General features: G+C 42.0%; 1 pseudogene; it reads right to left on the minus strand.

Annotated features, from left to right (window-relative positions):
- Window positions 1-11,693: 11,693 nt before the first annotated feature.
- LOC138780584 (U2 spliceosomal RNA) lies at window positions 11,694-11,801 on the minus strand (annotated as a pseudogene).
- Window positions 11,802-72,089: the final 60,288 nt, after the last annotated feature.

Consider the following 72,089-nt stretch of genomic DNA (forward strand, 5'->3'; position numbering starts at 1 on the left):
TTTTTATTGGGGGGGACTTTTATTATTGGAGGTTGTTTTATATTTATAAAAACTTTTTTTTTTTTTTTACTCTTAATCAATGGTTAGATTGCTAATTGTGCTCAGTAATGGTGTGTTTACACAAATAGATTTATTTGACAGATTTTTGAAGCCCAAGCCAGGAATGGATTTGAGAAGAGAAATCTCAGTCTTTCCTTTATGACCTGTTCCCTGTTTATAGTCTGTTCCTGGCTTGGCTTTAAAGATCTGTCAGATGAATCTGTTTGTGTAAACGCACCATAAAGCTATGTTCACACTACGTAAAAGCACGGCCGTTGTTGCCAACGGCAACAAGAGCCGTACTTTATGCAATATGGAACATTGCCTACATTTCTATGGGATCCTGGCCGGAGCGTATACACATCGTATATGCTCCGGCCCGGATCCTGTGCGGCATCGCAAATAACTGACATGTCAGCTTTCTGCTGCCGCAAATCAATGTCAGTTCACACAATGAAGTAAGCGGCTCCGGCCGCTTGCTTCATTGTGTGCTGTGGGAGGTTCCGATGCGGGCGCGCGCTGATGCGCCCGCATCAGAACACTGCGGCCGGAAAGATCACCCGGCCGGTACTTAAGTAGCGGCTGGGATGATTCGGGCAGAGACCGGCCGTTCCGTGACCTGGCCGCGGTCACGAAACGGACGGTCTCTTACCCTGTGTGAACATAGCCTAAGATTGGTTCTCTGCTAGTAGACTCTATTAGCAGAGACACTTCAGTAGCAAAAGAAGATAAATATATACCTTTGGTTGCAAAGTGACCCATCAGCACCTACAGTCACATTGTGGGGTTGCTGATTGGAAACCTGACAGCCGTAGCCCTTGTTATTTAGCCATTTCAATGCTGGTTTATATCGCACCATTGGAAAAGTTAAATGACTGCCACCAGTGGAATCTATGGTGTCAGCCATTAGCAGCGGAGATCTGCTGCACATAGTAGCCAACCCTGCTGTGTATGGCGTGAGCTCCGCTCCTGAGCCTGCTCCATTCACCTCTTCACATAAACAAACTGTATTGTTGGCGTGAAGGAGTTAACAAACTGAAAACTGTTAAACTAATAAAAATATAAAAAAAGATAACAAAGATGAAAAAATGATATTAACAAACTGGTAACTGAGTGCTCAGATTACATAATTCTAGTCTTTTATTTGTTAGGGTTAGGATTAGTAGATATGTGCAGACTCATTTGGGTAAGGGTCATCTGAAAACCAACATTGTATAATTTTAGTCTTATTTATTAGAAACATAAAAGATTGACAATAGAAAGAGACCACCTGTTCCATCTTTTCTGTCCTTATATTATTTCATTATTATTTTTATATTAGGATAGATATATGTTTGTACCAGGTCTGTTTAAGTTTACTCTGTGGTTGTTCCAAGTATCTACTACTTACTAAGTAACCTAAGGGTTAGGGTTATCTCAATGCCAACATTGCATCACTTTAGTCTTTCATCTATCAGGATTAGGAATTAGGATTACAGATTAATCTATTTTATACTTTGCCTTCAAATTCTAGACTGCAGTTTGGTAATTTCCTTTAACAAACTCAGTGCTCTAAAGAATAGCAAATGGGTACAAATACATTTATTTTATAACTATACAGAATAATACACGTAATTCGATACACTAGAAGGTATATTCTTATACCATAACCACACATACTACCAGTAACATTTTAACATTTATTGATTGTGTGTGCACCTACTGATTCTCACAGTCATTGAATCCACAGTAAGGCTTTGTTCACACAATGTCAAAAATAGAGAAAAGGTGGCCAATTTTGATATTTAAAAAAAGTCTGTTTTTCCTGCAATTTAACTGACTGCAATGGCAATGCATTGAAGTCAGTGGGAAGACGGACATCCAATCCACACAATGCATTAAATAGCGGACGTTTTTACTGGGGACGTCAAAATAATGATCGTTATTTTCAGACATCTTTTGCAAACAGCGGACGTTTTTATTAGTTGTTCACATGCAGTTTTTCTTTTTCCACCGTTCACTATTAAATTCAATGGACTTTTCAATTAAGCCGCACTGAAAGGGCAATTAGTAACCCCAAACTAGAAAAATGTACCAACACCAGTAAGATGAGGCCAGACAGCTAAATGATCAGCCGTTATTTGAGACTTAAAATGACAGACGTCATTTTAAATGGAGCTGAAAAAACGTTGTGTGAACATAGCCTGAAACTATATTATTTTATATAATTACCATTTTCATGTATTATTTAATTTTTCATTTATCCCAGTACCTCATGGCTCATCATACGCATCCCTTTGAGGGGGACTTCTATAAGAAGACTCATGAAAAGAAAGCAACCAACTTTGGGTAAGAAGAACCCATTAAATGGGTACCTTATCTTTATTGTTTACTATGAGTCTTTTGTTATGCTGGAGGCCTCTTGTGCCACATTGTTGTTTTGTTTGTTTGATGTGTGGCACACCATACATAGTGTTGACCACGTTGGTGGTATTTGTGTTGTGGGGTCATAGTTATTAATAGCATCATAATGAGTGAAGTTTTAATGGTGTTTCCCAAGTTAGAATTTTGATTATTTAATTTTTTAGCCAACATGCCCAAGAGAGGCTTAGGGATTTTACTTTTTGGTTGACTAAGCAAAATTTTTCCTTGATAGGTGGTCATGAACCTGAATTTAAAAAAAGGAGTGCGAATGCTGGGCTCAAGGGGTGTCAATATGAGACTGAGGGGGTGTGAATCAGGTTTATACCTCCTTGAGCCTAGTATTCACACCCCTTTTGAAGTAAGTGCAGACAGTCACATAGTAAAATCAATATATCAAGAATGTTGGGGATGGGGGGTTTGCAACAAAATTAAAAGGCTACAAAATGATATAAAAGTCATAATATTTTATGTTGACCACGGGTCCTTATTAATGAATGTTGAAATCTGGAATTATAGGAAGAGGATAGCTTACCCTGCCAAGCTGTGTATGCCAGGAGTAATGCCAAATGCCTAAAACTACCTGCTTCTGGCTTCCTTACCATCTCTGACAGCTGCATTTAGGCTGGTGGGGGCCAAGGAATACCCCTTTATGGCCATGTTCACACAGCGTAAGAACATCGGCCGCTGTCTGACATGTTCACTCGGCCGATACTGCAGTATCGGCCGAACGATCATCATTTTTTTTTTTTTTGAATAAATGTATTATTGTTGAAAGTTTTCATTTTTATAACAGAATAGACAATACACAGGCAGTAAAGAAGAATTCGGTCAGGTAAATCAAAATCAAATCTCAATCAATGGCATTATAGTCACAAGTCCACAGGCTGGTAGTTAAGAGAGCCAAATATTACAGAGACTTAACCGAACAAGGCGCAACAAAAAGCCTCCAAAACACAAAAGACGCAGACAAGAAGAACTAGTGAAATACAATAAGAGTAAAGAAGGAGAGGACCGGGGGAAGGGGGGGGAAGAAATGGGGGGGGGGGGGGTAAAGCCAGGATAAACGAATCCAGCAAGTTCAAAGGGACATAGGAAGGGTGTGGTTGTCCCACGGGGACCAAATTTGATCAAAGGTGTCCAAAGTGTTATTTAATGAGGCCGTCAAGCGCTCAAGAGAGCGCAACTCTTTGATTCTGACAACCAAACAGTGGAGAGATGGAGGGACAGTTTGCTTCCAGGACCTAGCAATTAGCGACTTGGCCGCCGTCAACATAATCATAAGCAGTTTAGAGGCCTTTTTCCCAAAGGTTTTAGGGGGCAGACTAAGAAGACAGAGAACCGGATCAGGGGAAACATTTTTCCCGTAGACCCTGGTGGCCAGTCCGCAAACCTCAGACCAGAAGCCCTTAATGAGGGGGCAGGACCAGAAAATGTGGAATAAGGATCCCACCGCACCCAGACATCGCCAACATAGCGGGGAGATAGAGTTATTTAGCTTATGGAGAAGTTCTGGGGTATGGTACCACATCATCATCTATTGTATAAAGCCGAGATTAGCCCACTAGTAGATGATCCCGTACGCACTAGCTGTTCGAAGGCAGTAGGTTTAGAGACTGTAAGCGTCCCCAAACGCGTCTGCATAAAATGACGTATTTTCATATAAGAAAAGCGTTCAGTGGAGGATAGGTCATTTCTCTCCACCAACTTTTCAAAAGGAAGCAATGTGCGGGATAGGGGGTCCACTATGTCTGCAAACTGGAAAAGGTTCTTGGAGGACCATGCCCTCACTGTGGAGGAGTCCAAGCCAGGAGGAAAGTCTGGGTATAATAGAAAGGAATTAAGAGGAGAGATCAGAGAAAACAACCCGAATTTAGAAGCACATGCTGACCAGATTGAAAGACTGAAGCGCATAGGCCCTAAAAGAGAAAGATGGGAGTAGGAAGGAGGAGAAGAGTGCCATAGGAAAGAATTGGGATGATAGGGGGCAAACCATATCCGTTCCACTTCCACCCATTTTTTATACGCGTGGTACTTAGACCATGCTACAATGTTGCGCAAGTGCGTCGCCCAGTAGTAATTTTGGACATTCGGGACTGCCAATCCCCCCTGGGTCCTACTGCTCATCATGACAGACTTCGGAATTCGATGCCTACCAGAATGCCATATAAATTTGAACATGGCACCCTGTATGGCCTTAAGTTCATGCATGGGTATTCGCACTGGCAAAGTCTCAAAATAGTAGAGAAGCTTTGGCAGGATGGTCATTTTAACTGAAGCAATATGACCCAGGAGGGAAATATAATGGGAGGACCATTTGGCCATCAAGGACTTAATGTCCCGAAATAGACTAGGGTAATTAGCCGAGTATAAAGCAGCATAGGTGGGGGTGAGACGGATACCCAGATATTTAATGGATGCCGTCGTCCAGCGGTAAGGAAAGTTAGATTTCAGTTGGGACACTACAGAGCAAGGGAGGTTTAGGGACATTGCCTCAGATTTAGAGGAATTAACCTTATAACCCGACAAGGTTCCAAATGTGGTTAGTATGTTGTGAAGGACAGGAAGAGTGGTAATCGGCTCCGACAGGGTGAGGAGAACGTCATCTGCAAATAACATTATTTTAGACTCCTTTCCCCGTATCAACACACCTCTAATGTCCTGGTTCTCCCGAATGGCTGCTGCCAGGGGTTCTATACAAAGAACAAAAAGTAGCGGAGAGAGTGGGCAACCCTGTCTCGTGCCATTCGAGAGGGGGAACGTGCCAGACACCATATGAGGAAATTTGAGTGCTGCAGTGGGTTTGGTGTAAAGACCCTGCACAGCCGTCAGGAAAGAGCCTGTGATGCCAAAGCGTTTCAACGTCTCAAACAGGAAAGGCCAGACAAGTCTATCGAAGGCCTTTTCAGCATCCAAACTCAATAAAAGGCCCCTTCCCGACTGCTGATTAACAGCGTCAATAATGTCTATCGCTCTCCTGGTGTTATCCCCACCCTGCCGAGCCATCACAAAACCAACCTGGTCCTTGTCTACTAGCGGCGGGAGCCAGTAGCCTAAACAAGTCGCCAAGATCTTGGTAAAGATCTTGAGATCCGAATTTAAAAGAGCGATAGGTCTATAATTGCCGCATTCCTAAGGATCCCTGTCTGGTTTGGGGATGAGGGTAATATAAGAGTGTAGCATGGTAGGGGGACAGAGTTGCCCTGCAAGAAAGAGTTAAAGAGAGATAAAAGTTTTGGGCAGAGCTCAGAAGAAAAAGTTTTATAGTATAAGTCCTTGATAACTTGCGGAGACTGAGCAGCCGAGCGGTCATTCAGCATACGGGCCAAAAGAGTGTGAGCTTTATTGCCCTTCTCGTAAAAGTGTTGTCTAGAGTAGAGGAGGAGACGCTCCACCTTGACTAAAGACAGATCTTTCAGGCGAGCCCTAGCTTCCACCAGTCTACTCAGTGTTCGCAAAGAGGGCCGCGCTGCCAGTGAACGCACCAGCTCTTTTACGGTTTGTTTAGCCGACAACAAGGCCGCCTGCCCATCCTTTTTTTGGCGAGATCCCAAGGCTATACAATGGCCCCGCACTACCGCCTTATGCGCTTCCCATAGCAGCGAGCTAGAAGAAACAGAGCCCTCGTTCTCAAGGAAGTAAGCAGAGATACAAGCTTTGATAGAGTCACGCATGACTTGGTTTTTAATGAGACTTTCGTTCAGGCGCCATTGGCAGTGCCTGATAGGGGCAGCGAAGTCTGTTAGTTCTATGAAAAGAGGGCCATGGTCGAACCAGGAAATGGGGTCAATGCGTGCCATCCGCAAAAGGGGAACCGCTGGGACATTGCCAAAGAAATAGTCTATACGTGAGTGGGATTTATGGGGATGAGAGTAGAACGTGAAAGACTTTTCCGTAGGGTGGTCAATTTTCCACAGGTCATATAATTTATGTAGTCGGATCAGCTTACGGAACTCCGCTGACACTCTGGCCTGATCAGTGGAGAACGGGCGACCCACAACAGATTGCCTGTCATGAGATTCCGAAAAGGGGATGTTGAAATCCCCTCCCAAAATTCTCGAGGCAGGAGGGTACTTTGCCAGGCGGGAGAGGACTCTACGGAGGAAGGGGATTTGGGCCTTATTAGGAGCATAAAGGTTACAGAAAACCACTGGGGTGCCTCTCAGTGTACCCTCTACCAATACAAATCGTCCCCCAGGGTCTGAGTAGGAAGAGAGGACCTGGATCGGGCAGTCCCTCGCAAATAGGATAGCTACCCCCGCTGTTTTATTACCCCTCGAAGCAGAATAGACAGTAGGAAAGGAATGTCGGGCAAAGTGAAAGGTGGTGTCAGAATCAAAGTGCGTCTCCTGTAAAAAGGCGATATCCGCCTTCAAGGTCCGAATCTCTCTTATGAGCAATCGGCGTTTCAGATTTGAATTGAGGCCTTTAACATTGAGGGTTACACAATTAACCATATGAACAATGGGGGGTGGAAGACACTCCGATGTAGTCACTCACCAATCTCAGGAAGGGATAACGAGTCTCCCGGGACAACAACCACGATATCAGGAACGTCCAAAGAGCTGTCCGAGGCTGCAGGAAAAAACAAGAGGGGGGAAGGACCAGGAGGGAAAGACAAAAGACAACACAGAAGACAAACATAAGCGCAAGGCACTTGACCAGATCCCCTGACAACCAGTGACAGGGGGGGGGGGGGGAGACCAACTACTCTCCAACCAAATTACACTCAACTGGGTCCAAACAAGTGGACCTATGGTTAGAGAGGGTCCACCACGGAGGGGAGGAAGGAGAAACCAACATAACATGAGCAATAACATGATCGAGCAAAAGAGCTCGTCCACACAGCTATGCAAACACAAGGCATTGAAAAAGACCCAGGCACACATGGTATAAACTGAGAAAGAGGGACCAGGAAGGAAATCACATCCCAGTCAGAACATCTATGAAGGAAGAGCGATGCTCAGATGCGACACCCATCTGATCATCCCGGAGCTTGCCGTGGTGAGCCACCTGGAGATGAATCATGGGAGCTTTGGCGTCTTCTCTTATGTTGCACCGACTGCCAGACTGTTGGCGGAGGCGGTGGGGGGGCAGCCAATGTCCAATCTGAAATCCTCGGGACCGGAAGATCAAGGGTCTCACAGAACTTGGTGAGGTCAGAGAGATTTCGTAAGACAGCTGAGCGTCCATCCCTGCAAGCTGAAAGGGCAAATGGGAAATTCATCTATAGGTGGCATCATGATCTTTCAGCATCATGAGCAACGGTCGTAGCAGGCGTCTTTTCTGCAGAGTAATCCAGGAAAGATATGGGTACAGTTGAACAGGAACTCCATCGAACTCAAAGTCTTGAGTAGCACGTGCTTTTGCCATAATAGCCTCCTTCACTGTATGATCATGCAGGCAGCATATTATATCTATAGGGGCACCCGATGTAGGACGAAGCTTGAGGGCCCTATGTGCTCTTTCGAATTTGATCTTGTGAGATACCGGCTCGCCCAGCAGCATGTTGAACATGCCCTATAGTGTGGCTATAAGATCATCATCACGGGTCGCCTCTGGAAGACCCCTAATTCGAATGTTATTACGGCGACCCCTATTGTCCAGATCCTCAATATGTCGCTGCATATCATCCATGGCGGCATTCTGAGTGGAGATGGCATTCTGTATTGAGCATATATAGGTACGTGTAGCATCATGATCATTTTCCAATGAGTCAACCCTGGTAGTAATGCTCTGCAGGTCTTCCCTAACCCCAGCAATTTCAGTTCGGAAAGTCTCTTTAACCTCAGAGATTAGAGATTGGAGATCATGCTTTGTAGGTAACTGGGACAGTAACCTCCTAATGCTGCGCTGGGAAGTAGCACTGGTAATGGAAGTATCTGAGTCAGACTCAGTGTGATAGGTGGTGGACTGTCCCTGTTCAAGAGGAACCTTGTTATGCTGGGATGAGGATTTGGCAGCAGAGGAGCTCTGTACACCCTTCCCTGTTTTAGTTTTATCCCCCTTTTGTGACTTAGTCACAGACGCCATTTTGTGAAGCAGGGGCCCCTCTGAAGCACCGGTACGGTCACTGCCCCCTTGCACACTACCTTCTCCTGGATATCGCTGGGCTAGGGTTGTGTGTTCACTGTCCGGGAGGGAGCCCGAGGACTCAGACTCACAGGCGTCCAGAGCAGGAGGGGTTAAAGCATCCGGCTGCTGCAGCTGCCTCCTGTCGTCTCCCTTCCAAGATGGCGCCGCACCGTCCTCTAGCTGCGTCACAGGTGGATGTACCGCCAAAGGGGTCCCGTTCTCCTGCGCCCGCGGCACCCGGGGACTCCGTAAATCAAGCGGAGGAAGGCTGTGGGACCTGGACTCGGCAGGAGGGTCCCGAAGTGCCCAGTGAGGAGAGGCTGCTGTGGAAGCACGGGTCCGGGCCCCTGGCGAAATAGCAGTCCAGGGTCCGGGGAGTCCAGCAAGTGTCCCCAACAGGTGAGGGGCGTCTGGGGGTCGTCCTGGACCTCTTTCTCATCGATTAAGCAGGTATTGAGAGGCCTGGGGTCTATAATGGAGCTGTGTGGAGCGGGAGCTCAGCCTGCACACGTCTGATCACATCAGTGGCTAGCTCCGCCCCCCTATCATTTTATTTTAATTGGAATGCGGACACATTCTGGTGTGCCCGCAATCCAATTTATTATGGACCACAGTTTAAAGTACGGCCGGGAGCCGTACTCTACACTGGAAGCATAGACTATTTTCTACGGCCGCTGTTCACTGAACTGTGATCGTAGAAAATAGAGCTGTCACTTATTTTCTGCGGCTGCAGTGAACAGCGGCCGTAGTGTATACAGTGTGTATACACTACGGCTGTTGTGCCATTTACTGCCATGCAATTAAGCAGTGCTCATAGACAACGGCTGTTGTTTAACAAATAAATACAGTGTGTGAACTTGGCCTAAGGTTGCACCAGCTCACAGGGGTAGAAGCATGGTTAGTACTGAGTTTTACCCAGATAACCCTGTGACTTTGTTACTTTTCTTATCTGTATGTATTTTAGGGACTGTACAGATTTTAGGTTCTGTATTTTTAAGTTTGTTGTGGGGTCTTTAAAGGAGTAGTGCACCTAAATTGTTTTTTCTTTCAAATCAACTGGTGCCAGAAAGCGCCAGAGATTAGTAATTTACGTACAGCATATTGAAAAATCTTATATTTCCCTTAAATTGACAGTCAAAACTGACTTAAATGATAAACTTATGCTGTATAAAAATAGCTAGAAAAGACATTTTGCTAAATAATTAAACTCTGCAAATATTTGATTTGAATGGTTAGACTGCAAAGTATCCTTATGGCCATGTTCACACTTTGTAAGACACCAGGTGTTCTGTGACCCGGCTGGGTCACGGAACAGCCGGTGTCAGAAAAGATCATGCAGTGCCGGACGGATGATCTTTACTGCCGCTGTTTTCAGATGCGGGCACATCCGTGCGCGCCCGCATCCGAATTCCATTCCATTGTCTGAACTGACAGGGTTTTCTGCGGCCGCTATTTAACCAGAAAGTGTTTGTGCATATTGAGCAGATGACTAGATGAAACCAGAAAATAATTAAAAATAATATATATAATACATAAAAAAATAATACAAAAATTATATATATATATATATATATATATATATATATATATATACTACCACAAACATGTCCAGAAATAATTAGTTATGCATATGTCCACATTTTGCAGCACTTTTATGACTTTATTATGTCCAAGATAACCCCTTTAAGTCTTGAAATCTGAAGTCTTTTCCTGAGCATACAATCCTACTTTCTTTACAATATGTGAAACTGTCTTGTAGACAGGCATGCCACTGAAAATCCTGCTACATAGTTTCCCTTAAATTGACAGTCAAAACTTTCTTTAGATAATTTTTTTCTGTAAAAATAACTAGAAGAGATGTTCTAAGAAAATTCACATGTAAAAAGATATTGCAAAGTATCTTAAGTTTTAAACTCCTTATAGTTTGAAGGTTAATAAAATTGTGTTTTCATAATTAACCAATGCTGAGATACCTACTTTATATATAATCTTTAAAGGGGTACGCAAGCGATTTTTTTTCTTTCAAATTAACTGGTGCCATAGAAAGTGACATAGATTTGTAATTTACAATTTTTTACTATTTAAAAAATATTCAGTCTTCCAGTACTTATCAGCTGCTGTCTGGAGAGCAGGAGAGGTTTTCTTTGGGGATTTGCTACTGCTCTGGACTGTTCCTGACATACACAAAGGTGGCAGCAGAAAGCACTGTGTGAGGGTACGTGCACACTGCGGAATGGCGACGATAACCTATCGCGCATTCCGGAGCTCACAGCTGCCGCCGCGTCACGTTCATTTTTTTGGATGGATGAAGCAATCCACCTGTGCATAGAATGGAGTCTATGACACAGGCGGAGACTCGCGCACCCGCCTCAGTCTGCCGGCAGGTGCGAGCTACGGAATGCGCAACAGGTTATCCATCGCCATTCCGCGGTGTGCATGTACCCTGAGACTGAAAAGAATACACCACTTCATGCAGGACATGTAGCAGCTGATAAGTACTGGAAGAATAGAGAGTAGAAGTAAATTACAAATCTCTGGCACTTTCTGGCACCAGTTGATTTGAAAGATTTTTTTTTTTTTTTTGCTGGAGTACCCATTTAAGTTTTACCCCCCTACATTTTCCATAATTCATTATCATGAACCAAAATGAACTTACGTCAGCAACTTTTAGGAAAGGTAAACAGTGGTCAATTTCAGTTCCTAGCCAAGTACTAGGAGGGCCATAATGTTCATTGTATATGTGGCTATAGTAACTGGATGAATATGGTGGAATCAGAACTGTACTCCATTTATAAGGTACAGTATTTTGCAGCAAATGTAAATTAGAACTGATCTATTGTAAAAACAATCCCAGAACAAATGCTGAAATATTTTAGAGAACTAAATTGTTTTATAGAGTATACTATGAGGTTTAATTTCTAGTTCATTGTATCTCTGTAACATGGATACCAGAGACTAAGGCAGAGGCATAGTCATACAGCCGCAGAGAGCTCTCAAAGTGGGTCAGCAGAAGCAGTCATCTGCTAAGCATCCTTATCAAGTGCAAGGCCTAAACTTAGTAACTAATACCTCTGTGTAATATAATGGTAATCATACAATCATCAACCATAACAATTAAACCACTAACAGATAACGTGAATAATTACTAATGTATCTAATAAATTATGGTACCATCAAGTAAGGGATGGAATATATTAATCATCTAGTAAACAGTTATCTTTAAATATATATTAAACTGATAAGAACTGATACTACACTTGATTTTAGCCAAAAGGCTGAGAAGCGATTGGCACAGTGCATTTTACCTCATTGGGGAGCACAAGGGAATTATGCCTCATACTTTATCGAGGGGCACAGTGTATTAAAGGGGCAAAGAGCATTATACCTCATTAAGGGGTCCCAGTGCAATATACTTCATTAAGTAAGAACAGTATGTTATACTTTATTAAAAGGGGAAAATGTGCCTTATAACTCAATAGGGGAGCACAGTACATTAGGGGAACAGTGCATTATATATAATTAAAGTGGTATTCCGGGCAAAATTTACTGATGACCTATCAATAGGATATCTCATCAGTAGCTGATTGATGGGATGCTGACACCTGGCACCCATGCCGATCTGCTGTTCTGCTCTGCATTACACTGTAAACCATTTGTCTCTGTTCATTGTGTAGCGGTGGTGTTGTGCATCTGCTGGTTAGCTCCTATTCATTTGTACAAGACTCAATCTGCAGTTTCATAGGGAGCAAATTCAGTTCACTGTGCATTACATCACCAAACAGCTTATTGGCATTAGTATCAGGTTTTGGCACCCAGCTGATCAGTTAATGATGAGCTACAGTATACTGTGGATAACTCATCAGTAAATTTTGCCTGGAATACCCCTATAAGGGGGCACGGAGCATCATATCTCATTAAGGGAGGCACAGAGCATTATATCTCATTAAGAGGGCACAGTGCATTGTATCTGATTAAGAGGGTCACAGACCATTATATCTCATTAACCCTTTCCCTCCGCAGGACATACCGGCACGTCCTGCGGGGGGGGGGTAGGGAGGTTCAGAGAGGGGCCTCGCTGGGGCCCCCCTCTGAACTGCCGTGATCCCGGCTACTTACTGCAGCACGGGACCGCAGCTATTAGCGGGTGCCGCTGATCGGCCGTGCCCGCTAATTAGGACAGTTAGATGCAGCTGTTAAACATGACAGCTGCCTCTAACTGTCTTGTGTCCCCCTCTCCCTGGTGTCTAGTGGGGGATCTCCCCCCCCCCTGCGTTGCGATCACGCAGGGGTGGGGGGGAATCCGGTGTCCCGGCTCGGCAATCCATTTAGATGGTCTGCTGCAGACCATTATAATAGAGCATCTGATGGATCGATGCTCTATTATATACACAGCATTGATCTCAATGGGAGATCAGTGCTGTGTATATAGAAGTCCCCCAGGGGGCTTCTAATTACTGTATGTGAAAACAAAAAAAAGTGGTTTTAATAATAAAAAATCCCCTCCCCTAATAAAAGTTTAAATCACCCCCTTTTCCCATTTTATAAATAAAAATAAATAAATAAACAAACATATTTGACATTGCCGCGTGTTTAATCACCCGAAATATTAAATTATCACATTCCTGACCTCGCACGGTAAACGGCGCAAGCGCCAAAAAAATCCCAAAGTGCAAAATTGCGCATTTTTGGTCGCATCAAATTCAGAAAAATTGTGATAAAAAGCGATCAAAAAGTTGCATATATGTAATTAAGGTACCGTATAGAAAGTACACATCATGGTGCAAAAAATGACACCTCACACAGCCCTATAGACTAAAGGATAAAAGTGTTATAAGCCTGGGAATAGAGCGATTTTAAATAACATTTAGTTTTTTTGAAAGGTTTTGATTTTTTACAAGCCATCAAATAATATAAAAGTTATACATGTTACATATCTTTGTAATCGTAACAACCTGAGGAACATGCATAACAAGTCAGTTTTACCATATGGCGAATAAATAAAAAAATAAATAAAAAATATTGCGTTTTATTTTCTATTTCACTGTGCATATAATTTTTTTCTGGTTTCGCAATATATTTTATGCAAACATTAAAGCGACTCTCTACCCACAATCTGACCCCCCCAAACCTCTTGTACCTTCGGATATCTGCTTTTAATCCAAGATCTGTCCTGCGGTCCGTTCAGCAGATGATGCAGTTATTGTCCTATAAAAATACCTTTAGGCTATGTTGACACTACGTAAAATAACGGCCGTTGTCAGCGCCGCAAAACTACGGCCGCTGTTTTGAGGTTCCCTATAATGACTGTAATGCAATGTAACTACGGCCGTTGAATTCACACTACATATCAGATTACAGCCTTTGTTTATACGGCCCCGTGAAAAATGAACATGTCAATTATTATTTCAACTGACAGGTTGACTGGTCAGTTCACACAGTGAAGCGAGCGTCTCCGGCTGCTTGATTCACTGTGGGCTATGGGAAGCTCCGATGCGGGCGCACGCTGATGCACCCGCATCAGAGCTCCGCGGCCGGAAAGATCACCTGGCCGGTACTTAACCCCTTAGGGACCAAGCCTATTTGGGCCTTAAAGGACAAGTGCCATGAAAACCTTTTTCCCAGTAATTGAAGCACATTACAAAGTTATATAACTCTGTAATATGCTTCAATCCCCTATCTGCCTCCCTTCCCTGTCTTTTCCCCCTCCACCCCCCACCAGGAAGTGTCCTGACTCACACAGACCTGATTACTGTCGTCACCGTCACCAGGCAGCTCCTTCTTGTGAGGATGAGTCATCAGCAGGAGGGCTGCTCTAGGTCCTGTTACACCAGCCTCCCCCTCCCCTCCTTGTCAGGTGACTCTGCTTCCTCAGCTTATCTTCTCTAGTGACATGACTCCTTCACTGAGTCCACGGCAGCAGGAGAGAGGGTATGAGGGGAGGGGGAGCTGCCTATGTGCCGGAGTCAGTCTGAGGGAAGATAAGCAAGTGAGATGTGACAAGTGATGGCTTGCAGTTGTTCAGCCAATGGGAGCTGAGCAAGCCTGTCACCTGACAAGGCAGGGGAGGGGGGAGGCTAGTGTAACAGGAGAAGGAGCTGAGAGAAGAGCTTGGTGACGGTGACGACAGTAATCAGGTCTGTGTGAGTCAGGACACTTCCTGGTGGGGGGTGGCGGGGGGAAAATACAGGGAAGGGAGGCAGATAGGTGATTGAAGCATATTACAGAGTTATATAACTTTGTAATGTGCTTCAATTACTTGGAAAAAGTTTTTCATGGCACTTGTCCTTTAATGACCAGGCTCATTTTTCAAAATCTGACCTGTCTCACTTTATGTGCTTATAGCTCAGTCATGCTTTTACGTATGCTAGCGATTCTGAGATTGTTTTTTCGTAACATATGGTACTTTATGTTAGTGGCAAAATTTGGTCACTGTCTTGTGTTTTTTTGTGAAAAACATCAAAATATGAAAAATTTGCACTTTACGAACTTTGAAATTCTTTGCTTCTAAAAAAAGAGTGATATCACATAAATTAGTTAGTAAGTCACATTATCAATATGTCCTCTTTATTCTGGCTTCATTTCGTAAACATATTTCACTTTTTTAAGGGTGTTACGGGACTTAGAAATGTATCAGCAAATTATGAAATTTTCATGAAATTTCCAAAACTGATTTTTTTTTAACACCAGTTCTATTTTAAGTTGATTTAGGAGGCTTGTATATTGTAAACCCCCATAAGTGACCCCATTTTGGAAACTATACACCTTAAAGAATTAATCTAGGTGTATAATGAGCATTTTAACCCTACAGAGGCTGGAGGAAAGTATTTACAATTAGACAGGAAAAAAATGGAATATAGAAATTTTCCAATAATATATTTGTTAAGATTAAAGTATCTCATTTTCATAAGCAACATGAGAGAAAATGCACCCCAAATTTTGTAAAGCAGGTTCTCCTGAGTACAATGGTACCCCATATGTGGGCGTTAACCACTGTATGGGCACACTGCCTGGCTCAGAAGGGAAGGAGCGACAATTAGCATTTCCAGTTCAGATTTTGCTGAAGAATTTTCTGAACGCCAGGTGCGTTTGCAGTTCCCCTGTAGTGTCAGCAGAATAGAACCCCCCGCAAAAGTCACCCCATTTTGGAAAGTACACCCCTCAAAGAATACATCTTGGGGTGTGGTGACCATTTTGACCCCATAGGCATAAGAGGAAAGTATTCAAACGAAGACGGTAAAAATGAAAAAATTGAATTTTCCCAATAATATGTTCCTTTAGTTTGAAATTTCTCAATTTCTAGAGAAACAGGGGAGAAAACTCACCCCAATATATGTAACACAGGTTCTCCTGAGTAGAACGGTACCCCAAACGTGGGCATAAACCACTGCATGGGCACACAACGGGGCTCAGAATGGAAGGAGCGCCAATTTGCATTTTCAGTGCAGATTTGTCTGAAGAAGTTTCTGAGCGCCAGGTTCGTTTGCAGAGCCCCTGTAGTGTCAGCAGAATAAACCCCCCCCAAAAGTCACCCCATTTAGGAAATTACACCCCTAAAAGAATTCATCTTGGGGTGTGGTGACCATTTTGACCCCACAGGTATTGGAGGAAAGTATTCAAAAGAAGACAGTAAAAATGAAAAAATTGAATTTTCCCAATAATATGTTCCTTTAGTTTGAAATTTCTCAATTTCATGAGGAACAGGGGAAAAAACTCACCCCAATATATGTAACGCAGGTTCTCCTGAGTAGAACGGTACCTAATATGTGGGCATAAACCACTGTATGGGCACACAGCAGGCCTCAGAAGGAAGGGAGTGCCAATTAGCATTTTCAGTGCATGATTTTTCTGAAGAAGTTTCTGAGCGCCAGGTGCATTGCAGAGCCCCTGTAGTGTCAGCAGAATAACCCCCCCCCCCAAAAAAAAAGTCACCCCATTTAGGAAAGTACACCCCTCAAAGAATTAATGTTGCGGTGTGGTGACCATTTTGACCCCACAGGTATTGAAGGAAAGTATTCAAACTAAACCGTAAAAAGGAAAAAAATAAATTTTTCCAATAACATGTTTGTTTAGTTTGAAATTTCTCAATTTCACGAGGAACAGGGGAGAAAACTCACCCCAATATATGTAACGCAGGTTCTCCTGAGTAGAACGGTACCCCATATGTGGGCATAAACCACTGTATGGGCACACAGCAGGCCTCAGAAGGAAGGGAGCGCCAATTAGCATTTTCAGTGCATGATTTTGCTGAAGAAGTTTCTGAGCGCCAGGTGCGTTTGCAGTACCCCTGTAGTGTCAGCAGAATAGAACCCCCCCAAAACTCACCCCATTTTGGAAAGTACACCCCTCAAAGAATACATCTTGGGGTGTGGTGACTCACCCCAATATATGTAACGCAGGTTCTCCTGAGTAGAACGGTACCCCATACGTGGGCATAAATCACTGTATGGGCACACAGCAGGGCTCAGAAGGGAAGGAGTGTCATTTTAGTTACAGGCAATATGTGGGTGTTTACTGGCTATCTGGGGGTGGTAATGGACAATCTCGGGGTGCTTACTGGCTATCTGAGGTTGCAAAAGGGAATCTGGGGTGGTTATGGGCAATCTGGGGTGGTTACGAGCAGTATGTGCCAATCTGGGTAGGTTACGGGCAATCTGGGGTGGTTTTGGGCAATCAGGGGTGGTTACGGGCAATCTGGGGGTGTTTACTGGCTATTTGGGGGGTAAGGGCAATCTGTGGGTGTTTACTGGCTATCTGGGGTGGTTACGGGCAATCTGGGGGTGTTTACTGGCTATCTGGGGGTGTTTACTGGCTAACTGGGAGTGTTCACTGGCTATCTGGGGTGGTGACGAGCAATCTGGTTGTCTTCACTGGCTATCTGGGGTGGTGACGGGCAATCTGGTAGTGTTCACTGGTGATCTGGGGTGGCGATGGGCAATCTGGGGTGGCGATGGGCAATCTGGGGTGGCGACGGGCAATCTGGAGTGGCGACGGGCTGTCTGCGATGGTTACGGGCAATCTGTGGTGGTTACATGCTGTCTGCGATGGTTACGGGCTGTCTGGGGGGTTACGGGCAATCTGGGGGGTTATGGGCAATCTGGGTGGTTACAGGCAATCTGGGGAGGTGACGGGCAATCTGGGGTGGTTACAGGTAATCTGGGGTGGTTACAGGTAATCTGGGGTGGTTACGGGTAATCTGGGGTGGTTACAGCTAATCCTGGGCGGCTTTTGACTTTGGTGACAGGGGTAAAAAAGTGCCGACACCATTTGGAACAAGCGATCAGCGGTATATAGTATATACCGCTGATCACTTGTACTGGGACCACACCGGGTGCTCCCCGATCATTGCCCCATGCTCTCTGCCACCAGTGGTGGAGAGAATGGAGCTTTGATCATTTTTAGGCATCCATCACTGTGAACAGAGTCTGTACACAGTGATGGCGGCGGCCATCTTGGATCAGATGGCCGCCCAGGGAGGGGAGGATCAGTGACCAGGTCACTAGGGTTAATTCTGGGGACGTAGGGGACATGTTCTCATCTCTTCTCACCGTGGAGTCACTGTGAGAAGAGATGAAAGCGTTCAGCTGCGCTGGCAATGCCCGTTACTGTGGCCGCCGTTATACTGGTAATAACGGCGATCGCCGGTGAGGGGACTGGCCAGGACTGACCCCACATTCTACCCCAACCCCTCAGCTACCTCCGATAGCTGAGAGGAGGGGTCTGCAGGGCATTACCAGCGCTGCTGCACTATTCTGCCCTATCGCCATAAAGAGCTGATGGCAGCAGAATAGAGCCCATTAGTGATCGCCGTAAAAATCCGTATCGACGGTCACTAATAGCATAATACATGTATTCTCTGGGTCGCTACGGTTACGGCGATACCACATTTGTATATTTTTTTTTAACTATTACCGCTTTGGCGCAATAGAAACTATCTTCCTAGCAAAAACCCACAAAAACTGTCACCAAATTGCAAGATCCATAGCGTTCTTATTTTTTGCGCAACAGTGCTGGTTTGGTGCTTATTTTTTGCGGGAAGATCTGTAGTTTCTATTGATACCAAGTTTTATATGTATATGACTTTTTGATCTCTTTTATAACGTAATTTCTAAAGCTGATTGATAAAATACTGCTATTCTGGTACAGGTTTTTTTTTATTTTGTATTTACAGCGTGTGTCGTGCGGTGTAATTATTGATATAGTTTTATAGATTGGGTCGTTACGGACGTAACGATACCAAATATGTATACGATTTGTGTTTTTGATCACTTTTATGTAAACTTTTATTGTGTATGGGGAATGTAATGCATTTTTATTATTGGGAGGGCTGTGTTGTGTTTGGTGCACACTTTTTTCACGTTTTTTTACTTTTACACTAGTGTACATTACTGTTCACTAGTGTAAAATACTTTGATCACTGATACAATACACTGCAGTACCTGATGTACTGCAGTGTATTGTATCATGCCTCATGCTGACAGGCAATAGCCACGGCCACCCCTGTCAGCATGAGGCATGCTGACCCCGGGGACCTTCATTAGGACCCCAGATCACCATGGAGACCACCAGGACACCGGACGGTGCCGCGGGACATCCCGATCGCGTAAGTGACCCGCGGCGCCGACCGGGACAAACCGGCACCCGTTAGATGCCGCTGTCATGGTTTGACAGCGGCATTTAACGGGTTAAACTGTTGAAGCGCGGCTGTGCGAAATAAATTTGTAACCTACACCTGTCTGGCGTCCGCCCAATGTTTTATCCATGCGCTGAATAAAGTTATCTGCACAAGTCTTCTAATTGGTGAGTTGCCACTACTATTCCTTTGAATGAACTGTATTTGCCGTAAAAGTTCTTTACAATTAGTGAGCACCACCAGAAGTCATCCAGTGTTAGTTCATGCATTTCAGTACTAACGTACCCAGCCCTTGACGGGTCTATATTAGGAGCTGTAGTGCCGATCACTTTCTACAATTGCTATCATAGTTACATGAGGGTGTCAGCGGTCACACTGACCGCTGATCACCCGCTCTGCTGCCGCCGCCGGGCGGTATTTTATTCCGATGCGCCCGCCGTTAAAAGGCGAACGCATCGGAATAAAGGCCATTAGTGGCCGCCGTGAATATGCGTGCGGCGGTCACTGTACCGGCCGAGATGATCTGGCCAGAGACCGGCCGTTCCGTGACCTGGCTGGGGTCACGGAACGGCCGGTCTCATACGTAATGTGAACATAGCCTAAATCTACTGTGCAGCTCCTCAAGGCTACCAGCCGCATCTGTAGTGGTATCTTTACATGGGTGATTTATTCTGGTTTTTATTCTGGGAGAGGGGCGGCAACTAGTCATCTTGATGAGGAGCCGCCCATGACTAGCCACCGCTCTCTGCCTGTCAGTACGTTCTGCTGGGATGATTGACACGCAGAGAGGCCACTAACAGGTCTATCTGCCTGTCAATCATCCCAGCAGAGCGCACTGAAGGGCAGAGAGCCATGACTAGTCACAGGCATCTCTCCCGGCTGGAATAAAACTTCATTTTCCCCCATGTAAAGCTACTGCTGCAGACGTGGCTGGTAACCTCGGGGAGTTGCAGAGTAGATGTATACTGTGTTGCTAGGAACCATATCAGCACAATAGTGATGATTGGTTCCCTTTTACGAGGATACAGTACAGTAAAAAGCACAGTGCACTATACTTCATAAAAGGTGGCATGTGCATTATAATTAAAGAGGGGACACTGTTGATAATAAAATAAATTAAGGGGGTATAGCATGTAATGTAGTTAAATTTTATGTGTAGTAGTACTATATTCAGAGGGTGAATTACATGGCTGTATCATATTTAGAAGTAGCATTATGTGGAAGAATTGTATTTAGGAGGTATGGTGTTTGGCGGTATTCACAAAGTGCAGTGTGTCAAACTAAGAGGAGCTTTTCTTAGTTTAGAGCAGGGGTGAGCAATTCATTTTCCCATGGGGCCACATGAGAAATTGGAATGTTTTTTAAGGGCCAGACTAATACAGTGGTACCTTGGTTCTCATACTGCTTGAAACTCAAACTGTATTTTCAAGAAAAGTTTAATTTGGTTGTCAGACTCAAACACCTAGCCTGGAAGTACAGCAATACCTTGGTATTTGAACAAAAATTTACATGGAAGTAACTTTCAGAATTCAAACTTTGCTCGGTATCTGAAGGCTTTTGTGAGCGTGGATGGTGGGTTGTACCTGGTGAGTTTAGCACTGGTGAGTCTTCACATACAGTACAGTACTGTATAAGACTGGTGGAGTGCATGTACAGTACAGTAGTAGTACAGCCAGTGCACCACCATCTCCCATCCTATACTGTATAAGATTGCTGGAGTGTATATACAGTGCAGTAGTAGTACAGTCAGTGCACCACTATCTCCCATCCTGTACTGTATGAGATTGCTGGAGTGCATATACAGTAAAGTAGTAGTACAGTCAGTGCACCACCATCTCCCATCCTGTACTGTATAAGATTGCTGGAGTGTATATACAGTACAGTATTAGTACAGTCAGTGTACCACCATCTCCCATCCTGTACTGTATAAGATTGCTGGAGTGCATATACAGTGCAGTAGTAGTAGTACAGTCAGTGCACCACCATCTCCCATCCTGTACTGTATAAGACTGATGTATTGCATATACAGTTCAGTTTTAGTACAGTCAGTGCACCACCATCTTTCATCCTGTACTGTATAAGACTGCTGGAGTGCATATACAGTGCAGTAGTAGTAGTACAGTCAGTGCCCCACCATCTCCCATCCTGTACTGTATAAGACTGCTGGAGTGCATATACAGTACAGTAGTAGTACAGTCAGTGCACCACCATCTCCCATCCTGTACTGTATAAGACTGCTGGAGTGCATATACAGTGCAGTAGTAGTACAGCCAGTGCACCACCATCTCCCATCCTGTACTGTATAAGACTGCTGGAGTGCATATACAGTACAGTAGTAGTAGTACAGTCAGTGCACCACCATCTCCCATCCTATACAGTGCTGTATAAGATTGCTGTAGTGCATATACAGTTCAGTTTTAGTACAGGCAGTGCACCACTATCTCCCATCCATTACAGTGCTGGGGTTGGGAGGACTCTATGCACTAAAGGATGAGTGAGGAGTTAGTGACTACTGTACTATAATTGCTGGTTTTGTTGAATGTTTCTTGTGTATAATGTACAGTATAGTGCTGCTCTGTACTGTACTGTAGAGATTAAACTATGCTCTTTTCAATGTAATATATGGGCACTGTAAGTAGTTATTAGTGGCTGCTGGAACCAATTAAACACATTTACATTATTTCCTATAGGAAAACGCTGCCCATTTCTCAAACTGCTCAGTTTTCAAACTGCCCTCTGGAGCCAATTACGTTTGAGAACCGAGGTACCACTGTATATTTAACTTAGTTCCACCCACTACTATCGTATGTACTGTTTACTATATATACAATCTCCTAATAATAAAAAAAAAACCATGAAATGAAACATTGCAGTGATTCAATGAACTTGTGATAACTGTAAAGTAAAAAAAAAAAAAAGTAACTCACTGAGCAGCAACCAAAGGGACTGGCATTTAAGATACTGTCATTATGAGGGGGCATTAGCAGAGTTATTAACCCTCTCATGACTGCCCAATTTCTGTTGAGACCCCCTAATAATGACAAAGGAGAAAATGCGCAGCCTACCAGCACCCCCCCCCCAGCAATCATCCGCCTCAGTACAACCCCCCTGCTTTCTGGCTCCAGACAGGCCCCCCTCACATGACCCCCACGGCTACTCTCCCCCCCTCCCCGGGCGGTTTTAATACTCCCAGAAGAACAGCGCATTCCTGTTCCTCTGGAGTGAAGTTCAAGCTTACTGGGTTGGAGGCGAAGCTCCGTTGAGGACTACAGTGTCGCACGGACACAACCAAAGTACAGGAAGGCTTCTAGGTGATGTCACACACTAACAGAAGTGGCCTGGCAGTACATAGGGGCGGCGGGTAAATGTGTCAGTGGCAGGGATGAACAGGGGGCCTGTACAGTGTGTCAACAGCTCTCTGAACATTACATTTTGGGGCCCCATGAATCCTATACCATGTAAATATAGTATTCAGAGTGCTTTCTACATTTTAAGCTTATCATTAATTCAATAGCACAGACACTCTGACATGGGCCAGATACAGGTAGTTAGGAGGCTGGATGTGGCCCGCTGACCGTACAATGCCAAGGTCTGGTTTAGAGGATGAGGATATTATCATGTAAAATGTTGGGCCATGTTGGCACCCCCTTTTATCCTCTGCTTTATGCTAAGGACTAACCTCTACCCCCACCTTGCCAATGTCCCTTACTGAAATTATTAAGGTTAAAAAATAAAAACGTGTTGGGTAGCTATATAGTACTGTCCTGCCCCATGCAATTCAGAGAGATACAGCTTCTTGCTAGGAAGTAGAGTTGCTGAAGCCTCTGACTATCATGTCTACATCTCATTAATAAAAAGTTTGATTTTTTTACAATACTCGGCAGATGTCTTAAAGTTGCAGTTGCAGTATGCAGTTCTTGCAGTTAAAATGTGAGTGTGGGGGGTGCCAAACTGAACTTTTTCCCCAGTGCAGGAAGAGCTAGCTATGAGCTACAGCTCTTCCAAGGAAAGGCAACTAGTGAGCTAGAGACAAGGTGATGGTCTCCCAAGACTCAACTACGTAGGTGCAGACCACTCAGATTTCCCTTAGGGACCTCTGTTCATCACCAAAATCATTCATAACGGGCATGTAAGTATCATGCACATTGACCAAAGTATGTGAGCTGATTAACTGGGAAAGATATGTCATGAGGAGACCAGAAGGGTAAGTATGATGTTCAGGGCAACTGTCTGCTGGGAAACTTTGGGTCTTGACAATCATGTGGATGATACTTTGATGTCTCAGCTACTAAATCTTTAATGCAAGAAAATTATAGCATTCATTTTTACAGCATTCCCTATTGGTTGTGATGCCGTTCCCCAGGATAATTTGCCCTGCCACACTGTAAAAATTCTTCAGAAATATATTGATGACCATAAAAAAACAGCACAAGGTGTTGACCCTCCCTTCGAATACCCAAGATCTAAATTTACTAGAAATACAAAACAAATCCATGAAGACCCATCCTTGCCACGTACAGCATTCAGATTATATATATATATTTATATGCTTCTAAGATCTTAGTACCAGAAACCTTAGTTTACCGTCTTAGATACTTTGGGCCATGTCATGTCACAGCTGTTTTGGTCGCATGTGTTGAATCTACACAGTAATAGACAGGTAGCTTTATCTTATGGCTTATTGGTATGTCTAAGTAATAGCACAGACTCTCCACAATGCAGTAATCCCAGTGTATACCCAAAATAGATTTTTGCTGCATATTTATGCCATAAATTACATTTCCATTTTAATTAGTGAGCAAGTTTTGTGTAATTTCCATGATAATTACCATAATTTACTTTCAGTCAATGTGAAGCAGTGACGAGTGCCAGCTGTGTTAACTTTGTTTCATGATGGCTGGCAATCTTTATTTTCTCAATGTACTTCCAACTATTTCTTTTCTTCCATTTAGCTTAAGGTACTAGCAATTATCTATTGTTTCCCCAATGTGAGAAGCCACACAATTTTATAGATTTGATTTTAAAACAATTTAATAAAAATAATAAAAAAAACAAGCATCAACTCGAAACTGTACAGACTTTATTGTATTGTACATTTTGCTAGAAATACTATTGACCTAAAAGTTAAATGGTATAGGTACAAAATATACTGTATTATACTATTAAAATATAAAATGATTCATTTATTTTTAAGACTCACTAATACACAATTGTACATTCACAACTTAGGCTGGGCTCACACTACGTTTTTGCAATCCATTTTTTTTCACCTGTTTTGGCTCCATTTTGATCCGTTTTTCCATTGACTTCCATTATAAAAAAAAAAAAACGAATCAAAAGGGATCTGTTTTTTTTTTTTTAACATAAATAAAAATGCACTCAACCTAATTTTTGTGTCCACTAAAAAGCGATGAATTTGTGTGCAGCTGTGAATTTGGATGCAGTAACACTGGCCGGTGAACATGGCCTTAGTGTGTAAAACAGTAACTGATGTAAATTGCCCATAGCAAACAATTACAGCTCAGCTTCCATTTTACCAGAGCTAAGTGTGGAGCTGTAATTGGTTACTATGGACAGTTTATACCAGTTTCTGCTTTACTCATTTTGATATATCTGGGCAAAATACCAACCATACAGCATATTTAACCAGAGACGGGTAAAGCTCTGAAAATGTAAGTTGATCTATTAAAAGCTTTTTAACAATGTTACTAGGAATTAATTTCCGAACTCTGTCTTTCTATTTATTTTCCAAGTATCAAACTGTCATTTTTATTGACCCCGCTTTCATCTTTATTATAATCAGCCTTTCTACATAAAATTGAAATACACTCATATCTCTATTCTCAAACGGTACCTAACGAGCTGCAACTGGGTCCTGTCATTTTAGTGAAGTCAGTCTAATATGCGCCCCTGTGTGAGCTGTGCAGTGGGCCAGCCGCCACTTCATCTTTATGCTTTCCACCGATGCACTGAAATAAATCACATTTAGGAAAGGTACGTGCCCACAATCTGACCCCCCCAAACCACTTGTACCTTCGGATAGCTGCTTTTAATCCAAGATCTGTCGTGGGGTCCTTTAGGCAGGTAATGCAGTTATTGTCCTAAAAAACAACTTTTAAACTTGCAGCCCTGTGCCCAACAGCCGGGGCTTAGAATGTCTATGCATTAGGCTGACACCACCCCTCCGTCCCTCCTCCCCACCCTCTTCATCATTAGGAATGCCACTGGAACATTTTTTCCTTTCTGAACATTGCACAGGTGCCTTAACGATCCAGCCCATTTTCAGTATTCACACAGCTGATGAATAGTAGGCAATCTGCCTGGAGCACTCCTAAAGATGAGAAGGGCGGGGAGGAGGGACAGAGAGGTTGTGCTAGCCTAATGCATACACAATCTAAGCCCCGGCAGTTGTGCATAGGGCTGCAAGCTTAAAAGTAGTTTTTTAGGACAATAACTGCATCACCTGGACCCCAGGACAGATCTTGGATTAAAAGCAGCTATCTGAAGGTACAAGCGGTTTGGGAGAGTCAGATTGTGAGTACAGAGTCGCTTTAATAATCGTACCCAGAGAGTGGTGGTCAATATTACCGCTTTATAAAGCTTTGGTGCGTCCTCATCTGGAGAATGCTGTCCAGTTTTGGAATCTGATTAATAAAAAGGATGTTCTAGAGCTGGAGAGGGTACAAAGACGGGCAACTAAACTAATAAGGGCAATGGAGCATCTTAGTTATGAGGAGAGATTAAAAGAATTACATTTGTTTTAGTCTGGAGAAGAGACATTTAAGGGGAGATATGATTAATTTATTTAAATATATAAATGGCTCCTACAAGAAATATGGGGAAAAGATGTTCCAGGTAAAACCCCCTCAAAGGACAAGGGGGCACTGCCTCCGCCTGGAGAAAAAAAGGTTCAATCTCCGAAGGCGACACACCTTCTTTACCATGAGAACTGTGAATCTGTGGAACAGTCTACCCCAGGATCTGGTCACAGCAAAAACAGTAGAGGGCTAAACAAGTTCTTAGAACAAAATAACATAAATGCATATGTAAAGAACCTATCATCATCCCCCCCCCCCTTCCCTGTATCCATCCCCTCCTTGTATATCCCCTTTCCCTGCATCCCTCCCCTTCTTGGTTAAAATTGATGGACATGCATCTTTTTTCAGTAGTATAAGCTATGTAACTATGTAAAGGCAGACTTTTGGTCTTGAAAAAAAGTCTCAGCCAGTACAAAGTGAACTGTAGTGGGTAATGTCTATGCACACCGTTATTGCTGGTGCTGGTTGATCCAAATAGCCATAAATGAATGTATAACAACCGCACTCGACTCCAGAGTTCTTGCTTATTTTGCCATATTTTTATTCATGTACAGCTTTTCATAACATATGTGATGCATTCATACTAACTACGAAAAAAAAGAAAGAAAAGAAAAGTAAATTGAAAACTTGCTTTATATCACATCTACTGTTGATTTAGATTTTGAAAGTTATAATGACAGGGACACTTCAATAGTAAATTTAAAAAGTTAACCTTTTATTGCATTCCATCGGTTTTTCACTGCTTACAATAGTCTTAAACTTGTTTTAAAAGTTGCTGTTATGGCACTCTAAAGCCTGTGTTGCAGCTTCACTCTCAAAGGCCTCTTTTTTAAAGAAAACCAACATTAAAGGAGTAATACGAATTACAATATCAGAGGTTTTCTGATTAAGAAAATTATAGTGGTCTGTAACAAGCAGCTTAAACATTATCATTTTGTATTAGCAAGGATAAGCTTCGGAATTACACATTAACCTATCAAAAGGTCAATGAGATACTATATGCTTCTTTAAAAACATAATCATTTAGTTATACAGTAGCTAAACTAAGATGAACTCTTTTGAGTCACAGAAAGGCATAACTTAAAATTACTGACTTTAAGCTATAAAAATGAGCATGGTCCACTTTTCTTCTACTGGATGTAAGTGGCAATATTACATTGGAGAATGTTTGGCATGACCTATACCCAAAGGGGGTTATTTATCAAACTGGTGTAAAGTAGAATTGTTTTAGTTGCCCCTAGCAACCAATCAGATTCAAATTTTCATTTTTCTAAGAATCTGTGAGGAATGAAAAGTGGAATCTGATTGGTTGCTAAGAGTAACTAAGACAATTCTACTTGACACCAGTTTGATAAATCTCCCCCAAAATGTTTTAGCTATGCCTTTACTTATGTTTAAGCAGTAAAGAGATTAATGTTGTAAGTAATTGGTAAAAAAATATATATTGTAAAATTATCAATGTCATTTCACATATACTAAAAAGAAGGTGGCTCTAAAAAAAGGAGAGGAATTAAAAGCGGGGATCGCAGGAGTAGACAGGGGAAGCTGGGATTAGGGTATAAACCTTAATTGCCAGCAGGGAAAAACTGGCTCTGCTTTCATTTATGAGGATCAAAAGCCCGAACCAGATCCTCATTGGACCAGTGCTCTGATCCTCAAGGTTCCGGACAGGTAGAGGGATCTGTCAATCAAAAACACTGCTTAGCTGCAGCAATCAAGGCTAGCAGTGAGCAGTGTAACTCCTGCATTGCCAGTAGGCTGCAAGAAAAGCAGGTGTGTCAGAGAAAAAGTGAAAACAGGCAAAAAGTAGACAGACAACATTGATATATTTAAAAGCATCTCAAAGGAGGTAAAGAATTGCGGCACTCGCCATCGTTATCCAAAGTGATTAATTCCATACGCAGAGGTTTGGTCAGAGTTTCAGACAAACAATAGGGTGTTTGCGCACTAACACATGCTGAATCTCATTCCATGCATTTGTTTTGTTTTAATGAAAAATGTGTTACAAATTGTCTAGGATTTGTGAATATTTAAGCTATCCATGGCAATCAGGTGGCGGAATTGACCCCCTACCTTGCATTGCTATCACGGGGTGTGATCCATCATACTTTCTGGCTGTGGCCTCAAAGATGCACTGATATTGTCCCTGGCTCGGTGATTGCTTCAGGCTCCCTTTAGCCCAAAGCAATCTAGCCCAGATAACTGTGATCAGTGCAGAACATAGCTACTGCATTGATCTATATGAACAATCATGGTATTGCTCATAGAAGTACCCTAAATTTGAATAAAGAGTGATCAAAAAGTCACATAAGTGAGATACCGATAGAAAGTACTGTATAAATCATGGAGGAAAAATTAAGGCTGCATTCACACGTTCCGGGAAGTTGTCCGTGCTCACGGATCCGTTAGCATGGACAATTTTACAGCCCATTGTTTTCTATGGGGCTATTAAGATGTTCCGTGATTTCACGGATCCGTGATCCGTTAAAAAATAGGACATGTCATTACTTGGAACGGATGCACGGAAAGGATTCCCCATAGAAATCAATGAGATCCGTGTTTTTCACGGATGTACACGGATGTGACATCCGTGTTCATCCGTGAAAAACACGGATGTGATGTAATCAATGTAATTTAAAATGCTGTAAGACAGATCCGTGAAAAAAACGGACACGGATACAAAACGGATGCAAAACGGACTGTTTTGCACGGATCACGGAGGTAGCTGCCGGACCACAATCACGGACCGGGAAAATCACTGAACGTGTGAATGCAGCCTTAGCCTCAAATAGCCCCATAGACCTAAAAATAAAGTGTTATAAGGATCAGAATAGAGCAATTTTTTTTTTTTTTTTAAGTTTAAAATTTTTAAAAGCAGTAAAAATTAACATTAAAATAAAAGTTATCTAAGTTGTCTTACATTGTAATCATACTACTGAAGGAACACAGATAACATGTCCGTTTTACCACAAGGGGAACAAATTTTTTTCTTTCTCAATTTCACTGCACAATTTTTTTTTTCAGTTTCGCAGCATATTTTATGGAAAAAGTAAATATGTTGTTACAAAGTATAATTGTTGTCAGAAAAAATAAGGTCTCATATGGATCTATAGGGGAAGGATTACAAATGCTATGGCCTTTCAAACACAAGGAGCAAAAAACTAAAGTGCAAAAATAAAAATTGTCACGAAAGGGTTAATGTGTAAGTATTTAGATATTCTAAACTCTTTTCCCAGGGAAAAAAAAAACCTCCAATTTTGTGCTCTGGTTATGTAGAATATTACTGCCTTCAATTTGAAGATTTGCTTTTTTTTTTGGCCAGCTCAGAAATCTGAACAGTGTTTCTTTTCTGATTATAAATATATTCACATCACTGGGACAAGATTGCAGATGGATGATGTTTCACATCGTGCAATACTGCTAAAAAAAAACCCAAAACTAGTTTATGAAAACTGTATACCCATTGGATGCCCCATAGAAAAAAAACATACATTCATAAAACTATATCTGAAACAATGAATAGAAAGCAGGAAAACCAGTGAATGGTCTTTTGCAATGTGTCTTTATCTGTGCTCTATGATTAAAATTATGTACGTTACAATGAAACAGTATGACAACCATCCTGTGTAACCAGGGAAACCAATAGCTATTGTGATATCATTGGTAAAAAGACGTGACAGATCAAGCACTCCAGCTTTAATCACATCTGTACAAGTGCTCACCATGTATGCCTGTCCTCCTTTTTATCTACAGATCATAATTCTCAGTGTAATATATGGCCTTGTGAATAGAGCTTTTAATAATTAATTATAAAATTCTATTATATTATTCCTTGGAGAAGTATTGTAACATGACTCAAGGTTGGTATTTGTAAAAGCCTACATTCTTCTTTTATTCCAAGATGAAAATTACATTATTGCTGGGGTGGAATTAATATTGTTTCCTATTTTGACCCCTTCTTTCCCCTACAATATATATATGTACGACATAGCAGGATGGTCATTAATGTAAAGCACTGCATATTCTGCACACGTAGTGCAGGCTCAGGGGCTAAGCCTATACTATCTGCAGCTTGTAAATGCTGTATTACACAGATGGGACTCCAATGTATGTGCCTGGATTGAAGCTAGTTTTAAACCTGGGTATTTAAAGTGTACCTGTTGTTGAAACTTTCAAAATCTAAACCAAAAGTAGATGTGATATAAAGCTAGTTTGCAATTCACATTCATTATATTTTTTTAGTTATCATGGTGAACAGGGCACTTCCTGTTTTCTGACTGTTTACTGTTCTTTGAGAAAAAAAGAGAGTCAGAAAACAGGAAGTCCAGTGTATCCCAGGCCATCTGAGCGCTCACATAGAGAAGGCATTCAAGTGATGGACATATTGAGCTGTAACTCTTTGCACTGGCCGAAATTCGTGTGTTTAGTCTGTTTTTCTCCAACCAGCAGAAGTCTAAAAATCTGCTTTCAGACTGGACCTGGATTTCTGGTAAGTTTAGCTTTGTTTTACAGCATGATAACAACAACCAAAAAAAATAATGAATATAAATATATATATATATATATATATATATATATATATATATATATATATATATATACCCTCCCTTCCTCATAGAGAACACAGAAATGCTTGGCTGCTACGAACATTCCAGTTTATGGGGAGGACAGGAGCCGGACAGCACAGCCTATGCTATGTTCACACAACGTCAAAAATATTAAAAAGGCAGCCGATTTTCATATTTAAAATAACGTCCGTTTTTGCAGAGAGTTTACTGACTTTCAATGCATTGAAGTCAAGTCAATGCACACAGCGTACTGAATAACGGACGTTTTTCCCACGGGAGTCAAAATAAAGAACATGATCATTATTTTCAGACGTCTTTTGCAAACAGCGGACGTTTTTTATTTGTAGTTCACACACAGTTTTCCTTTTGTCACCGTTCTGTCTCCGTTTTTACTATTAAATTCAATGGACTTTCAATTAATTTTATTATTAATTAATTAATTAATTAAGCCACATCCAAAGTCTAATTAGTAACCCCAAACTAAAATAATGTACAAACACCCGTCAGTGCACTAAGGGGAGGTCAGGCTGCTAAATAACCTCCGTTACTTTAGACTCAAAATGACGGACGTAATTTTAAGTGGAGATGAAAAAACGTTGTGTGAACATAGCCTAAAGCTGTTTTCATATTTACCAGGCAGCCTTAGGGCTGTATCCAACTTCTCAGTAATCAAATACTGAGAGTTTGGGTTTAGACGAACCCAACGTACTTGAAGAGCGCTCATCTCTAGTCCTAGTAATGCAAGCTGAGATACGGAATAATTAAAAGTAAGGTCAAAAAAAGATGTCATATTAAGGAATTCAGGAGCACCTGAAAGCATAAAAGTAAAAAAAGAAATAATGTGAATTTTGCTTGGCTGGCTAGATGGCATGTACAGTGCTTGAACTGCATGTAATCACGGATGGCTGCTTCTCCTGGAATAAAGCCCAGAGCAGCAGACAATAATTGGCCTATAGAGTTTTGCTCAAAAACAGTCAGGTAAGTTCATTACAGAAGCTTCTGTGCTTTTCCCTACTGTATTGTTTACTGCAACCATTTGTGTCAGCAATGCATCAGTCTGACAAAAGTACACATGTAAACAGAAACTAATTTTATTAGTCATTTATAATCTTTTTTATAGGAAATACTTTTTATAAGCAAGCAGAGCTGTCGTATGCTGATGTATATTAGTGTACAAAATATTTAACTGATAAATAAAGAAGATGAAAAGTTAAAGGGAAACTAATAGTTGATAATCGCCACTAATACTGCTGCCAGGTAATAATAGTACAAGGGACATACTAACAGACTGAGTGACAGGCAGGTCCTCTCAATGTTTGTTGAAATCCTGAATAAGCACAGCTTCCTTCTCATTTTGTAGCAATGCAGGGCAAGCACATGGCATGGTAGCAAGCCTGAAGGAGACCTGCCTGTCACTCAATCTGTGGCAGGGCAGCACGCTTGTTGGCAGTGGATCAAGGCGGGGCATGTTCACACACCGTAATATAAAAGCAAAATACAGTTGTAATCTTAAGTGAAAATAAAACAATGTGTGAGCAGGTGAAAAAAATGGACATATTTTGCAAAAGCAAGTGGTGAATCAATTACAACTGTTATGGCATAATGTGTGTGCACTGCTGGACAATTTCTAATTAATTTCAACGGAGCACAGTATTAAATCAAGAATACCTCTGTATTTTCGCTGCAGCTCAGGAAAATCATATGGGATTCATGTCCACCCATAGATACTGTTACTTGTGTCATTCTGGATTTTATGAATCCCCTAACCACATGACCAGCCCCTACCCTGTTCCCCTACCCCTTTTTCCCTTTTGTTTTTGCTTGTTGTCTCCATTGGTTTATTCTTTATTATATAGAAATATATTATATTCATTATGTATTATGTCATGAATTGTATTTATTGTTACATGATACAGACATTTTTTATTATTTTGCATTTCACTGTTGTGTATTTTCATGCTGTTGGCACTCTCTTAAAGATTTTTACACAATATTTTTGGTATATTCCCATATATACAGTGATCCCTCAACTTACAATGGCCTCAAGTTACAATATTTTTAACATGTAATTGTTCTTTTTGAATCATCAAAACTTGAGACCAGACTTAACATACAATGCTACAGTCAGGATCTGCTGAACATGTGAACAACTAGATAAAATAACCAATAAAAGTGGGCATTTTACTAATAAAACCCTGTATTATGGTTAACTTCAGTTCTAGGGGTTGTACACTATTTGGGGGGGGGATGATCTACAGTAAATTGGACAAAAGTCTTCAGATGTGGCAGACCTATCAGTCAGCCTGAGCCACCTTGATAAATCTGGCGCATTTAAGGACTATCCATCTATGGCCCTTGTCTTAAGATGGCCATATAATTTGAATAATTGTCTGCTTACGTTCATTCAGTCAACAGTTATCTTTCCCGACCCTTCACATATGGATAAATGTTTGACGAGGCTTAATGTTCATGTTCATGTAAAAGGGTAAGATGTTGCCAAACTGCTCTGACGAGGGATAATCCATAGAAACATAGAAGATTGTCGGCAGAAAAAGACCACTGGGTCCATCTAGTCTGCCCTTTTAGTATTTTCTTTCTTATTATCTTAGGATAGATATATGTCTATCCCAGGCATGTTTAAATTCTGTTATTGTAGATTTACCAACCACATCTGCTGGAAGTGTGTTCCAGGTATCTACTACTCTTTCAGTAAAATAATATTTTCTTACATTGCTTCTGATCTTTCCCCAACTAACCTCTCACTGTGTCCTCTTGTTCTTGAGCTCAGTTTTTTACTAAAAACACTCCCCTCTTAAACCTTATTTAGTCCCTTAACATACTTAAAGGTTTCAATCATGTCCCCCCTTTCCCGTCTTTCCTCCAGACTATACAGATTCAAATCTTTAAGTCTTTCCTGATATGGTTTATGCCTCACACCCTCCACCATTTTTGTAGCCCGTCTTTGGACCCGTTCTATTTTATCAATGTCCTTTTTTAGGTGAGGTCTCCAGAACTGGACACAGTATTCCAGATGTGGCCTCACCAGAGCGCTATACAGTGGGATCACAATCTCTCTCTTCCTACTGGTTATACCTCTAGCTATACACCCCAGCATATGATTTGCTTTCCCCACCGCCTGGTTGCACTGGTGACTCATTTTAAGGCTGTCAGAAATCATTACCCCTAAATCCTTCTCTTCTGAAGTCTTTTCCAACACAGTACTGCCGATGTGATACTCGGATAGAGGATTCCTCCTCCCCAAGTGCATTATTTTACATTTGGAAACGTTGAACTTCAATTTCCACTGTTTGGACCACTTATCTAGCAAAGCTAAATCATTTTCCATATTACTGACACCTCCAGGAATATCAACCCTATTGCACACTTGTGTCGTCAGCAAACAAACAAACTTTACCTACCAACCCTTCTCCTATGTCACTTACAAACATATTAAAAAGAATGGGACCCAGAACAGACCCTTGTGGCACACCACTTGTAACCAGTCTCTGCTCGGAATATACAACATTAACAACAACCCTCTGATATCTATCCTTCAGCCAACCACAAATCCACTGAACTATCCAGGGATTATCCAGGGATTAAGTCCAATTTTCTCCAACTTCTCTATCAGCTCTTTATGGGGAACTGTATCAAAAGCTTTGCTGAAGTCCAGATAGGCGATATCCACAGCACCATCTTCATCCTGCACTTTTGTGGCAAAGAAATCAATGAGATTAGTCTGACATGATCGGCCCTCAGTAAAGCCATGCTGGTTTGGATCCATCAAATTGTTGATTCTTAGGTGATCCATTATCTTCTTAGTAAATCTAGGCCAGTGCATCTGTTCGGACTTCTGTACTTAATAACCGCTCAGACCGGTAGCTAGGGGGCGCAACTGAGGCGTCCATAGCAGCCAGACTGCTTTCTATTTTCTGCTCTGCTATTCCTTCATGTAGCAGTGGCCGAAGTTTCACTCCCCTGGCCAATTAGCTTTAGGTGTTTGTGATCTTATGGTCCTTTTACACGGAGCAATTATCGTTCAATTTGAGCGATTTTTGAACGATAATTGACTCGTGTAAACACAGCGTACGATCAAGCGATGAGCGAGAAATGTTCATTTTGATCAAATCATCGTTGGTCGTTCACTGAATATTCACAGATCGCTTCATGTAAACAGTCTTTCAACTATTCACCCTATGTGTGAGATATTAACCCAAAAAAAGATTACTCATGGAGAAGAAACATCTGAGCCAACTTTATAAATGATAAGTAAAGTTTATTAGTACAATTGTATAGAAAACAGGATTGTAGGACAAAAAATTCATAAAATCTTCTTAATACAACAAGGAGGACAACACAAACCAAACAGCACAACAAAAGGAAAGGGAAGCCACACAGTTCATCCATGAATTAAATCAAAAAGCAAACATGCTTTGACCAGCGGATCATATATATCACAAAGTGCTATATGCATCCTGTAAAAAATAACGGAGGCAAAGCATGCATAAAATATATATCAGATGTTAAAAAGAAATAGCTTAAAGCGTAACTGTCATGTTTTTTTTTATTGCAGAAATCAGTAGTATAAGCGATTTTAAGAAACTCTGTAATAGGTTTCATTAGCCAAAAAAGCCTCCTTCTGTACTCAAGAAGCAATCTCCCAGCCTCCCCCCCTGACTTCTTATCTGTGCATTATCAGGCAAACACGTCTTCATTACAGAGAAGCCAGTGAAGACGGGCTCTGCTCTCTCCATTGTAAGCCTATGAAGGGGGGAGGGGCTGAGGGAGATGAGGGAACAGGAAGAGGTGACATGAAGGTCAGCTGTTTGTAGACTCTCTGGGCACCTAAAACGCTAAATTCAGGTGTCAGAAAGGTCAGTGCTTATCTATGAACTTACTGAGAGAAGATTGCAGGGTGTTGTGCTGTGCAGGAATCCTCCGTGCTCAGTCACTCCTAACAGCCCCTCCCCTCTCCATAGCCACATAATGGAGACAGAAATCCTGCTTCATCTGATGTGAGGGGGGAGGCTGGGAGATTGCTTTTTAAGTACAGAAGGAAACTCTTTTAGTACATAAAACCTATTACAGAGCTTCTTAAAATCGCTTGAACTGTTGATATTTAATGTTTTCAGAAAAATGACCCTGAAATGACAGTTACGCTTTAAGGTGAAGAGATAGAGAGATAAGATGCAAAGTGCTAGATATCAGCTAGTAATCACCTTAAAAGAAAAGTTAAACATATAATAAGTAGTGAAAATTTCCCTTACCCACATGAACACCCCAACGTACATTTCGGTATTCCCTTCGTGATCTTTGCGCTTTCGTTTTTCCCTCCTGCCCTTCTAAGAGCTCTAGGACTTTCAGTTTTCTATCTACAAGCCATGTAAGGTCTTGTTTGTTACAGGAATAGTTGTACTTTGTAATGGCGTCATTCATTTTACCATAACATGTATGACGGAATCCCAAACATATTATTTATGAAGATATAAATAGGTGAATCGTAAAAAAGAATGCAATATGGTAACGTTTGGGGGGTTCCTGTGTCTACGTAATGTACTATATGGTAAAAGCGACATTATATCATTATTCTATAGGTCAGTCCGAACACAACTATATGCAGGTTTACACTGATTCTCTAATGTTATATATATTTTTTAATGAAATCCTTTTTTTTGGCAATTAGTTATTAATAAAATGGGCCTATTGTGACGCTTATAACGTTTTTTTTTTCACCTACAGGGCTGTATGGGGTGTAATTTTTTCCGCCATGATCTCTAGTTTTTATTAATACCATATTTGTGAAGATCGGACGTGATCACTTTTTATTAATTTTTTTTTAATATATATAATGTAACATAAAATCGGTAATCCGCGCACTTTTTCCCCTCTTTTCGTCTATGCCGCTCACAACTACGCTTGTTATTTTTTAATAGATTGGACAATTACGCATGCTACGGTATATTATATGTTTATTTATTTTTATATGTTTTATTTATATAATGGGAAAGGGGGGTGATTTAAACTTTTATTGGGGAAGGGGTTTTGGGGTAGTGTGTTAGTGATTTTAACTTTTTTTTTATACATTTTAAGTCCCTTTGGGGGACTTGTACATTGATTACTGTCATTTTATACACTGATCATTGCTATCATTGCATGCATAGCATTGATCAGTGTTATCGGCGATCTGCTCATTGAGCTTGAGCGCCGATCGGACCGCACGGAGGCAGGTGAGAGACCTCCGGCAGTCCGTTTTAATGACTGGGACCCCCGCAGTCACACTGCAGGGGTCCCGATCGGTAAGTGGCAGGGGTCTCCCCCTGTCACTGACACTTAAACGCCGCAGCGTTTAAGGAGTTAATGTAACGCTGCAGCGTGATCGCTTCAGCGTGTCATTAATGGTGAGGTGCCGGCTGCTACAGAGCGCGCTTCATAGTTTAGGACGTACCGGTACGTCCAGGGTCTTCTGGGCACAGACTTTCAGGACGTACCGGTACGTCCTAGGTTGTCTAGGGGTTAAAGATATGAACTGATTTTACCTTAATAAATTCGATAAGCTTGAACATTGAAGTTGCTTTCATGTGTCTTGATTAATACTCACAGACAGCTGTCACATAAAATTTTTGATTAGGCAGCACCCAGGTATATCTGAGGAGACTAATTTAAGGTCTCACCCTAACAGGGGTGACTTCACACATCTTGATATTCACAGAAAACCAGGATACAAGGGATTATAGGAGTAATAATCCCTTGTATCCTGGTCTATTCTGTGACAAAAGTACAATTTTGCGTCGCCATTGTTATTTTTACCAGATTCGTAATGAACTTTTTCCAAAGTTCGTAACGAAACTGGTTCGTAACGGTTCGTTTTGCTCATCCCTACTTAAGTCCTCTTAAAACGATGGCAATAACTTTTTTTTTAAATGATCTATCGTTCCGTCTAAATGCTGATTATAAATAACACATTGTTACTTCGAAATCGTTAATCGTTCGATTGGGCAAATTATCGTTCCTTGTAAATGGACCATTAGTGATCTTGATTAAGAGCTGACACTTCCAGTCAGATGTCGGTATCTGGGCCGGGCTGGGACTCCTAGTTCCACAAGCACCTTCACTTGTCTGATGTTCCTTGCCTGTGATAGAGGCTAGTAACCCTAATGTGTCTTGACCTAGCATTTCCTCTGACCTCTTTATCCTGTTTTCCTGACCTCTTGCTTTTGGACCTTGACGATTCTTATTGGACCCTGATTTTGTACCTGATAATACTGAACGTTGACAACTTGGACTGCTGACTACCCTTTATTGTGTGTATTTGTCTTTTCTTGTTTTGTGTGTTTCACCTTTCCACAGGTGAGGGAACACCGCCAAGTTGTCCATTGCTGCCTAGGGAAGAGCGTGGCAAGCAGGGACTGCACCATCTATTTTTCTTCCGAGTCCCCATTCTAACAGTATCCATACACCTTTGATGCCAAATTGGCGGGCTAAGGTTAAGTTCACATAGCCTATGTTCTCTTAGCATAGCCTTGGATTTTCTCATTCAATGCTGCAGATTTACCCACAGTTTGTACTCAAAGAACTGGCATGTCAGTTCTTTTTTTTTCTTGACAGTGGCACTGATTCCCATAGTAAACAATGAAATGTGGATTGCAAACTAAATAATAATAATAATAATAATATTTATTTATTTGTATATTGCCTTTTTTGCCTATATTGACTTTACAGCTTTTTGCAGATTCCAAATTGGAATCCTTATCAATATATAAATGTAAAATTTCCATGTGAACAGGGCCAAAACTGTATAATATGCTCTTGGAGATAAAAAGCAATAATAGGTTTACTTAATGATTTATTGTCACATCTATGGAAAATATTCTGAGTAGTGTCTGTTCAAAGTAATCTAAAAAACTGTAAGGACCTTTCTTCATATTTGACCAAAGACTTGAAACAAATCTTTTTTAAGACTGCATACTTTTTGTTAGTTTTATTTTCAGTGATAAAAGAGAATTCATGTTGATGTATTAACATTCTCATTGGTGAAAAAGATGGCAATACGAATGAATGACTATATGAATATGATTTTTGTTGTATTACTCTGAAATATTCAGTTTCTCCCTTTGACTTACTATAGTGTTATTCATTAGATTCAAGTAGTCAGGTAGGATCTGAGAGTGGCTATTGTAGATACCCATTGTATTTCAAAGCTAGATATCACAATGACATTTCAGACATTTAAAAACATAGGGCCACATGTATCATCCGGCGGACGGATGATTTTTGGCGGAAAGTGCCGATTTGCGTATTATTTTATACGCAAATGGCCGATTTGCGAATAAAATAATCGCAAATCGGCACTTTCCGCCGAGTACGCCAGGGGGCGGAAAGGGGGCGGAAAGTAGGCGGGAAGTGGGCGGAACGGAGGGCGCGGACTCAGAGTCCGCGCGATTTATCATCCGTTCCGCCCAATTCTACGCCGAAAACCTACTCCAGTCCTCAGCTGGCGTAGGTTTTCGGCGGTGCGCACCGGCGCGCACAGGATTTATGTACAGGCAGTCCGCCTCTACATAAATCCCCGTACCGCCGGAGCTGCGGGGGCATTTTTAAGTCCGGCGTAAAAAACGCCGGACTTAATAAATGCCTCCCATAGTGTATTATTGTCAGGTGAGAGTCTTTGAAGAACTGTTACTTGGTTTACAGAGTCAGTATCAGTATTCAATCTTGATAAATCTTGATAAAACTTCCATATTAAGGGAATAATAATATATCAAACGCAGTGCCATACGAGTGGACATACATATAAACAATATATGTATATGTGTATGTCCAATATGTGTATGTCCACTTATGTGACATTACATTTGATATCTACTATTCCAATGATACAAATGTTTTTGCAATGTATTAGGGTTTCTGGCACCTGCCCCTCTTACCAGTTCTTATAACAGCAAAGAGGTATTTGGCTTGGAGTGAGCATGCCCCCAATGATACCTGAGCAATAGAGCAGAGAGCGCCAAATCACTTGTTATGTAAGCAACCTCTGCCCTCTTCTGGGAGGTTTTTGGTGGTTCCTGGTGCGTGGCCATGCCATTTTAAATACATCTATATACATAAATGGTCTTGTAACTACCTGCAGCAATTCATATTTTGAACTTTGTATTTAAGAAGATGGGTTCCCTTTTATGGATCATGTATAATCAATGATTACTATTGGTACTTGCAATAAATATATATATATATATATATATATATATATATATATATATATATATATATGTCCTTTTTTTCTACATAGTCATGTACTTTATATTTTATCTGTATGGTATATGGATAGGTTTTAATGTTGGATCTATGTAGTGGTACCTGACCCATAATCTCTAGTGGCTTTTTTTTTTTTATTAAATAATAACAACTTGACATGATTTCACATGACCGTGCATAAGATATGAATTGTCATTTTTATATATAGCCATGATGGGAACTATCATGTAGTTGTTATACTGCATGAGCTTTTCATATGGTCCTGATGTTTTCCCATTTAGTTTATGATTATTATATTGGTGGATAAAGCTGAAAAAAATGTACATTAGTCACATATAATCCTCTAATGGAAAGAAAGCCACAGATGTCCCCATCACGTTGTACAAGCCATTACTGGCAAATTATATAGCCATTATAGTGAGGAAAAATATGTCAACTACTCTGTGGCATCTATCATACTCAACAACTAACAATTTTAAGCAAAACTGTTGCTGAAATATCATAGATTAATTTTATTCTTTATTCTAACTTACCTCCTACTTAAGCCCCCACCCCCCAGGTAGTTCCTCCCCAATATTCCCCCAGTAGGTAGTATACCCTATGTAGGCATGATCCTCCTGTAGTATTAAAAAACAAAACAAAAAACACCTATACGCCGACTGCAAAGTAGTCCCCTGGTGTCCTCTATTCCTCCCTACCTAGGAATTAGTGACCTCATTTAACCTTTAGAGGACCCGGCCAATTTCATTTTTATTTTTTCCTCTTTGTGCTTAAAAGGCCATAGCACTTGCATTTTTTCACCTAGAAACCTACATGAGCCCTTATTTTTTGCGCCACTAATTGTACTTTGCAATGACAGGCTGAATTTTTTCATAAAGTACACTGCGAAACCAGAAAAAAAGTGTGGTGAAATTAAAAAAAAAAAGCGTTTTGTTTATTTGGGGGTATTTTTTTTTACGTCATTGGCCCTGGGGTAAAACTGACTTGTTATATATGTTCCTCAAGTCATTACAATTACAAAGATATGTAACATGTATAACTTTCATTGTATCTGATGGCCTGTAAAAAATTCAAACCATTGTTAACAAATATATGTGTCAGGGCCCCTGGGACAAAGACACACAGGACAAGTGGGCCCTATAGCTAAGACCCCCCACACTCTCCCTACCTACTTGCAGTGCAGGTCCTAAACAACCAGTCCGCAACTGGGCGACGATCCCTGCACTCAAATAAGTGTGAACACAGACAAGACACAGTACAGACGAACAAGGTACAATGACAGCAGACAAGGCAAAGTCACAAAGACACACAGAAGGACAGGACCAAGAAAGCAGCAAGGAACGGAGGACCAAACAAACGGAGGACGAAAGCCAGAAATGCAACCAGGTAACGGTGAAGCCAAAGCCAGAACAGTGAAGCCAAAGCCAGAGATAAAGCAAGAAGAACTGAGCCCTAAACAAGGTAAACTGAGGACTAAGGAGAACACTGAACCAAAAGACAAAGGCAAGAAACAAGCAAAGGGATCAGGAACTAGGAATACAGACAATATCACAGAGGCAGGGATCAGGAAACCAGGAATACAGACAAAATCACAGAGGCAGGATCTAGCAGACAGACAAGCTGCAAAACTATCAAGAGCCCTGAGTGAAGGGAGGGAGAAGCTTATAAGGGAACAAAAGTCCCGGACTCCAAGCGGATAGGTGGAGCAGGAGAAACACACAAGAAATCCAGAGGTGAAGAGACCTGTCAATCACACCACAGCAGACACAATTAGTGAACAGACCACAACAAGGAAAGTGCATGGAAAACTGAGAAAACATGGACTGGATAACAAAAGACAAGCAGAGAACATAACAAAACCAGGCACGGACTTAATGCCAAAAGCGCAATCCTTGGGGCAGCGGTCGGATCTTCACCGCAAAAGGTGGCACTGATGCCTTTTCAGGCATGATCATGACAATATGTTCCTAAAAATCGCTCCATTCCCAGGCTTATAGCGCTTTTATACTTTGGTCTATGGGGCTGTGTCAGGTGTCATTTTTTGCACCATGATGTTTACTTTCTATCGGCACCTTGATCGCTTTTTATTACAATTTTTCTGGATTTGATGCGACCAAAAATGCACAATTTTGCACTTTGGGATTTTTTTGCGCTTACACCATTTACCATGGGAGATCGGGAATGTTATAAATTAATAGTTAGGGCGATTACGCACGCGGCGATACCAAACATGTTTGTTTATTTCTTTGTTTATTTTTATTTATAACATGGGAAAAGGGGGGTGATATACAGCTTAGACCGATGAGATAGGCACATCGATTGCTTCTGGCTGCTGCAGTCGGAAACAATCGAGTGCCGAGCCGGGATCAGCGCCATTACGGCGCTGACCCCGGACGGGGTAAAATGTTTGGATCGCTCCTCAAAGACAACGTCCCGGAGGAGCGATCCTTCCCACTAGACACCAGGGAAGTGCTGCAGTAAGTGCTGCAGTAAGTAATCGGATGCAGCTATCCGCTAATAGCCGCGGTCCTGGGCTACGAGCTGCACCCGGGACCGCGGCGGTTCAGAGCGCGGCCGCCGCACGGCCCCGCTCTGAACGCGTGGAGGTGGCCCTGGATGTACGGGTTCGTCCAGGGTCGCCTAGGGAGCGAGTGGAAACGGGCTCAGGGTATTTGCAGGAGAATGAAGAGGACAGGATGCTGTAGAGGAGGGAAGATGGCTCTTACATAGTGTAGACTACAGGCTCGCAGCGTCGGAGCCGGCGCCATCTTGGATCCCAGGGCCGGCACCAAGAGAGAGCTTCTGCAGCCACACCGGGGGTGCCCGCTTCCAAGACATAGCAGAGGAGAGGTCCCGGAGGTAAATAGAATCAAAACAGAGGAAGATAGTGCGGGTGTGAGGCTGTAATACGCCGGTTTAAACTACCATCGGCAGGAGCGCTGAGAGACACGGCTGGTCTCGTTGGCTGCAGGCTCCACCCCCCCAGGGTTGCTTAGGGGTTAAGCACCAGGCCACAGGAGAAGAGAGTGGCTTCTTGTGACAGTAGGCATAAAGCTGTCCGCTGCCACTTCACCTGCCTGCAGCTACTTTAGCTGGCCTCATGGAAGAAGCAGCCCCTAAGGAATTAGTGATAAACAGCCCCTGTACTTCATAGGGTCTTTTGGCCCCACATTGGCCCTGCGTTATTCTCATTATTTTTTTTACGACCTAGCCTAACTGCTTTATGGTCCTGCTTAGTTGCTGATTTCCACACCTGTATGCAGTGTGTGGATGGTACATTTAAATCTATTTTTATTATATTTTTTATCCCCTTAAGGACCAACAAAATTTTCATTTTTTCACTTTTTTTTCCTCCCCATGTTTAAAAGGTCAAACCACCTGCATTTTTTAAAATGACAGTCCTATTGGGGTTTTTATTTTTTGCAGCACTAATTGTACTTCGCAATTACATGCTTAATTTTTCCATGAAATGTGTATAAAAATAAACAAAAAAAACAGGCTTTATGCTGTTTGCCGTGTTGTAAAACTAACACGTTATCTATGTTCCTCAAGTCAGTAAGAGTACAATGATTGCCAAGTTATTAATTAATAAATGTGCTTAAAATTGCCCTATCCTGAATCTTTTAATTTTTTTATTGTTTGGTCTGTGGGCTTATTTGAGGAGCTGTCAGGAATGTGCAGTAACCTGGTGTGAACTGGGCTTGTTTTTACTTTTATGTGCCGCATCCGCTTGCTTCTCAGGTTCCTGGCAATGCGGGAGTTAAACTTATCACTGGGAGACTTTATGCAGCTTAGTAGGATTTTAGACTGACTGGTTTCTCTGCCTATCTGGAACCTGGAAGATCAGAGCGCCGGTCCTATGGAGATCCACACTGGGCTCTTGGTCAGCATAAAAGAAAGCTGAGGCAGTCTCCCAGTGCTGGCTATTAGGTTTCATACCCTGATCCCAGCTCCCCGTCTATTCCTGCGATTCCCGTCCTAATTCCCTCTGCTTGCTCGACTTTGTTACCTGACCTCTGGCTTGACTTTTTGACTATTTGATTGTAACCTGATTTTGTACTACGCTGCCCGTATGGTTCTGACCTTGCTTGTTTGACTATGTGCTATTGTGTTTGTTTGTTTGTCTGTCTTGTTCTGTGTGCACTTATCTAGCACAGGGAACGTCTTCGTGGTTGTCCACGGCCGCCTAGGGCTGTTTAAGGCAAGTAGGTAGGGACAGTTGGTGGGTTCAGCATCAGGGCTCACTGTTGTGTCTTGTCCCTACCTCCCCTGCCCTATTTTTTAGTCCATAATCAGTTGTTTTTATTAGTAGCTCACTTGCATATATGAGACTTGTTGATCACGTTTTAATAAATTTTCTTCTGGATGTGATGTAACAAAAATAAATCAGCAATTTTGCACTTTAATGAGGTTTCACGCTTGTGGGAGGAATGAGGAATGAGATAATGTAATAGATTGGGTGAATCCGCATGCGGTGGTACCAAAAAATTATTATTATAAATTTTTATTTTTTTAAAAATAGGAGGGTGGTAATTTAAAATTTTATTATGTGGTGTGATTATTTATATTTTAAAAAAACATTCTTTTTTTTTTTGGTCTCTATAGGGGACTTCTATGAGCAATACCATGATTGTTTATAGAGATCAATGCAGTTTCTCCATTGATCAATGTTATCAGAACTCGATTGCTGAAGACAGCCTGTAGCAATTGCCAAGCAGGGACAGCACTGCAGAGTCCCCAGGCAGTATGTATAGCATTTGCATTGTGGAGAGCCAATATACCCACTGGACAACCAGCTGGCACATCATGACCCCTCTCTGTATCCACTTAGGGACATTTTGATGTATAGAACCTCACTCCCGCAATGAGAAGGATGTTGCATCAAGCTTAGTAGTGTGTGTGTGATGTCCAACAACAACATCCTGCAGCTATTGGGCATCCTGTATGGCCATGGTTTTGCCTGTACAGGATTCTCACCCACCACTTATGCACTATACTTCCAAGAAGAGCAGGGAGAGGAAGTGTGAACAGGGGGGCAGAATAAATTATACCTTTTTTGCACCCTGGACAACCCTTTAATGCTTATAAAGGCCATTATAACAACTATTAAATCACATCTCATCAGACATATTTATTAAATCATTATTGGGTTGGATGTGTATAGTCCGGGGACTGGGCACTTATGCTTGACTTGTGTGAACATGGATTAGTGTTTCCAAATAAAACATGATTATTAGTTATTATAAAAGCCACATAATGGAACTCTGATGACTGGTGCTTTTTTGGCAGAGTTAGTAAGTAGAATATTACATTTGTAATTTATCACAGCATCACACTTTGTAAATCAAACAATGGTACATTAACAATCCAATAGCGAAGAGTGTTGCTGAATTAAAAAGGCATTTTTCTCTAAATTAAACTTTTATCATTCAGCCTTTGAATAATGTGTCATCTATGAGCTTGATCTAGTTGCTTTTATTTTAGAAAAAGAAAGCCACTAAACTATCAGACTGGAGCTACATTAGTGGGATTTATCGAATTTGGAATAGTTATGTAAGTAAAAGCAGTGCTGTATATAATTTTGTAAGCCTTGGTACTTGCTAAATAGGAAGATGATCAAACAATTATGGAGTCCACCATATTATAGTTACTGTTTTACCCATACCTTAAAGCGTAACTGTCATTTCAGGGCCATTTTTTAAAAAACATTAAATATCAACAGTACAAGCGATTTTAAGAAACTCTGTAATAGGTTTTATAAACCAAAAGAGTTTCCTTCTGGACTGAAAAAGCAATCTCCCAGCCTCCCCCCTCACTGCAGAAGCAGCAGGATTTCTGTCTCCATTATGTGGCTATGGAGAGGGGAGGGGCTGTTAGGAGTGACTGAGCACGGAGCAGTCTTGCAAAGCACAACACCCTGCAATCTTCTCTCAGTAAGTTCATAGATAAGTACCGACCTCTCTGACCCCAGAATCCTGCGGTTTAGGTGCCCAGAGAGTCTACAAACAGCTGACCTTCATGTCACCTCTTCCTGCTCCCTCATCTCCCTCGGCCCCTCCCCCCTCCATAAGGATAGAATGGAGAGAGCAGAACCCGTCTTCACTGGCTTCTCTGTAATGAAGACGTGTTTGCCTGATAATGCACAGATAAGAAGTCAGGGGGGGAGGCTGGGAGATTGCTTCTTGAGTACAGAAGGAGGCTTTTTTGGCTAATGAAACCTATTACAGAGTTTCATAAAATCGCTTATACTACTGATTTCTGCAATAAAAAAATATGACAGTTACGCTTTAACACCTTAAGGACGGGGCCCATTTTCGTTTTTGCGTTTTCGGTTTTTCCTCCTTGTGTTTAAAAGGCCATAGCACTTGCATTTTTCCACCTAGAAACCCATATGAGCCCTTATTTTTTGCGTCACTAATTGTACTTTGCAATGACGGCTGAATTTTTGCATTTGGTACACTACGAAACCAGAAAAAAATTCAAAGTGTGGTGAAATTGAAAAAAAAACAACATTTCTTTTATTTGGGGGAACTGTGTTTTTATGCCATTCGCTCTGGGGTAAAACTAACTTATTATGCATGTTCCACAAGTCGTTACGATTAAAACGATATATAACATGTATAACTTTTCTTGTATCTGATGGCCTATAAAAAATTCAAACCATTGTTAACAAATATACGTTCCTTAAAATCGCTCCATTCCCAGACTTATAACGCTTTTATTCTTGGGTCTATGGGGCTGTGTCAGGTGCCATTTTTTGCGCAATGATGTGTTCTTTCTATCGGTACCTTGATTGCGCATATACGACTTTTTGATCGCTTTTTATTATATTTTTTCTGGATTTGAAGCGACCAAAAATGCGCAATTTTGCACTTTGGGATTTTTTTGCGCTGACGCCGTTTACCGTGCAAGATCAGGAATGATTAATTATTAGTTCGGGCACGGCGATACCAAACATGTTTATTTATTTGTTTACTTTTATTTAAAACCTGGGAAAAGGGGGGTGATTCAGACTTTTATTAGGGGAGGGGGATTTTTACTATAAACAACACTTTTTTTTTTTTTTTTTTACACATATACTAGAAGTCTTCTAGTATATAGGACTTCTAGTATATATACTTTGATCTCTCATTGAGATCTCTGCAGCATAGATATGCTGCAGAGATCAATGTGATGGGCACTCGTTTGCTTTCGGCTGCTGCAGCCGGAAGTAAACGAGTGCCGAGCCGGGGACGGCGCCATCTTGGACGAGTCCCCCGCCGGCATCAGTAACGGAGATCGCTACGTTGTCCCGGAGGAGCGATCTCCCCCACTAGACACCAGGGAACGGTTGCCTCCGGTAATCGGAGGCAGCTGTCAACTTTGACAGCTGCCTCCGATTAGCTAATTAGCGGGCACGGCGATCAGACCATGGCCCGCTAATAGCGGCGGTCCCGGGCTACACGCGGCACCCGGGACGGCGGCGCTTCAAAGCGGGGTCGCCGCGCGGCCCCGCTTTGAAGTGCTAATGAGGACATATGACGTACGAGTACGTCATATGTCCTTAAGAGGTTAAGAGTGGTTTACTAAGTAAACTCCGGCTCATAGAGGGGAACATGAGATATTATAATGCCAGTCATGGTGACACTGCTTAATGGCTGCATCAAAGGCCATCAGTAGAGTAAAAATTAACCCCCTACTGATCTGGGATATTTCCATCTGACATTTTATGCTACTTCCATAGTATTCACAGGATACAAGTTTGCCTATGTTCGGTGGCTCCGTAGAGAATCAGTGAAGATGGGTATGTGCAGTCTACTCCTTAGTTCTTGGGTTCTAGCGGAGGACTAAAAAGTACACACTGATCAACCACTACACTTGCAGGTTAAAGCGTAACTGTCATGTTTTTTTTTATTGCAGAAATCAGTAGTATAAGCGATTTTAAGAAACTCTGTAATAGGTTTTATCAGCCAAAAAAACCTCCTTCTGTACTCAAGAAGCAATCTCCCAGCCTCCCCCCTGACTTCTTATCTGTGCATTATCAGGCAAACACGTCTTCATTACAGAGAAGCCAGTGAAGATGGGTTCTGCTCTCTCCATTGTAAGCCTATGAAGGGGGGAGGGGCTGTAGGAGATGAGGGAGCAGGAAGAGGTGACATGAAGGTCAGCTGTTTGTAGACTCTCTGGGCACCTAAAACGCTAAATTTAGGTGTCAGAAAGGTCAGTGCTTATCTATGAACTTACTGAGAGAAGATTGCAGGGTGTTGTGCTTAGCAGAAATCCTCCGTGCTCAGTCACTCCTAACAGCCCCTCCCCTCTCCATAGCCACATAATGGAGACAGAAATCCTGCTGCTTCTGCAGTCAGGGGGGAGGCTGGGAGATTGCTTTTTCAGTACAGAAGGAAACTCTTTTAGTACATAAAACCTATTACAGAGTTTCCTAAAATCGCTTGTACTGTTGATATTTAATGTTTTCAGAAAAATGGCCCTGAAATGACAGTTACGCTGTCAGGAATGTGACTTTGCGCTCCTCGGTCCGTGCTGGGCGACCGAGGAAGCGCTGAGCCTCTGGTTGTTTTTTGTTTGCAGTCCTGTCTGAATGCTGTCTTAGTTTCCCAGCCACACCCGCATTGCCTGTTACACTCTGGCAGTGCAGGGGTTACTCCTTATAGACCTGTCCAGCTGAGCTGGGTGCTGGGATCAGGGCTGATCCAATCAAGTGCTGGACCCAGTCCCTGATTCCAGATAAAAAAGCAGCAGGCTCTTCATTTCCCTGCTGGCTATTGAGTGTTACTCAGCTAAGCGCTTCAGCTCTCCTGGTTCTGTTACTTCTGTTGCCTGACCTATTGCTTGATCTTCCAACCTGCTTTGTCTGCTGCCTGCCCTGACCTCCTTGTCTGTCTCTGACTCTTCTTCTGCCTTACGTTTTTGTACCTCGCTGACCGCCGTTGCTGACCCGGACCGTAGACTTTGCATTATTGTGTTTGTTTTGTCTGTCTTGTTTTGTGTATCACCTGGTGTAGGACAGGGACTGACACCGTGGTTGTCCACGGCCGTTTAGGGCCGTTGAGGCAAGTAGGTAGGGTCAGAAGGTGGGTTCTAGTGGTTAGGGCTCACTGTCTTATTCTGTTCCCCACCTACGTCCGGCGCACTCTGTGACAGAATAGCCAGCCAGAAAGTAGATTTTTGGGTCACCTGCATCATGGACCCTATGAACACCCTGGTGACCCAGATGCAGGGTCTGAATACGTTGGTTCAGACCCTTGCTGAGCGTGTGCAGGAACAAGAGTCCTTGCCCAGGCAGATGTGTCTGACCCCCCCGCAGGCTCCTGAACCCCCAGTGCAGCTCCCTGAGAAATTTAAGGGGGACAGGAAAAATTTCCGGACCTTTCGGGAGGGGTGCAGATTATTTTTTCGGCTACGTCCCCGCTCTTCCGGAGATGAGACCCAGAGGGTGGGAATTATTATGTCCCTCCTGCAGGGCCCAACCCAAGAATGGGCATTCTCACTACCTTCTGACTCCCCTGATTTAATGACCGTTGACAGATTTTTTTCAGCCTTGGGCCTTCTGTATGATGACCCAAACCGAGCAGCAGAGGCAGAGCGCCAATTGACGACACTCAGACAGGGTAAGAGACCAGTGGAAGAATACTGTGCTGACTTTAGGCAGTGGTGTGTACCCTCTACTTGGAATGACCCAGCTCTGCGTTTCCAGTTTCGTGCGGGCTTGTCTGACCAACTGAAGGACTTGTTAGTAGCCTATCCTAATCCTGAGACTCTGGAGGAAACTATGACCTTAGCCATACGGGTAGATAGGCGTATGCGGGACAGACGCAAAGAGAGAGAAACGTCTAAATTCCCTTCTGGTTCATGTCCTTTGACCTTACCTCCTAAACCTTCTTCTTCCTCTCCTGTGTCCCCTCCGCAAGACGAACCTATGCAGATCGGGTCAACTGACGCCAAGGCCAGACATACATATCACCTCCAGAACCATCTGTGTCTCTACTGTGGCAAAGCGGGGCATCAAGTACGACAATGTACCGCTAGACCTGGTTCACTGCCGGAAAACTTCAGCGCCTGAATGATTATCGAGGGGGTCATTCAGGTGCACAGGTAACCTTCGACAAGAAAAAGAAGTTGTTGTTGCCTATTTCTTTGACTTTGGGAGATAAATTTATCTCGGGATATGCCCAGGTTGACTCTGGGGCTTCTGCTAACTTTATTAATACTGTTTTCTGGTCTGGTCTGGGGGCATGTCCGCTTCAGCTTAAATGTCCGTTGAATGTGACTGGAGCGGACTCTGCCCCTTTTGCTCAGGGTAATATACGCTACATTACCCCCCATCTTGAGGTAAAGGTGGGATCAGTTCATTTTGAAAAGCTTGACTTTTTGCTTATGGAAAATTTGTCTGCTGATATTATTCTGGGGTTACCCTGGTTGGACCAGCATAACCCTGTGTTTGACTGGCCCAACAGGGAACTGGTTCGATGGGGACCAGAGTGTGCTCCACATTGTATTTCTTTGTCGCTTGCTGAATGTTCTTCTGATGATGGGGAGATTCCGGAGTTTCTGCTTGATTATGCTGATGTGTTTGATGAGAGATCGGTGGATGGATTACCTCCCCATCGTCCCTATGATTGCAATATTGACTTGATACCAGGGTCTAAGTACCCTAAGGGTAGAATATTTAATTTGTCCTGTCCAGAAAGAGAGGCTATGCGAGATTATATCAAGGATAGCTTGCGTAAAGGTCACATCCGTCCCTCCTCTTCTCCCATGGGGGCGGGATTCTTTTTTGTGGGTAAAAAAGATGGTGGTCTACGCCCCTGTATTGATTATCGAGAATTGAATAAGATCACTGTGAAAAATCAACACCCTCTGCCTCTCATTCCAGACTTGTTTAACCAAATTGTGGGAGCCAAATGGTTCTCTAAGATTGATTTGCGGGGAGCATACAACCTAATAAGTGTAAAGGAGGGAGACGAGTGGAAGACTGCCTTTAATACTCCTGAGGGACATTTCGAATACCTCGTTATGCCCTTTGGATTATGTAATGCTCCGGCAGTCTTCCAACATTTTGTTAATGACGTGTTCCGTGAACATCTGGGTCGTTTTTTGGTGGTATATCTAGATGATATTTTGATATTTTCTCCTGATTGGTGCTCTCATGTTCAGCATGTTCGTACTGTGTTAGAACTGCTAAGGCAAAATCACCTCTGCGCCAAGCTGTCAAAATGCCAGTTTGGGATACAGGAGGTCTCATTCTTAGGGTATAAGATCACCTCCAACTCATTTTGTATGGATCCCCTTAAAGTGACAGCCATTGAAAATTGGGAGCGACCCAGTAGCCTTAAGGCCCTACAAAGGTTCCCGGGATTCGCCAATTACTATAGAAAGTTCATCAAGGGTTTTTCTGTTATTGCTAAACCATTAACTGATCTAACCAAAAAGGGGTCAGACCTGGTTAATTGGAGTCCTGAGGCTATCCTGGCATTTGACAAGCTTAAGAGGTGTTTTGCTGAAGCTCCTGTGTTAACTCAGCCTGACTTTGAACAACCCTTTGTCATTGAAGTTGACGCATCTGAGGTTGGGGTAGGAGCAGTTCTCTCACAAGGTTCAGAGACCCTCACCAACCTCAGACCCATAGCCTACTTTTCTAGGAAGTTCTCCAAAGCCGAAAGCAACTATGACATAGGTAACAGGGAACTTCTGGCCATTAAATTAGCCTTTGATGAATGGAGACATTTTTTGGAAGGGGCTAAACATAGAATTAAGGTGTTAACAGATCATAAGAATCTGATATATCTGGATAAAGCCAAACGTCTCACTCCTCGTCAGGCCAGATGGGCTTTGTTCTTTACACGATTTAATTTTGAAATTTCTTTTCGACCTGGGTCTAAAAATGTTAAAGCTGACGCCTTATCGCGCAGCTTTGACATCGACACGGTTCCCAGGGAGCAACCAGAGACCATCCTGTCACCCGGGGTGGTGGTGGCCACTTTGCAACCTGATCTGGCAGCTCGGATTGCGGAATCTCAGTCTCTGGCTCCCCGGAACACTCCTGAGTCTAAACTGTTTGTTCCTCCAAACCTTCGACTTAAGGTTTTGGAGGAGATTCATAATTCTGTGTTGGCTGGTCACCCGGGAATTGCAGGTACTAAGTACTTACTCTCACGGCATTATTGGTGGCCTTCATGGGCAAGAGATGTCAAATCATTTGTCGACGCCTGTGAAACTTGCGCCAGATCCAAGGTTCTGCGTAGACTACCTGAAGGTCTCCTCCATCCCCTTCCGGTGCCTACCAGACCTTGGACTCATATTTCTATGGATTTTATTACCGATTTGCCACCCTCTAAGGGAAAAACAGTCATTTGGGTGGTTGTTGACAGATTTTCTAAGATGTGTCACCTTATTCCCCTGCGTAAGCTCCCTAATGCTCGTACCTTGGCTACATTGTTCATAAACCATATCTTACGTTTGCATGGTGTTCCAGAAAATGTAGTTTCTGACAGGGGGGTACAATTTGTCTCCAGATTTTGGAGAGAATTTTGTGGTCGGCTGGGCATCTCATTATCCTTTTCGTCGGCTTTTCACCCACAATCTAATGGCCAGACAGAAAGGGTGAACCAGTCTCTGGAACAATTTTTGAGTTGTTTTGTTGCAGGGAGCCAAGATAAATGGAGAGAGTTTCTATCCTTAGCGGAATTTGCTCTAAATAATCGTGAAAATCATTCACTCAAGATGTCGCCATTTTATTGTAATTATGGCTTTAATCCCAGATATTCTTCTGTACATGCGTCAGTCCGTAAACCCTTCGGCCGAAGGTATTTATTCTAAACTGTGCACAGTTTGGGCCCAAGCTCTTCAGAACTTGGTCAAAGCCCAAGAGACAGCTAAAAAACAGGCGAACAAAAGACGCATATCTGGCCCAGATTACGGTATAGGAGAAAAGGTATGGCTCTCAACTAAAAACTTGAAATTGAAGGTTCCCTCTGGTAAACTAGCACCCAAGTACATTGGTCCGTACGTTATCACAGAGATCATTAATCCTGTTTCATTCAGATTACGATTACCTGGGTCTATGAGAATTCACAATGTATTTCATAAGTCTCTTCTCAAAAAATATGTTAATCCTGTGCTTCCTTCAGTCCTCCCTGCTCCTCTGGTCATCCAGGGGGAGCTGGAGTTTGAAGTGGACAGGATATTGGACTCTCGTCAAATTCAAAATTCCATCCAATATCTTGTCCAGTGGAAGGGATATGGTCCTGAAGAAAATACGTGGGTTGCCAGTAAGGATATACATGCCCCACGTCTCATCCGGAAGTTTCATGACCATGACCCCTCTAAACCGGGTCCTTTAAATAAGGGTCCTGAGGCCCCTCTTAAGAGGAGGGGTACTGTCAGGAATGTGACTTTGCGCTCCTCGGTCCGTGCTGGGCGACCGAGGAAGCGCTGAGCCTCTGGTTGTTTTTTTGTTTGCAGTCCTGTCTGAATGCTGTCTTAGTTTCCCAGCCACACCCGCATTGCCTGTTACACTCTGGCAGTGCAGGGGTTACTCCTTATAGACCTGTCCAGCTGAGCTGGGTGCTGGGATCAGGGCTGATCCAATCAAGTGCTGGACCCAGTCCCTGATTCCAGATAAAAAAGCAGCAGGCTCTTCATTTCCCTGCTGGCTATTGAGTGTTACTCAGCTAAGCGCTTCAGCTCTCCTGGTTCTGTTACTTCTGTTGCCTGACCTATTGCTTGATCTTCCAACCTGCTTTGTCTGCTGCCTGCCCTGACCTCCTTGTCTGTCTCTGACTCTTCTTCTGCCTTACGTTTTTGTACCTCGCTGACCGCCGTTGCTGACCCGGACCGTAGACTTTGCATTATTGTGTTTGTTTTGTCTGTCTTGTTTTGTGTATCACCTGGTGTAGGACAGGGACTGACACCGTGGTTGTCCACGGCCGTTTAGGGCCGTTGAGGCAAGTAGGTAGGGTCAGAAGGTGGGTTCTAGTGGTTAGGGCTCACTGTCTTATTCTGTTCCCCACCTACGTCCGGCGCACTTTGTGACATACGCTTTAAGTAAATACCATTAAATATGTCATGACTAGAGATGAGCGAGTAATAAAATGCTTGGGTGCTCGTTATTCGAGTTACATTTTTCCTGATGCTCGGGTGCTTGCTTTGAATGACGAATCCCATTGAAGTCAATGGGAAACTTGAGCATTTTTGCAGGGGACCAAAGTTCTGCACAGGTAAGGTTGCTTGAAAACCTGGAAATCTCAGAAAATGATGGAAACACCATGGAAATAGACAGGAAACAGCAGGGGCAGCATGCATGGATGCCTTTGAGGCTACCTAATTGCACCAAATTGCCAAATTCTGGGCAACAGCCTGGTGGTGACCCTCAAGGCAATTTTGGCCGACCGTGTAGTGGCGAGCCTCCGAAAAATGTGTGTGAATGCCTGGAGCTGACCCTTAGAAACAATTGGTTTGAAAAAGCATGGTGGTGCACCCCTGAATAACAGCCTGTGACTGATATTGCAGGTGCACCCCCTAGAATTGTAGTCTGGCACACCTTGGTGGTGAGCCCCAAAATTACATAGTTTGACTGAGATTGCAGTTTACTGCATGGGGATGAATCCCAAGATGAATTTTTAAGACTGAGATTGCAGTGAACCCTAGAGTGGCTTGGTTAGACTGAGATAGAAGCTAAACCATCGAAAAATTTAGCCTGACACAGCATGGCGTTCACAACAGAGTGACCAAGTTAGATGAGGTAGCAACTGAAGCACCCATAAATTTTGCCTGACCCAGCATGTCGTTGACAACAGAGTGACCAAGTTAGTCTGAGGTAGCAGGTGAACCACCCAAAAATGTAGCCAGACACAGCATGGCGGTGACAACAGAGTTACCAAGTTAGATGAGGTAGCAGCTGAACAACCCAAAAATTCAGCCTGACACAGCATGGCGGTGACAACAAAGTGACCAAGATAGATGAGGTAGCAGCTGAAGTACCCATAAATTTTGCCTGACACAGCATGGCGGTGACAACAGAGTGACCAAGTTAGTCTGAGGTAGCAGGTGAACCACCCAAAAATTCAGCCTGACACAGCATGGCGGTGACCACAGAATTACCAAGTTAGACGAGGTAGCAGGTGACCACCCAAAAATTTTGCCTGACACTGCATGGTGGTGAAAACAGAGTTACCAAGTTAGATGAGATAGCAGGTGAACCGCCCAAAAACTCAGCCTGAAACAGCATGGCTGTGACAACAGAATTACCAAGTTAGATCATGTAGCAGGTAACAGGTTGCACACCACAGTTTGTAAGTCATCCTCACTTTCTTTAAAGAACCTCCAGACATGGGAGCTTACTCTGTGAAACAGTTGCTGATCTACTTGCTCTGGCCCTGCTTCTCACTCTGGCCACCCCATTGCCTCTTCCGTTCTTTTCTAGTGCTGCACTTGCCTCCCCCTCAGAAGCACTGTCTTGACTAGGCTTACCAACCCAGCTCGGCTCAGTTACCTCATCATCCACCAGCTCCTCCTCCAATTCCTCACTCTGCAGCCCTCTTGGACTTACTGCCCTGACAACAACGACAACAACATTCAACACCTCTTCACACGCTACTTGCAAGTCCCCACTGTCAGCACCCAGAGACTGCGAAAGTTTGATATTTTGGGCATTGGGACAAAGCAACTGCTCAGCAACTGAGCAGTCGTTTGTAACTCTGGGAAGGGTCCTGAAAAGAGTTCCTTGGAGTATACTGGATCTGAATCCCTCATTTCCATGGACGGGCCAGGCTGGGGAGAAAGGAGGTTGAATTGGAGGAGCCTGGGTGGGTAGACTGCGTGGAAGACTGGAGTGAATGTAACTGAGAGGACACACACATTCACTCAAGTGCAGTGAATCAAACAAATAGCAAAAACGTATTCACTAGACTGCGGTTGGTGTGCCGCAGAGCACACACTTGTTCACTGGACTGGAGGGAATGTAACAGATAGCAAAAACGTATTCACTAGACTGCGGTTGGTGTGCCTCAGAGCACTCACTTGTTCACTGGACTGGAGTGAATGTAATTGAGAAGACACACATACTGTATTCACTCCAGTGCAGTGAATCAAACAGATAGCAAAAACATATTCACTAGACTGTGGTTGGTGTACCGCAGAGCGCACACTAGTAAATGTATCTGAGAGTAAACACATATTCACTAGACTGTAGTAAATATAACATGTTTTTTTTTATTTTACATGATATGGTCAGTCAAGTTCAATGCTTAATGTATAGTTAATTTGTGCTGACCTGTATGTATTAATTGACTCAATCATTTTGGTTAAAGAGAGTCATAAACTAGTGACAGAGAAGCTGAACTCTTCTTTATGTGTGTGCTTAGTAGTCCTCGGTATTCATGAGCACCAGTTCCCTCTGCCCACTGGCCACTGATTGGCATTTTTCTACCTACACTGTGCATGTTTAATGTGTGTAGGCAGAGAGCTGTCAATCAGCCGCCAGGGGGTGGATGGAATGCCGGGTAATGAAGCCCATTCTCCTGCATATCGGTTAAAAACAGTTGAAAAGAATGATGTAAGTAATACACTGTTAGGCTATGTTCACACTACGTAAAAAACACGTCCGTATTTCATAACAACGGCCGTATTTGCGGAAATAGCAGTGGTTATTTTACAAAACACAGCAGTTTTTTGCCCAAATTGGCCCGTTGTTATGAAATAAGGACGTGTTTTTTACGTAGTGTGAACCCAGCCTTAAACATTTCTGTCACTAGTTTATGTTGCCCTCATTTAGGGTAGCTTCACATGTACCGGATCCGCAGCGGATTTCATGCTGCGAGTCCGTACTTGTGAAGCTGAATGGGTCCTATGCACACAGCGTGTATGGGGCCCGGCCCCTTTAATCCCCCCCGCTACCGGCCGACCGGCCGCAGCCCCGGCCACAAGCATACATTACCGCAGCGCCGAGCGGATCCGCTGCGTGTTTGGGAACCATTCAGCTTCACAGTACAGGATCCGCAGCGGATTTCGCTGCAAACTCGCAGCGTGAAATCCGCTGCAAATCCAGTACGTGTGCAGCTAACCTTAAGGAGTTTTCATACAGTACTGCAAATTATACATTGAAAGGAATTTTGACATATACTTCTAACATATACCCCTGACCTATCCGCTGTGTAGGCCCACAGAGGTATCTGGTACCATGTTAAAAAAAATGTATACAATGTAGTATGTTTTCACTGAATGTCTCTTTATAGAATAGCACAATCTTCAATGTTGTCCCATACTAAAGGAAATATATAATATATACCAATGCATACCAGCCTGGTGAAGGCAACCAGGATCCTTGGCTTCTTATATGGTTCCAGAGACCTGTGGTCACCCTTGATGTATGCACCGGTAGCTTTCCCTATGCATTCAGTAAACAGACAATGCAGTGTGTAAAGAGCCAAATTTTGTTGGGAGTGAAAAGACTAAACACTGTTTTTTCAGTATTTTATACAGGATTTCCTATACATGGGTTATATCTAGGCGTTTTTTTTTTCCACTTAACCCTTTGAGGACCAGGCCCAAAATGACCCTGTGGACCGCGCAAATTTTGATCTTAGTGTTTCCGTTTTTCCCTCCTCCCCTTCTAAGAGCTCTAGCACTCTCAGTTTTCTATCTACAAGCCATGTAAGTGCTTGTTTTTTACAGGAATAGTTGTACTGTGTAATGGCGTCTTTCATTTTACCATAACATGTATGATGGAATTCCAAATATATTATTTATGAAGATATAAATTGGTGAAATCATAAAAAAGAATGCAATATGGTAACGTTTGGGGGGTTCCTGTGTCTACGTAATGCACTATATGGTAACAGCGACATGATACTATTATTCTATAGGTCAGTCCGAACACAACCATATGCAGGTTACACAGATTCTCTAATGTTATATATAATTTTTTTTTATGAAATCCTTTTTTTTGGCAATTAAATATTAATAAAATGGGCCTATTGTGACGCTTATAACAGTTTTATTTTTTAACCTACGGGGCTGTATGGGGTGTCATTTTTTCCGCCATGATCTCTAGTTTTTATTAATACCATATTTGTGAAGATCGGACGTTTTTATCACTTTTTATTGATTTTTTTTTAATATATAATGTAACATAAAATCGGTAATCCGCGCATTTTTTCCCTCTTTTCGTGTACGCCGTTCACCGATCACAATGACGCTTGTTATATTTTATTAGATCGGACAATTACGCACGCTACGGTATATTATATGTTTATCTATTTATTTATTTTTATATGTTTTATTTATATAATGGGATGGGGAGGTTATTTCAACTTTTATTGGGGGAGGGGTTTTGGGGTAGTGTAATAGTGTTTTGAACTTTTTTTTTTTTACACATTTGAAGTCCCTTTGGGGGACTTTTACATACACTAGTTTGATTTCTACACTGACCATTGCTATGCCATAGGTATAGCATTGATCAGTGTTATCGGCGATCTGCTCATTGAGCCTGCCTGTGCAGGCTCAGTGTAGCAGATCGCCGATCGGACCGCACGGAGGCAGGTGAGTGACCTCCGGCGGTCCGTTTCAACGATCGGGACCCCCGCAGTCACATGCGGGGGTCCCGATCGGTAAGTGACAGGGGACTCCCCCTGTCACTTACACTTAAACGCTGCAGTGTTTAAGGGGTTAATGACACGCGGTAGCGCGATCGCTGCAGCGTGTCATTACCGGTGAGGTCCCGGCAGATCGCCGATCGGACCGCACGGAGGCAGGTGAGAGACCCTCGGCGGTCCGTTTCAATGATCAGGACCCCCACAGTCACATGCGGGGGTCCCGATCGGTAAGTGACAGGAGACTTCCCCTGTCACTTACACTTAAACGCTGCGGCGTGTAAGGGGTTAATGACACGCGGCAGCGCGATCGCTGCAGCGTGTCATTACCGGTGAGTTCCCGGCTGCAGCCGGCCCCCACCTCCTATGAAGCACGCTCCGCTCCGGAGCGCGCTTCATAGCGGGAGAACCTCCCAGGACGTACAGTTACGTCCAGGGTCGTCTGGTGACAGACTTCCATGACTTAACTCTACGTCCTGGGTCGTCTAGGGGTTAAAAGTTCTACATCATAAACACATGCATTTTTGTGGCTTGACTTAGTTCAAATCAATCACGCCTTTTACTGTTCTTTTTCTTTTTTCTAAAAAATTATAATGTCCTGCTTCCACTACTTTCATGCTCTTGGGAGATTTTTCTATCTTGTACATTAACTGAATTTTGATGTTGGGATTCCCCTTTTATCTTTATTATATACTGTACAATCCAAATGAATAATAGATATAATTTTACATATATTATTAATTTTGTCCTTGCTCTGCCTTTTATAAAGAAACAGAATATTCATGGATAAGTCTTAATCACTATTCATGCCTAGCATAGAGAGAGTACATCGTTTTTCACATTGTAATATCCAGTTTTCATTTCGTAGTATTATAACAAGGATGACTTCAGAATATAATATGAATATAATATGAATATAATATTTCTGGATTACTTAATCTAATGTATGTTGCATATACCACAAGCAGAATATTATAGAATACATTACATGGTTAAAGGCTGCTTGTTGCTTTGTTCAGTCCAACAAATGGTAGCGGCTATAAATAGAATGGTATGTTCTTGCGTATAAAAGGAAGGGTTAAAAGAGCTTTCATACAAGAAGCATTGGTCTACTGATTACTGCCATGGCAACACAGCAGCCGCAGCTTCCAGTTTCACAGTGTTTATCTGCTATGATAAGTAGCAGAATGCTTTGCTGAAAACCCCATATTGTTCTTTATGACCCGAATCTCTGACCTTTACAAATTTAATATCTTTTGAAAAATAGTTTGTGAAACAATTTACATGTATGAAATGCCATAACAACTATAAATATATTTTCGATTTTCCTAATGAAACAATAAATGTATCTGTTGTTTAATATATAATGTTTGGAGTATGGAAACATTTTCACTTTGTATTCCTTCCTCATTTCTCATCATGTATAGGAGAAAATTCAGATTTGCTTGTTGATGGCTCTTTGTTCATCTTGTTCAGAGAACCAAAGAAGAAATGCAGTCTCTGCTCATATGCTTCAGAGGATTTATGTATCTGTAGTCTAGCATTAGGTCTGGATTCAATTTATTCTGTAGGCTTTTTATCTACTTAATACACAGAATATTGTACCTAGTCCTTAGGACAAGATAGTCTGTTTTCAGCCATCAGATTAAGAAAAAAGAGAAAATAGAACAAAATATGTCAGCTGTAAATTATCTGGTGGACTACTTGGTTGAATAATCAGTCTTGAGTAGGTAGGCATTGTAAGGCAGGTGTGTCCTGTAAATGTAAATATATAATGTGTATGTAGTGAAAGTTTATTTTTATTCAGGGATCTGTATTGCCCTGTGGTCTGTACTTTTAAAGTACCTTGTCTGGGGTGTTATTTTTTCTTATCTTTAGTTATTTTAGGGACTCTACAGGTTTTAGGTATATGTAGTCTTAAGTTGGTCCTGGGGCCTTTAAAGGGATTGTTCCCCAAAACTATTATTTTTCTTTAAAATCAACTGGTGCCAGAATGTGCCAGAGATTTGTAATTTACGTCTATTAAAAAAATCTCAAGTGTTTCAGTACTTATCAGCTGCTGTATACCCTACAGAAAGTGGTGTATTCTTTCCTGTCTGAGTCCTCTATGCAGCCACTTTTGTCCATGCCAGGAACTGCCCAGAGAAGAAGCAAATCCCCATAGAAAACCTCTGCTGCTCTGCAGAGTGGAAAGAATACACCACTTCCTGCAAGACATTCATCAGCTAATAAGTACTTGAAGACTTTAGATTCTCTAATAGTCTAAAGTGAATTACAAATCTCTGGCCCTGTCTTACACCAGTTGATTTGAATTTTTTGGGGAGGTGAACTACCCCTTTAATATTTTTGGGGTGATAAATGCACTACATGTGATTAAAACACAATAGCTTGTTTGGGGGCCATGGGCTATGTAAGTGGCATATTTTCATTTATTTTTATATATTAAACATTTTATTTAAAAATCCTGATTACCTAGTTGTGGACCAGTGACTTGGTCACCAGAGAGTGCTGGAGCCTGAATGGGTGAGTAAACAACTGGGTGCTAGGTAATATATTTAAGAATTGACTCCCTGAGGAAGCAGGTAGTGTGAGGTGGGGGGCCAGCGGACTGGGACCTAGTGTATATATTGGTATATACTTTTTTGTGCATCTGTACTTATTTTTGCCACGGTTCAGTGTACTATGACATACCGCTGCAAGCAATAGCACTTTATTTTATTTTATGTATTTATGCTGAATGAGTTTGTCATAATGTCTACAGATTGAATGCACTTACACTTTAACTGGGTTCACACTACGTATATCTCAGTCAGTATAAGTATATTTCAGTCAGTATATTTCAGTCAGTATTGAAACCAAAACCAAGAGTAGATTGAAAACACAGAAGGGCTATGTTTACACAATGTTGTAATTGAGTGGATGGCCGCCATTTAATGGCAAATATTTGCTGTTATTTAAAACAACGGCTGTTATATTGAAATAATGGCAGTTATTTACTGTTATAAGGCGGCCATCCACTCAATTTCACCATTGTGTGAACAGATCCTTTCTGTGTTTTTAATCCACTCCTGGTTTTGGTTGCAATACTGACTGAAATATACTGACTGAAATATACGTAGTGTGAACGCAGCCTAAACCATAAGGATACCATGTTCCAGTAGTGGGGTCTCCCACCTCCCAGGTCATGTTTTTATTGTACTTTTCTTTTTGTGATGGATTAAAATAAAGCTTTGTTACATTTTCAATCATTATGAGATATATATTTATTTTGTGGGGTACTAATTACCATACAGGTGTATAATATATTTGAGAATTGTGCCTAGTTAACCTCCTTTCTATAAATCATTTTCTTCCTAGTGCAGCAAAATGCCTTCTCTTATGCTGCGTTTACACGGAACGATAATCGAGCGAATTTGCATGATAACGAATTTGAATGATAACCGTACGTGTAAACGCAGCGAACAATCAAACGAAGAGCGAGAAATCGTTCATTTTGATCTTTCAACAAGTTCTCAAATCGTCGTTGATCGTTCGCAAAAAATTAGCAGATCGTTCCGTGTGAACAGTCGTTCGCCGATTTAACCAATGTGTGAGATAGGCTTAAGCGATCACAAAACGAATTTCCGTACGATATATCGTACCGTCTAAACACTGATCGTTATGGAAAAAATATCGTTACTCCGACATCGTTAATCATACGATCGGGCAAATTATCGTTCCGTGTAAACGTAGCATTAGGATAACAAATTTGAACCCTTAGAGGACCGGGCCAATTTAGATTTTTGCTCTTTCGTTTTTTTCCTCCTTGTGCTTAAAAGGCCATAGCAGTTGCATTTTTTCACCTAGAGACCCAGATGAGCCCTTTTTTTTTGCACCACTAATTGTACTTTGCAATGATAGACTTAATTTTTGCATAAGATATGCCGTGAAACCAGGAAAAAATTATATGTGTGAAAAAATGTAAAATATATATTTTTTTTATTTGGGGGGTGGGTGGTGGTCGTGGTGGTGTTTGTGTTTACACCGTTCATGTTCCTCAAGTCAGTACAATTATAATGATGGGTTACTTTTATTTTATTTGACGGCTTTCAAAAATTAAAACCTTTTAAAAGATAAATGTTCCTTAAAATTGCTCTATGACCATGCTTATACTGCTTTTATTTTTTGGTCTATGGAGCTGTGTGAGGTGTCATCTTTTGCACCATGGTTTGTACTTTCCATTGATACCTTGTGTCCATATATGCCACTTTTTGATCACTTTTTATGAAGTTTTCTGGATTTGATGCGACCAAAAATTAGCGATTTTGCATATTGGAATTTTTTTGCACTTACGCCGTTTACCGTGCTAGATCAAGAATTAAATGATTTAATAGTTCAGGAGATTACGCATGCGGCAATACCAAGCATAATTATTAATTTATTTTTATTTATAAAATGAGGTTAATAAAAAAACAATGATTATTTTTTACACACTAAGTAGAAGTCCCCCTGTGGGCTCTCGCTGCTGCAGCCGAGAACACTAGATTGCTGAGCTAGTATTAGCGCCATTATAGCGCAGACCCGCAGCCGGATCAGATGCAGGGACTGCTCCTTCATGATCGAGTCGCGCGTGGGGGGGATTGCGATCCCGCTACTAGACGACCATAGATAGGGCAAAAAATGCATTTAAATGAAGCTGTCAACCTTGCAGATAGCAGCCAGGATCGCGGCAGTTCAGAGTGGAGTCGCCGCGCGGCCCCCCTCTGAACTCCCCTAGCAGTGCCAGGACGTAGATTTACATCCTGGATCGTCTAAGGGTTGAAGTTGGGATAACAGATCTTATACAGGTAGGGAAAAGAATGGATTAGTTGTAGTGGTTAAACTTATGTGGACCCCTGCAGCTCATGCATTGATAGTTCCTATGCAGATATTAAAGGGGTTATCCAGCTCTACAAAAATATGGCCACTTTTCCCCCTCCAGTTTAGGTGTGGTTTGCAATTAAGCTTCATTTACTTCAATGGAACTGAGTTTCAAAACCCCACCCAAACTGGATACAACAGTAGGGGAAAGTGTGCATGTTTTTGTAGTGCTGGATAACCCCTTTAAGGCAAAACCCCCTTTAAAAATTATATATTTGCTCCTGGACATTTATTTACACATTTGTTTGTTTTGCCCTTTTTAATGGAGGCTGAAAACACGAATAAACTCAATTGTCTTATATTATCAAACTAGTTTTCATTTACTTGGAAATTGAGTATACAAAGAGGTCACAGAACATCTGTTTCAGCTGAAAAAAGCAACTTGCATGTACTGAAGCTAAAGTTTTGTGGAATAATGTGTTTGGCATTTTGCCTTAAAAACAGATGAGCCATCGTTTAAAATATCTGATTCATCTTTCCAATCTGGTTAGGCATCACTGGTCTTTGTGCTCATATGCCTGGAAGGAAGGCCTGTTCATCAGGGAAGTTCTACATATTTTAGAATTCTTAGAACACCCATAACTTTATTTAACCCACAGATTATAGGAAGTTTGTTTTTTTAAAGGCTGTACAATATCCTTTTGATGATTTGTAGTGAGACAACTATTGCTGGTGAGATATTAATACTTACCCTAGAAAGCTAAATCCTTCCTGGCACCCCTACAGGTATACACACTTGGCTGTACTTTTATTTTTAATGTTGAGGAGCAGTGGTTATTTCGTGGGGAAAAATGGATCAGGTAAATATGGCCAGCCTAACAGTTATGGCCAACAGAACATAAACGATATATTATTATATACCATTCATACCACTCGGTAAATCGCTTATTGTTTTTTGCATGAATGGATCGGTGCCGATGAGTGGATGCCATTGTCTCAGTCTTTCTTTTTAAACCGCCACCCAGATTCAGACTATTACTGAGCATCGGCTGGGCATGAAGCAGTGGAAGCAGGCCTACTGGCTCCCAGAATCAATGGTGCTGCCTCAGAGGGGAGGTGTTTTCGTCAAACTGGGGGCCACTGGACTCACCCACAGTACTTCTTGCCGGCTTGTGCTCGGTAATAGACCGGCAGATCGGTTAAAAAAGGCCTGCAGCACTGGCATCGCCTTGGCACTGAGCAATGTACCTAGTAGTACATTTGCTTTAACCCTTAGAAGACCTAGGGCATACAGGTACGCCCTGTAAGACAACCGTGGGCATACCTGTACGCCCTGACCTATGAAGCGCGCTCCAGAGCGGAGTGCGCTTTATAGGAGGTAGGGGCCTGTTGCAGTGAGCAGCCGGCACCTCACCGTTTATGACAGGCTGCAGTGATCGTGCTGCAGTGTGTCATTAAAATATGCAAAAGAGGGGTCTGTGGAGCCTCAGTTACGAGTCTCAAAACCCAGGAGTAGCCAGATATCCCTCCAGGAGAGGAAAGCCTATTGCCAAGGGGGTAACTCCCAGTGGGGAGATCACCAAACCACCCTGATACGTAGCCCCTTAAGTCCCACTCGGTTGTGAGTATTGTAACATAAATAGGGAAATACCAGGGTGGCCCCTTTTTACGTCAAAGTCTAACTCTGTGGCGAGTATTGCAACATGACAAGGGTTTACCAAGGCAGGCATCCATCCACAGACGGCCGTTTCGGGGTAGTTGCCCCTCATCAGTGTGGAGTAGGATTCTGGCTAACAGGGGCAATAAAAAATAGACCAACAAAACACAGCAATCGCTGAGCTCAGGGAGACCAGCAGCAAAAAATCAAATGGAGTGCTCACTTAAGAGTCTCTATTGATACATTGCCCCCTATAAATTTAAACATGCAAAAGAGGGGGTCTGTGGAGCTTCAGTTACGAGTCTCAAAACACAGGAATAGACAGATATCCCTCCAGGAGAGGAAAGCCTATTGCCAAGGGGGTGACTCCCACTGGGCAATAGGCTTTCCTCTCCTGGAGGGATATCTGGCTATTCCTATGTTTTGAGACTCGTAACTGAGGCTCCACAGACCCCTCTTTTGCATATTTAAATTTATAGGGGGCAATGTATCAATGGAGACTCTTAAGTGAGTACTCCATTTGATTTTTTGACACTGGTCTCTCTGAGCTCAGCGATTGCTATGTTTTGGCAGTGTGTCATTAACCCCTTAAACGCGGCGTTTAAGTCTAAGTGACAGGGGGAGTCCGCTGTCAATTAACGATCGGGACCCCCGCAGTGTGACTGCAGGGGTCCTAATCGTTGTAACGATCGGCAATCTGCTCACTGAGCTCAATTAGCAGATCGCATTTCCATGGCAGGCCTAGGCCCTTCAGGAGGCTCCTGGGATTGCCATGGAGACATTTGGAAGCCAGGACACCCTGGACACCCTAATTTTGGTGTTTTTGTTTTCCTGATGTTTTGTCATTTTAGTGTAAATTACTATAGGAATATTTTTCCCTCTGGTATATTACCCTTGCTTTTTTCTTGCTTTTTTTTCAGCACAAGTCATGTGATTTTTTATCATGGGATTTAAGGTTGTATTGGGGAAAAAACACTCCTTTGGGGCAACATTTCTGTAGAAAAATATAGAACACATTGAAAACGCCAAGTTGCCCTGGAAAAGCACCATAACAATAAACATCTTGTGGGTATTGCATGTCATTTTTCCCCATTGACTCTAACTAACATCTGGCCACATAGTTTTTGACCCCATGGGATGTTTTAGTGACAATTTTCAGAAATTTTTTTTTTTTATATAAATCTTTTTATTTTCCACGTCCATAAAACATATTCTTGTTGTGTACATAGTATAGGAGAGACATATTAACCCTAAAATATTTTATACATTCTATTTTCTGCATCCAGTTGTTATTACAATTGTTTTTCCATTGAGGGTCTATTGAACGCCCCTGGGGCTACATACCACTTACATCTCCTTCCAAACCCCTCCTATTAATAAGGTGAGTAACTCCATTAAGTAGCTTAATAAATAACTTTAATAACTCAGTCCAGATCAGCAAGCCCCCAGAGGCAGAACCAGCTGGCAATGCTTCTAGCTAGCAATGTGATCCCCCATTAGTCTCACAAGCCAAATAACTGTATTTATTTCAACTTACTACCATGTACTGTATCTAGACAATACTAATCTTTCTTCTGTGTATCTAGCCAATAACATTGTCTCCCATTAATCAAACACTGTGAATGGCTGTATGTGTTCCATATTAAGTTTCCTATATCTACTGTTATCCTGCTACACATCCTCTCTTTTCATTTGCCACCCAGTGTACCCTTCAAGAGGGATGGACGCCTCACCAAGGCCCCATCTCATTCACACTGGTGGTGCGATCCACATATATGATGTAAGTCACCACCCCCTAGCTGGAGTATTACCATTACATGACCATCATACTGATGGCAACCCAGCTCCCTTTACTTCAGGACTACTTACAAATTTTCTGTGGCTCACACTTATTTGTGCCACCTACAGTTTTTATAATGTCTATATTTTCTCTCCTTGTTAGATCTTATACTTTTTATACTATACTCTTGAAGGGACATTTACTAAAGAGTCTAATGTGTGTGACTCTTCTAACAAGGAATGGTATATATTTTGTTCTAATATCTTGTGACTGATTTATAAAAATGTAGTACTGCCATAGTGAATGTATCTAAGTAAAAAGTTGCTGAAAAAGTCACAAAAAAAGCATAAATTGCACAAGCATATTCACCTGGTACTTACCAGCCGTAGGCAGGCACCTGTTTGTGCAACTTGTGTGATAAATTGGGTGCTAATCCCGGATTAGGCAAACTTTTTTGTAAATGTTCAAAACAGGCAGATAAAAATTTTTTGCATCTAATAAATATAAAAAATATTTGTTTCATAAATAAAACTTAGACCAAAAATAAGTGAAAAATCCAATTATTCACCTAGAAATAGGTGCAAAACCCCTTGGTTTCTACTAAATTTGACTTACTTAACCACCTGTTCCCAACTCACTGGCCAGAGATGCTCGCCAGGCCTACCACCTCTGCCATGTGGACCAGTGGACCATCTCTCGACTTCCCCAACAGCATTCTCGAAATTAAACTAGGATTATCGGCATCCCCAGAATACTCCAACCAAAGTTGTTCAATAAATGTTGCCTTTAATTTTCAACTTCCCCAAGCTTATGCCAGATCTGCTTTTTGAAACTACATATATAAGAATTAAATGATGACTTTGTGACCATGGTGCTTAACTTAGTATTATTACTTTTTTTAACTAAACATATCCTCTTGATCTATTTTGTTTTTAAATTGATGCTATGCAATGTATAAAGTAACATGGTGTTTATTTGTATTGCATCTCCCTCTAGTGCTTAATTTTATTTGTAAGATAGCATGTACCAAACAGAGTCATTTGTTAGAAATATTCAACTTTACTACTCATTCATCTATAACAAACTTGTGCTCGGTCAAATTGTAAAACAAATATGTTGTTAAAAACACCCTCAAGCACTAAATGGCTCTAAAAATATAATTAGAAACAGGGAATGTATTTTTGTCAACATATAATGTCAAAAGGAGGCAACTCAATTTTAAGCTAATCTTGAGCACATATATGTAACTTTAGTTAAATTGTCTGACAAGTGTGCACCCAGGCAGAAGATTGTTATCCAATACACAATGCCAACAGGTATGAATAAAATTCTAGGAATAAATTTAGAATCTGTTAACAGTGTCATCAGTCTTTTTTATTAGCAATCTACCAGTGAAATAGGCTGTAATTGCAATAACATAATTTTAATATTTGCAATAACATCAATTTGATTTCTAATCATTCATTATATATTAACTATATTGAATTACAACAAGTTAGGAAACGAACTACTGGCAAAAAATAATTAAATAATTAATTTTTCGGTACATCAGAAAAAGATTGCAAAGCAGAATGTGCAAAATAAATTTTTTTTTTTTTTTGGATTATACACACCTGATCATGTCTCACCTAGGTTTTGGAGGAGGAAAAAAAAAAAGGAAAAAACTATATTTTGAATCAACATGTGGGCATAATGTTGGCATTATTTCATAAGAGTCCTTTAACTTTTTAGGATGTTATAGTGCTTAGAAGTTTAGAATCAAATTATTCAAATTTCACGTACTCTAACAGCAGCAAAAATTGGGTATACTAATGGATGAAAATCAGGTACACAAATGGACAACAATCAGGTACAGCAAGAGGATGGGGGCATGATCAGGGTAGGAAGGGGTTACATAGTTACATAGTTAGTATGGTTGAGTAATAGGTTTTTTAATCTATTATCTATGAGTACATCCAGATCTTTCTCTATCAGCGACTCTCCCAGTGTAACTCCCCCTAGGACATGTGATGAATGCAGGTTATTAGTACCCAGGTGCATAGCTTTACATTTATCCACATTGAACCTCATTTGCCAAGCGGATGCCCATACACTCAGTGTGTCTAATGGTGAGTTTACACAGAGAGATTTATTTGACAGATTTTTTAATCCAAAGCCAGGAACAGTCTATAAATAGAGAACTGGTCATAAAGGAAAGACTGAGATTCCCCCTCTTCTCAAATCTATTCCTAGATCTGACTTCCAAAATCTGTCTTAATAAACACACCATTAGTCAGCTTGTAACATCTGCATATATCTGCATATCTTCCATAGACTATACTGTACTACAAAGCTTGGTGTCATCTGCAAAGATAAAAACATTGCTGTTAATTCCATCCTCAATATTGTTAAACAAGTTAAACAAAAGGGGGCCCAGTACTGAACCTTGGGGTACACCACTTATTTCTGGGGACCATTCGGAGTAGGAATCATTGACCACCTGTCATGATCGTGCCTGAAAAGGCATCAGTGCCACCCTCTGCAGTGAAGATCCGACCTCTGCGCCAAAAACTGCGCTTTTGGCATTAATCCGTTCCTGGTTTTACTGTGTTCTCTGCTTATGTCATCTGTGTTCCGGTCCATGTTTTCTTAGTTCTCCCTGCACTTTCCTTGCTGTGGTCTGTTCACTTATTGTTGTCTGCTGTGTTGTGGTGGACAGGTCTCCTCACCTCTGGCTTTCTGTGATTTCTTGTGTGTTTCTCCTGCTCCACCTATCAGTTCGGAGTCCGGGACTTCTGATCCCTTATACCTGTGCCTCTCTCTTCACTCAGGGCTCTTGATAGTGTTATTCAGCTTGTCTGTCTGCTAGATCCTGCCTTTCCTCAGATTGTCTGTATTCCTGGTTTCCTGATCCCTTGCTTGTTTATTACCTTCTTTGTCTTTTGGTTCAGTGGTCTCCTTTAGTCCTCAGTGTGCCTTGCTTGTCCTCAGTGTTCCTTGCCTTGTCCTCTAGTTACCTGGTTATTGTCTCTGTTTCTGTTTCACCGTGTACCTTGTTTACTGTCTGTTATTGCGTATAGTTCCTTGTACCTTTTCCTTGTATCTCGTTCCGTTTTTATTAGTGTTTCTGACCTGGATTTCGTGACCTCGACTTTGCTTGTGGATTCTGACTCTTTACTTCTGCTGCCCGTTTGTTGCCAACCTTGCCTGCTGACTATTCTTTATTGTGTTAGTTTGTCTCGTCTTGTTTTGTGTTTGCACTTACTGCAGCGTAGGGAACTGCACTGCAAGTAGGTAGGGACAGTGTGGGGGGCTGTTAGCCATAGGGCCCACTTGTCCTGTGTCTCTGTGTTCCCTGGGGCCCTGACACCACCACTCTCTGAGTATGATCAATCCCATAGACCTTAATTTACCAATTATACGCCAGGCTTTTACTCACCTCTCAACTGCAAGGGTAAAGAAATTACAGAACTGAGTTTCCTAAGAACTCTGGGGTTTAATCCATCAGACCCTGGAACGTTCAATTTATTTAATTTACATTCAATGTATTTCATTTATCGTGGACAATATCTATGGTAAGCCAGTTCAGTACATTACACTTGTTGCCAGCACTGACCCCACCTACCACAGCACTGACCCTGCCCACATTGGCACCATCCTCTTCTGTTGTATATAAAGATCCGAAGAACCTATTTAGTAACGCAGCTTTCTCTTTATTTCCAGTAGTTAACTCCCTGTCACCTCTGACCTTGGTTTTTTGCATTAATATATTTGAAGATTTTTTTTTCTGTCTATTGCCACCTGCCTTTCATTGTGAAATTTTGCTGCTTTTATTAACTTTTTACAGGTGTTATTAATCTCTTTGTAATTTTTAAAGGCTACAGCTGACCCCAACTGAGGATAATGACAGGCAGCTGCGATCCCGCAAAATATGTAAAATAAATAAACATATTATATATCGTAGCGTGTGATATTGTCTGATATATTAACACTTTGAGAACCAAGCCCAAAATGACCCAGTGGACTGTGCAAATTTTCATTTTTGTGTTTTCGTTTTTTTTCTTCTCCTTTTTCTATCTACAGGGCCATGTAAGGGCTTGTTTTTTTCAGGAATAGGTGTACTTTGTAATGGCATCTTTCATTTTACCATAACATGTATGACAGAACTCCCAAAATATTATTTATGAAAATATAAATTGGTGAAATTGGAAACAAGAAGGCAATATTGTAACTTTTGGAGGGTTGCTGTGTCTACGTAATGCACTATATGGTAAAAGCAACATTATACCATTATTCTATAGGTCAGTCCTAACACAACCATATGCAGGTTTACACAGATGTTTTTTTTTATTGAAATCCTTTTTTTTTTTGCAAATAATTATTAATAAATGGGTCCTATTGTGACTCTTATAACAGTTTTAGTTTTTCACCTACATTGCTGTGTGGGGTGTAATTTTTTTGTGCCATAATCTCTAGTTTTTATTAATATCATATTTGTGTAGCTTAGACATTTTGATCTCTTATATATATATAATGTAACAAGAAAAAAAAATCAGTAATCCTGGCACTTTTTTCCTTCTTTAGTTTATGTTGTTCCCCGTATAAGATGACTATTGTTATATTTGTATAGATCGGACAATTACACATGCTACGGTATACATTATGTTTATTTAATAGAGATGAGCGAACCGGGTTCGGGTTCGAGTCTATCCGAACCCGAACGTTCGGTATTTGATTAGCGGGGGCTGCTGAACTTGGATAAAGCTCTAATGTTGTCTGGAAAACATGGATACAGCCAATGACTATATCCATGTTTTCCACATAGACTTAGGGCTTTATTCAAGGCCAGCAGCCACCGCTAATCAAATGCCGATCGTTCGGGTTCGGATGGACTTGAACCCGAACCCGGTTCACTCATCTCTATTATTTAATTATTTTTATTTATTTTTTACACGCATTTTAGGTACCCCTGGGGTACTTTTACATGCAATCCTTGGATTACATACACTGCTCATTGCTATGCCATAGGCATAGCATTGATCAGTGTAATAGGCGTTCTGCTCATTGAGCCTGCCTGTGGCAGACCGGACCGTACTGAAGAAGATAAGAGACCTCCAGCGGTCTGACACAGCAATCGGGACCGGTGAGTGACAGAAGCTGCTCCTGTCACTTACACTTAAACGTTGCAATCGGGGCAGCGTTTAAGGGGTTAATGACAGGCTGCAGCATGATCGGTGCAGCCTGTCCTTAACTGTGAGGGCTCGGCTGCTGATTGCAGCTGGCCCCCACCTGCTATGAAGCGCACTCCGCTCCGAGCTCGCTTCATAGCACCTTAGACATCCAGGACGTAACTGTACAGTCAGGGTCGTCTGGGGACAGGCGGCCAAGAAGTACCTTTGCGTCAAGGGTCGTCTAGGGGTTAAAATATTACATTATTGTTTCTGCATGTTGAACAGGGTAAAAAT

Source organism: Dendropsophus ebraccatus, chromosome 1 (genome assembly GCF_027789765.1).
Source record: "Dendropsophus ebraccatus isolate aDenEbr1 chromosome 1, aDenEbr1.pat, whole genome shotgun sequence".
In the NCBI taxonomy this organism is placed as follows: Eukaryota; Metazoa; Chordata; class Amphibia; order Anura; family Hylidae; genus Dendropsophus; species Dendropsophus ebraccatus.